This window comes from Eschscholzia californica, unplaced genomic scaffold, assembly GCF_041429995.1.
Source record: "Eschscholzia californica isolate CP2 unplaced genomic scaffold, dmEscCali1.0.p SCAF_6, whole genome shotgun sequence".
Classification (NCBI taxonomy): domain Eukaryota; kingdom Viridiplantae; phylum Streptophyta; class Magnoliopsida; order Ranunculales; family Papaveraceae; genus Eschscholzia; species Eschscholzia californica.
In genome coordinates, this window is record NW_028238483.1 from 16,579,199 (window position 1) to 16,651,043 (window position 71,845).

Below are 71,845 nucleotides of genomic sequence, written 5' to 3' on the forward strand. Positions count from 1 at the left end.
GAAAAATATTAGATAAAGAAACCCGATACCCGATTTGCCCGAAGCCCGAAGCCCGAAGCCCGAAGCCCGACTTGCCCGATGCTTTAGTGGGCTTGGGCGGGCTTTGATCATAGGAAATTTCAGAAAAGCCCGCCCGAATCCGCCCGAGAACCCGAGTGGGCAGAGGAGAAACTTACCCGACCCGCCCGAGCCCGACTCAGAATTACCCGCGGGTGCCCATACCCGCCCGATTCCCACCCCTAAGCCAAACACGGATTAAGCCCAGTCTAAATGACCTCGAACTATCCCAATCTGTGGGGGCGCTAATATTGAGGGTGGGCCAAGAGCAATTTTCGGAGTGCCTACAGACCCACCCTTCTAAAAACAGTGTGCCTTAAAAAGTAAAAACTCTCTCCCTAATCCACACTTACAGCTTGCCGAGCATAAAAAGAGCTAATAATTTTAGCGGTCCAGATTCAAGCATTTCCCAACACAGTAACGGTTTCTGATTTTTCTCTATCTAATTTCGTACAACCGAGTAATACTGAATAACAGATCTGACCCCCCGATCATAATCGAAGAATTTTCTCCTCCTACTACTAGTTCATGTGAAGCGAAAGAACTTCTCTGTGAACCTAGAGAGAGAAAGAGATTGGATCCCATCGTCTTCATATCATCATCCATCATCTATGGTAAGTTTGCTTTAGTTCAATCTCATTTGATATTTATCTTCTTTGATTTTATCTGAATTTTGATTTTCTTCATTTTTTTACAGGCTTCTGCAATATCAAGTCCTGTCCCAGTTGAATGGTTTCCAGCCCTAGCAATTCTTTTACTCTCTATTGGCCTTATAGTCACAGCTTCGTTCTTCATGTAAGCGATCTGATCCAATTATTTATCAGTATTTGTTCTAATTAACTGATTAGGGTTTCATATTTAATACCCAAAATGTGGTAATGGGTAGAAGATTCACGTTCAAATCTTTGTTCTTAACCAAGTCATGGATGAGATCTCATGTTGGTTGAAATGGGTCTGGGAGTTTAGTATGTATTTTCTCTATTAGTACAAGAAATTAGAAATTATTATGAACAATTAGGGGAAATGGAGTTTGAAGCTTGAATAAGATTATGTAATCTGCGATCTAACTCAAGGAAGATAAATGTTTTTTTGCTAATGAAGATTCCCAATTACATTTGTTTGATCATCTTAAACTGCATATTATCCTTAATTGAACTGATTGTGTTATCGTAAATTTAGGTAAATATCAAGTATCTCATTGTCAAAGAAAAAGCTTGTCTATGTCATTGTGATTGTACCGAGGTTCTCTCGTTGAATCTAATGTCGAAGCCAAGTTTTACTTAAAGCAATGTTTTAAAAAGCTTTCAAGGCGTTCACGTCGAGGCGAGGCGGTCACCTGGTTCCTCGAGGCATACGTTTGTGAACTAGAGACTAAAACGTTCATCTAAAGTCACCCTTTATTTTTGAGTTGTTGGGCAACACAAAAAGTATTAGTATTTTGTTTATTAAAGACTTGGGATTTTATATTACAGTAGTGAAGTATAAAAACTATGCTATGTTTTTACATAATTGATATCATTTTCCTTCAAAAACACAAATAGTTTACGCTTTTTAAGCAACAAGGCGTACGCCCGGGGCCGGGGAGCCGCTTCGCCTTGTGAGGCGTAAAAATGTATTTTAAAACATTGACTTCCAGTGTAAATGAAAATGGTCTAGAAACTGCTTAAACCAAATCAAAACAAAAGAAATGTGAATTATTTGGTCGGGTTGATTTTCGATAAACATTCCGTTATGTACTTTTTATAATGTAATTCTTAAATTTTCAAAAAAGTTAAGGTTTGGTAACCTAATAATTGAACTTACCATTAACTATTTAAGAACTTGTTTTAATTTATCAAAGGCTAGAATCTTTACATTCTTATTTTTGAAAAATAGAAAGACATTGTCACCTTCTCCGTCGTTACTGTCAAACTATCCTTGAAAAACAATGACTTGTCCAATGAGAAATTACACCAGGCTGATCCATCAGGTTGTTCTCATAGTTCAAACCCACAATACCAGCTTAAGATGATAAAGTGAGACACTAGGCATATGCAATTTTGAAACCAGGCTGGCAACATGGTTTATTATCATCTTTCGTTTTACATGAATCTTCTCAGTGATTCATTTTAGTATGGATTGGTAGACTTTGAAATTCGGGTGCCACCTATGTAACCTAAACCCGCCACTTGAGCTGGTACTCTGATTATTTTGAACTAAAAAGTGTTTAATATTATTCAGATGCATCTCCTGTTATACCTCTGGCATCCGGCTAGTAGATTACTTACTCTCATCAATTATGTTCATACGAATGCATATGGAAGGGCAAAAAGATGTGTTGTTCTTAGCCTTCATGACTTGCCCTTGAACATTTCGTCTCTGTAATTCCTCCGAACCATTTCCTTCAGAAATGATTTGAGTTGCGACACACATTAGTGAATCATTTATAAACGTGACATATACTTACATATTCTAACTACTATTACACTCTAATGGAATGTGTTTTTACCCACCTAATTCTTTGCACTTATTAACTTGAGCAAGCTATGGACTTGTATCCATTTCTCTAAAATTTCAAGTTTGTCCCGTTTCTTAGATTCTGATATAAGGGTCTTACTATTATCATGCAGCTATGAAGCTACTGCATCCAGGAAAACCCGCAGTATAGCGAAGGAGCTTATAACTGGGACAGTGGCATCAGTTTTCTTGGTAAGGTCTTTGGCGATATCAAGTAATTCCTGTTTTCGTGTTAACATTGAGTAATCTCCTAAATCTTGATATACTTCTGAAAGCTGGTACTCTTTTATGCAGGGTTTTGGATCTTTGTTCTTGTTACTTGCTTCTGGCGTTTATGTTTGATGATGATAATAACAAGAGAGAGAGAGATTCTCTAAGGAGGAGAAACTATGAGAATAGAATAGAATTGAAACATATTGCTTTTTGATGAAAGATATTGTTTTCGAATTTGATCTTCCGAGTTCCAGACAGTGATCTATCTATATATACAGTTTCGAGTTTTGTTTTTTAAGCGTCTTTGCATATGATTTCCCAAGGGATTACTAATATAAAACTTTTTCTCATGTTAGATTCTCAAGCAGACTTACTTTAGATTCTTGTTGCCATAACAACCGATATCTGATGTTATACCGGTTATGGGTATATGGTAGAGTGCGAGGTCTGAATGGGTTGATCGATTTTTTTCTGAGCCTCTTACTCTTGACATCAGTTGTGTTCATAATCCTTATCGTTCAAAGCTTTGGCTTTCCTAATAGTCTCTTTTGTGGAATAAAAAGATGGAGGGATATAGGCGAGGAGACAGACGTGTCACAGAAAAAAGATCCCCACTCTTCGCCCTCATGGAAACAAAGTTCGAAATCGATTACGATCTACGTTAGTTGTTACAAGACATTGATACATCATGAAGATGTGATAAGCACGAACACCGACAACATGAAAGAGGCCTAAAAAGCCCACGACTTCATGTGTTTTAGAGGGGGTGTCCAACCATTGCATCAAAGGGTAGTGGACTATATATATATAAGTATAATATTTATTAAACAACAAGAATCATACATTTACTGTGATATATCGTAAAAATGAAGTGTAAAAATGAAGTATGTTGATACGTAGAATTGCGGTATAGACACTTATTACTCATACACTTAAAAGCTATAGTTTATATCTTGATAACACAATTTCGAGATATTATAAAATTCAAAAGGTGACATCTAGATTTTGGAGTGTGCAGAAATATTCTTGTTCTAACTACTGAACTCTATGGTAATTGAGTTATTAAAGGTCTAAGTAATGTAATAAGTCTGTCGGGCTTTACGCTTCTTTCATTTTGTTGGACTTTAGGCATCTTCCATTATTGATTTAACGTATAGACGGTTATCGTGCTTATGACATCTTCATGATGTATTATCACATCTTCGTGATGTACTAATGCCTTGTAACGGCTAACATAGATCGTAGTTGATTTCTCGAAGAAAAACACATAAATCGAGCATATATAGTGTTATGAACCCGAGAATATCCCGATCCCGACCGGTATTCACATCTTCTAACGGTCGAGATTGTCTGTTGTGTTTGAGTACATCAATGTGGCAACTGAACTTTCATTTCCTTCAGGTAGAACGTTTTTATCTCCCCCTTCCCTTCTATTCATTTCTTAAACTCACTGCTAAATCTCTCTCTCTCTCTCTCTCTCTTAGTTAGTGTGTCTGTCTGCAATCATCGACGATGGGTAGCTCCGGCTGGATTCCGACCCTGTTCTTGGCTCTTCTTCTCGTCGGTTATGCCCAATCTTTTTACCTCCCTGGTGTCGCTCCCCGTGACTTTCAAAGGGTACATTTTCTTCCTTCATCTTCTCTTCTCTATGAGTAAATCGATCTTACTTAGTTAGGTTTGTTCAGATCTTCGATTAATTAGTCATGTTTGCTTATCTCCGTTAATTTAGTTTGAGATATAGTTTTCTGATTTGATATCGGTTTCTAGTAACTTTAGAAGATCTGGTTTAGATTAATTTTATGGCTTTCTGGATCTGGGTTTTGAAAATTTTAAGTTTCTAAGTTGTCTAGTTGAAATTTTGCTGTCGGCTGGTGTTTATAATGTGATTATTGGCTTCCTTGGGGTGAAAGAATCACCTTATTGGTCAGTTGATTTAAGTGATTATCAATTTCACTTTCGATTTTGTGGGATTTTTCTGTTTCATGCGAGCAGTTTATCATCAAGATTTATCTCATATAAGTAAGGCAATAAACAAAGTAAAGGTAGGAATTAGGATTAGACGGGCTTGCAGGATCCCTAGGATGGCTCTAAGGGTGTTTATACGGTTTTTAGGGACCAATATGTCTTAATGATGTCAGTTATAGTGCTAATTCAATTCATGATGCATTTACATTATATTCACGATCTATCAATGACATGTAAATGTAATGACTCTTGGAGTCCAATGTCAAAAAAAGAAGATCAAAGGGGTCCATCCATAACGGAAAGAGATCGTAGATAAAAAAAAATTGATATCAGAGTCGGGGGTAGAGAACTGAGAAGTTCTCCAGGCATCACTTGTAGCAAAGAATTTGGTTTAGATGTCTAGAAGACGAACTGAGACCTTACATTCTAAGCGCTTGCGTTAACAACACACTAGTTCTTGGCTAGTCATCGGTTGGTATGTGTGTGTATTACTTGGTATATATATTATGTGAACAGAGAAATAAAATTAGCACTTCCCTGACTACCAATACTTCACACGTTTCTTGAACATGTTTATATTGGAAACGTAGCATGTTGTCATTATCATAAATGGCAAGTGGAAGTTAGAAAACATCATCATGGTGGCTCTGCTAGGTTCTCATAGAAGATAATTGCCCACTTTTGGCACCCCCCTATTGCCACTAACAAATAGAAACCCTTATTGGCTAAATTTTATCGAGACTGACATAAACAAGACAAAGAATGCGGTTTACATCAGCCTGCCTCTTCTTGTTTCTCAACTTCGTTGATTATAGTGATTATATCTAAGCTCAATATGTTTGTTTTGGTATATATGACCAATTTTCTGAGAGCTAATATGCATCTCTTCTTCTATTCCAATTCATTTACTGAAAATTGACAAAGTTTGCGAGATAATTTGAGTCTTTTCAGTTAACTTCTGATCAGTTTACTGTTTGTGGGTCTCATGAGTTTTTTCTGGTACTCTTCAGGGTGATGAACTTTCAGTGAAAGTGAACAAGCTCTCGTCCACAAAGACCCAACTTCCTTATGACTATTATTTTCTTAAATACTGCAAGCCCAAGAAAATCATGAACAGTGCAGAGAATTTAGGAGAGGTTCTTCGAGGTGATCGCATCGAGAACTCTATATACACAGTGAGTCTTCATCCCCCTTTTCCTGGCTCATTTTCAATTTGATATTCAGTTTATCACTTTAAAGGTTATTTTAGAGAGGTAATGTATGCATAAGAGATTGTTGTAACTTTACTTTTTTCAATCTCATCCTCTGAATGTATTGCAGTTTCAAATGAGGGAAGATCAAACATGCAAAGTTGCATGCCGTGTAAAGCTTGATGCTGAATCTGCAAAGAACTTTAGACAAAAAATTGATGATCAGTACCGGGTAAACATGTAAGTTTGGAAGTTACATAGTGCATCTTAAATATCTGTTCAGCTTTCATTGGTTGTACAGATGGAGGATGATGAGAATAGTTGTTGATTGGTTCCTTATCTTGGATAACTCTTCGAAATATACGCCAAGTAATTATGCTTAATTCATGAATATATCACAGGATTTTGGATAATCTTCCTGTTGCAGTACTTGGTAGACCTGGAACCCAGACTACAGCTTATGAGCATGGTTTTCGTGTTGGCTTTAAAGGAAATTACGCTGAGGTAAGTTGCAAATGATATTTTTTCTAAGCTAAGTTGCTCCTATAAAATGTTCTATAGTTGACATATTAACTTGCTTCTCCAGAGTAAAGAGATGAGACATTTTATCAATAACCACCTCAGCTTTAAAGTTATGTATCACTTGGATCCTGATACAGAATTGGCCCGTATTGTTGGTTTCGAGGTTACCCCAAACAGGTACTGCGCTCATGTTTCTACTCTTTGCTACTGATCAATCTATACTTATCTTGGAGTTCATATGCATATTGGTATGGCAGTTCTTATTTTTATTTTTTTGCATGTCAAGAACACTGGTATTCTTGCCTCTACATATATTGATGGCAATGAGAAAGATTGTTCTTTGGTAGAATTAGAAAAGAGTGTCAGCTTTGCTTCATTCCCGTTTCTTACATATTGCTTTGCCTACCAAGTTTTCTTTTAATATATCACTCTAACCGAGATCAAAGAAAGTTAGTTTACTAATGCACCAACTACAAGCATATTGTTAAGTATCATTTAGAAAAGAACAATCTCTTTTGCTCTCTGTTTGTGTTTTTCATAAATGATAAATGTTCCGACAACTTTGGTGGTTGTATTTCAAGCATTCCTCTGATTCTCCTTTTAACTTGATATATATAGCAGCTAATAGAACTTGAATAATTTTGTTCTTGAGTAAATTATTTTCTTCTCGTGTTTTAACTCGGGTTCTTTGGGAACAGTATTAATCACGAATACAAGGATTGGGACGAGAAGAACCCTAAATTGGTAACATGCAATCCAACTACCAAAACTGTAATTGAGAGTAGTACAATTCCTCAGGAAGTTGCTGCGGACAAGGAGGTTGTGTTCACATATGATGTTACGTTTCAGGTAATTTTCCTTTTTCAGAACCTTGCTTTCTTCCCCTTGATCGAGTTTTCTTACTTCGGCGGTTATATGCTTTTGTAGGCTAGTGACATAAAATGGGCATCTCGTTGGGATACTTATCTTCTCATGAATGATGATCAAATCCACTGGTTTTCCATTATCAACTCACTTATGATTGTACTCTTCCTTTCTGGTATGGTTGCTATGATCATGATGAGGACATTGTACAGAGATATTGCGAACTATAATCAGTTGGAAACCCAAGATGAAGCACAGGAAGAAACTGGATGGAAACTAGTTCATGGAGATGTTTTCAGACCACCAATCAATTCTAGTTTACTTTGTGTTTATGTCGGAACTGGAGTCCAGATCTTTGGAATGACACTCGTGACAATGATATTCGCTTTACTGGGTTTTCTCTCTCCTTCCAACAGAGGTGGCTTGATGACAGCCATGGTTCTTTTATGGGTCTTCATGGGCTTATTTGGAGGTTATAGTTCGGCCCGTTTACACAAAATGTTCAGAGGCACAGAGTGGAAAAGGAACACCTTGAAAACAGCATTCATGTTCCCTGCTATTCTTTTCTCCATCTTCTTTGTTCTAAATGCACTTATCTGGGGAGAACAATCTTCAGGAGCAATTCCATTCGGCACAATGTTTGCACTTGTTTTCTTATGGTTCGGAATATCGGTTCCATTAGTTTTCGCCGGTAGTTACTTGGGATTCAAAAAACCCGCGATTGAGGACCCAGTGAAGACAAACAAGATCCCAAGGCAAATACCAGAGCAAGCTTGGTACATGAAACCCGTTTTCTCTGTTCTCATCGGAGGAATTCTTCCATTTGGTGCAGTTTTCATCGAGCTTTTCTTCATCTTGACTTCGATCTGGCTGAACCAGTTCTACTACATTTTTGGTTTTCTCTTCATAGTCTTCGTCATCCTTCTCATCACGTGTGCAGAGATTACTATCGTGCTCTGTTACTTCCAACTCTGCAGCGAAGATTACCACTGGTGGTGGAGAGCTTATCTTACAGCAGGCTCCTCTGCTGTTTATCTCTTCCTCTATTCAATCTTTTACTTCTTTACCAAGCTAGAAATAACAAAACTAGTATCGGGTATCCTTTATTTCGGCTATATGTTGATTATATCCTATGCGTTCTTCGTGTTGACTGGAACAATCGGCTTCTACTCATGCTTCTGGTTCGTGAGAAAGATCTACTCTTCCGTCAAGATCGACTGAAGTTGCAGAAAGGAAAACGGGATGAGTAAGAAATTTTGGTTAACGGTAAAGAAAATGGAAGGATTGAACGAAGTTTAAGAGTGCAGATGGGGATTGATGATACTTGTAACTGGTTTTTTCGGCAGGATAAGGTGTCTTTGTCCATGTATTTCTCTTCGGATATGTTCATCTGCAGATGGGTAGTTTATTTAGAAGATTGGCTTGTACCCTTGAGGATTCTGAGATTTATATTTTTAATCATTGGCTTTTGCTTTTTTCTACATAGTTGCCTATGGGTGGTTTAGTAGCAATGTTAAGAGCTCATTTATTTTTTTCCTATAATATTTGTCGGTGGTGAAAAAATGTCGATAATCCCATTTATGCTAAACTCTTGTTATCAGGTCTTGTGAAGCTACTAAGAAAATATGAAAATAGACATCTTGAACCAGGATATCTTTTCTTGTTTTCTTCGGTTACGCCATAAAAATAAACAAGTCATAGCACAACCCAACAAGCTTCATATAAGATCGAATTCTGTTCATCTTACAGAGACAAAATGTCAAAATAGTAATGAAAAGCCTCTCTAATGGAGAAGTTAAATAAACATAACAAGACAGTCCTGCAACCTAACAACTTGAGAAAAGAAAAAACATTTCCTAACTTAATAACCGAAACCTTCACGAGGAGACACAAAAACCTTCGGTTGTGACGTGCTCCACTAAAAGATTTTTCGCGATATAAAGGTATAGATATAATGGTATAACAACTTATATAATTATTTACATTTCACTTCTTTTTTCACACCTTATAAAATGGGTTTCGATCCCAGCTTCATACTTCATTCATGTGCCAATGCCGAATCGAAAAGAATTGCTTGATGAATTTTGATTTATACTATTAAATACTGAGGAACCTGAAGATCTTTAATTGTGTATACTAATAAGGATTTATAGGAAACTTCCATTAAATTTACTTTGAGTTTTGTCAGCCATTACTTGCAGATGGCCTCAACTGAGAGCTTCTTCATGGTACCTGGACATGGATCTCCTCCGAAAACCTCAGAAGCAACAGATACTGAACAAGCTTGTCGCCCGACACAATTCTACAGCAATATAGAGAGACTAGAATAAGAAAATGCAGCTTTTAACAAACGCATAGGTTGGCCAAAGTAAGTGATCAAAATTTATGTGAAATGATTGAGTGAAAATGATCACTATCATCATTATTCGACAAATCTAGGTGTCCTTTGTTTTTTCGGTTGCTTGAAACTAGGTAGCCTGAGTTCGACTTGTCTGAATCTTGACGCTCTGAGTCTAACTCGTACTGGTCAAGGGCGCATTAGTCATTTCAGGTTATTTTAGACAATGAGCTCCTAACTCAGACTTAATTCCTGTGTGACTCAAACAGACCCAAAAGCTGCCCGAGTCAACCATTCAAACAAGTTAGATTCATAAAAGTATTCTAAAATCTGGCGTGAGTCAGATAGCAGATCTGAATTTGAAAGAAAAAAAAGCGTATACAAACTAAGCATGGGTGAGAAATAGATCCTTCAAAAATTTGAGATCACCCAACCTATGATGCCGTTGGCTCTCATTACTTGCGAGTGCGCTCAGGCTCGAGGATAGTCAACATCGAGTTCGGGGTTGTCGCTAAAGTTCGCCTAGCCGAGCTAGGCAAGGTCCAAGTTTTAGCTCAACTACTTTGGACCCAACTCGATCCAATTTAGGTCTAAAAGGATTGCCATCATTTCTTTCTTTCTTTTGGTCAATGAGTTTTCTAGTGTTGGAAAAAACAGAATGTGGAATATTAGACATAATCATATGATGTAAACTACCTTTTGAAACGCGTCGTAAGATTTGTGAGCATGACAACTTCCCTCACTAAAGCTTCCACAAACCCCTTGTGGAGTTCCGAAGCTTGCAAACTTTATTGAAGAAATTTTCTTCCCCGGAGAACACCAAAGATGAGCCTTGGGCCTTAAAGGCCTATTACTTCTTCCGGAGGCTTGAGTCAGATAACTTGTTAACGAAGGCTGCCCTTCGAAAATGTCAGCACAAACACTTTGTACACTTCTTCTATCCAAAGAAATCCCATTTGGATTACCACCCCATTCTTCGAAAACAACCAATAGGTTTCCTGTTGGATTTAGCCATGAACGAGGAACGTGATACCTGAAGTAAATAGCGAATAATCAGTACGAATTTTTTTAAACATTCTTTAACCAATACAAGTAAAACTTATCTCACCATCTTTGAGATGCCTCTCCACAATTACTTTGGCATTTCTTATCGTTATATGTTCCAGCATAGCTACAGGCGCCACAAACTCCGCGGGCTTTGTTTTCGGGCCAGTAACGTCCGATGCTCTGCCCGTTTATCCATACATGACCCTTGGACATGGTACCCATATCTAAAGCCAATGGATCATTTCCACTTGGTGCATTGAACATAGTCTGTGTAGGATGCCATATAAAGCAATTGATTAGTCACAAGTCATTGTTGGTAAAGAAGGTTATGATTTTTTCGTTCATTTCAGATGGGTGCGTAGGGAGGAAATGTTTTGAGATTTAAGGTCCTAACCTTGTACCATGTTAGTGGTTGCCTTTGAGCCACAAAAGAACCTTGTACCCACTCGACGGAGGAACTTCCACTTAGGGAATTAAGACTCAATGCTTCGCCCGTCAAACCAATCTGCATTGAAACATCCCAAGAGCTTAATACTTTCTTGTTGTAGCAATGGTACGAATTCAAAATAGAGAATAGTACTAATAGGAATGCAAACCTTGTAAGACCATTTTTGCCATGTCAAATCTCTCTTTCCTTCATTAAGGCCCGTTAACGTGATTGGCCCAAGAACTCCCGTCTTCCATGACTCAAAATGCACGCCAACATTCTATCCCCAATCATAGACCATGAAAGATAAGTACAGTACAAAATTGCATAAACCCATAATGTTTGTTAAAATGTGAACTAGAAGTAGAATGTTTTCACGAGAGATGAAATAACGAACCGGAAGGCCAACAGCAACGCTTAATAGAGAAATCTTGTTGATTCCAACTCTCATATTCACACTACCACTAAATGTTAGTTTCGGGCTCTGCATACTCCCATATGCAGTTCCTAGCAAAAAATGGCAACCATTAGTCGGAGAAAATAATAGCTCTCGTCGTTATCAAATTTGTTTTGTTTGTGAAGTTATATTTTGTCAGAAAATATTGTTTACCTGATAGTTGACCGTTGATGAAAACATGCAAAGCATGACCAGCGGACATAACTGTGAGCCATGGATTCTTACCATTTTTCAAGAACGCTTCATTTGGGGCTATTTTGACACTGAAAACAGAGATGTTGTCAGTAAAAGATAACTTAAAACAAACACTATCGAAACTTTACATTTTGGTTTTGATTTTGATTGGTAAGCTTAGTACGTGGCGGAACCACTTGTAGGCTAACCCGAGCATTAGCACGGGCTAACCTACTAATGGTTTCATTTAGAGGTAGCCTAACAAGTTCAAATATTTTCGATATGCACTAATTAGTCCAGGTCAATCCATCGGCAAGAGCAGCCTCTACAAAGTAGCCCCATTCTAACTAAAAATCTACTTCCATCCTTGAGTTCACTCCGTAAGTATATTCGATAAATATTTTATCTACTTCGGTTTTAAAGAAAGCAGCCAATGATATGTCAAATTACTTACTCTGTTGAGTACCACATATAATCGGAAGAATCTCTTGTGGCATTTAGCTGCTCAATAAGTCCAACAGTTGTAACCGAATTGTCATTGTAAGAAGCAGTCTCTTCATTGTATGATTGCCAAGCGAATCCTTTACTCACTGGTGTCATTACCATATGCGAACTTTGAGCACCAACCTGTTTAACAAGATTCCAATATCACATCTGCAAATTTCATTCTAGAGAACTAAAAAGAAGGGATACTCTTGGTAAATATAATAAGTAAACCTTATTATAAGAAATTGGAACTAAATGAAAATGAATATTATAGAGAATTATATCGTGTATCCGTTGATGCCAAAGTAAGAGTAAAACTCTCACCCTCGCTGTGTTGAAGACAGTATGTTTGCAGTCTGGGAGAATACTAATAGACCATGGAGGCAGGTTATAGCTCTGGCCTCTAAAGTTCACTGTCGCGTACAATTTTGAGTTATAGTTAGCAAGAAATGCAGCACAACCTCCTGCTTTGTAATTGAAGACATGAGCCTGAAAAACAGATACCGACAAAAGAAGACGAAGTTATTAGTATAAATTTTATACTTTTTTGGTAGTATAAATAGATTACAGGGAGCTAAAATCACACCTCTTGATTATTTCCGAGTGTTGTCACAACAGGATCTGAATAAACTAAAGCTGGTTCACAAAGCTTAATAGCTTTATGGAGATCTCTCAAATGACCCCATTTGGGTTCTCTTAGTAGTCCTAGAAGAAAAATGAAAAATGGAAAAAGTCAGAGACCATAGACATTTAGCTTCTACATCGTTCATATTCGCGATTTAAGTTCTTTCTTCCAGTAGTTACGAATTATATGTATCAACAGGGTGAAGACTATTTACCATATTCATCAATTGGAGCATCATAGTCGTAGGTAGTCGCTATAAAAGGACCACCTGCTGTCCTTCCAAAATTTGTCCCACCGTGGTACTGAAATATAAAATAGAAAAGAACTTAAAACGCTAAATTAATCGAAGATCGAATAGTTTTATCCCTAGAAGTACTAACATAACACAATCCTACCATGTAGTAGTTCATGAACGATCCACCCTTTTGTATAAATTTGGCGACTGAAAACGCCAAATCTTCAGCTGGTCGATGAGGTACAGCACCGCCGAAGCCTGTGAACCTGCCAAATGATTTGAACAATGATAGTATAAACATCAGAATAATCTAAATTTGATTTTCGTTCCCCAAATCTTAAACGAAGAGTGAAGCAGTAAGATTATGCGAATTGACAGATTTTAGTAGTGAGAAATGGGTTGTTGTTTACCAGCCAGTCCAGTTTTCAGTCCACATCTTCGGCTTATATGCCTTGTTAGGAGAAAACCAATCACAGTAGAAACCATTACAGGCGTTAATCTGTTCAAAGAATAAGAAAATATTGTTATTTTTACAGGTTTAATTTTTCTTCTCGGTTGTGTTAAGATTAGAAACGTTTCGAAAAGCTTACAATTGGATCAGGAGCATCATCTTGCTTGCACATGACCCATGGAACGCCAGTGCCAAGCCCAACAGCCATTTCAGCTGCCCATTTAGCATAGGAACGACCGGGAGCACCAATTTCATATTCTACTGGTCCATACTCATTCTCAATCTACAACATATATCGAAACAACCATCAAATTCTCAATTCCAATCAAAATTTTGTAAGATGAAATTTGACATGGTTAAGAATGTTCTCGAAGTTCAGAATATAGCCCATGGGCAATCTTCAACTCTCGAGCTAGTTTTGAGCTGAGTTAGGACCGTGGGCTTTCAACATGATACCAGAACCAACTCATGCCCGCAAGTAGGTCCACAGCTTACACTAACATGATATGGACCAGAAAATGGACGACCTGTACGTGACATAGGGCGTAGAGGAAAAATCTAAATCGCTGAGAATAGCCTTGGGTTCAGAATATAAATTCTAGGTGACCCTCTACTCTTGAGAAGCTATTGGATTGCTTTTATTCTACCCCTTTTGGCTTAGGCCGAGAGCACTCCGTGTAACCTTTTTCTCGTTTCAATTCAATCAAATTATTCAAAAAAAAAAAAATTTACGCCGATATAGATTTTCCACATTATAATTGACTTTGAATTCAGTAAAGTAGTTGTGACCCAGATTAAAAATCATAGCCAAGATCATAAAATACTTGTAATACGATCCGATAAGTTTACCTGTGACATAATTATTGGACCTCCCTGGGATTCAAACAACCGTTCGGCCTTCATCAAGTTAACAATTTTCGCCGTAAAACCTTGCATTGCCGCCTTCATTATAACAATTCGTAAGTTAATTATATAATTAATAACAAAGAAGTAAAAAAAAAAAAGATAAACACATTGATGGAAGAAACCAAAAATATCTAACCTTGAAAGGTCCATTATCTGTTCTGAAACTAATACCAGGAACATATTTGAGCCAAACTGGAAATCCTCTGAATTAGAAACAGAAAATTCACAAAAAAAAAATTAATAAAAATTCAAAACTGATTTTATTGAAAATTTAAAATACGAAAAAAACGTATAATAATTTTTATACCCAAAGTTCCATTCAGCACAAACATAAGGACCAATTCTGAGATGAACATAGAGGCCTGCTTGCTGAACCAACTTGATAAATCTAACAAGATCATATCTCCCTTCGAAATAGTACTGAAAGTCGAATCAAACAAATACCCATTAGAATCTATGCAAAAATGATATTGAAGAAAATGGAAGACCATTTTTATTTGACCAAGGAATTAAACTTCGAAATATTTCGGTCATTGTCAAAGAAACAAATTTTATAATATTTGTGTCAAAATGACCGAAATGTTTCTATTTACATGTCTACCGAAATTTCCACCGAAACCGAAATTTGATTACCTTGCCTGGAGATGGTTCATGTCCATTCCAAAAGACATAAGTTTGGATTACATCCAAACCTCCATCTTTGGCCTTCTGAATAAGATCAGGCCACATCTGCAACAAATCCGAAATTAATCTGAGATACCCAATTCACATAAAGTTTTATACATAACCCAGAGAAGAGTTATCCATTTGAGGAAAATAGAGCTTGAAAAAAATGAAGAAAACCAGCAATGTTGAGAAAAGTAAGTGAGAAGAAGTTCAAATTTTTACAGAGAAGAAGAAAACCAGAGATACCCATTTGTATAAAAATGCAAAATCTTAAAGAATAATGTGAAAACATTGAGAAGATAAAGTGGTTAATTAATATACAATAGTACCTCAGGAGTGCTTCTAGGGTAATGAATAGACCCAGAAATGAGTATTCTTCTGTGTCCATTAATGGTTATAGTTTTATGATCATAAGAAACAGAAGCTGTAATTGATGAAAAATATGAAAAAAGATAAACCAAGAATAAGATGAGAAAAGTTCTTTTTGTTCTTAACAAGTTATAGATTATTTGTTTTGAACCCATCATTCTCTCTATTGCTTCTTTTCTAAAATCAATGTCCTTTTTTGATTTGTCTTTCTTCTTGTCCTTCTTTTATTCTTTCTTTACTTGAAGAAAGAGAAAACCAATTCCAATGGAACAAGAAGAAGAAGAAGAAGGAAATGAGTTTAGAGAGAGAGATGCAGAGTGAGTATATACTGATGAGACACTGGTTTAGGTTTGCAAAAATGTGAAACTTTGCAGCTGCTATTAAAAAGAAAGAAATTGTGGGACCAGATTCATGAGACTTAACCCATTCTGACCCATGGGTGGTTCTTCATCCAATCTAAAAATTAGTTATTTTTTTCCTTTTGGGTTGTTTTTTTGGTGAAAGTATTTTTCTTTGTCTTCTTTTGTTTTTTAGGTTTTTTAGCACAGAATTTAAGAAAAAAACAGTAATATCTAGAACACTTAAATGTGGTAGTTCTTAGAAGTTAGAAGAGTATTAAATTCATTTTGTTTATCAAAAAGATTTCTAACTGAATCTTCAATCTCCTGTCAGATCTGTTGCTTTTGGTAGGTTAAACTTGGATGTTTTTCATTTTTAAAGAACACCAGTATTCAATCACAATAAAGAAGTTACGAGTGTGAGAGAACTCCAACCCGGGGCGACTGAGGTCTAAAATTTGAATTTTTGGATCTGAATTAGCAACTCCAACCCGGGTCGGAGGAGGCTGAGCGACTCCGCCGTTGGAGCAAATCAATCCAACCATCAATTTTCTTTTTGATAATTTAATTAGTTTTAAATTTTTTTTTAAAAACTGTAATAAGATCTAATTTGTTTTTTTAACTCTAATAAAACTTCACAAATAATAATTAAAATGCATCCCACCAACGTGTGGCCCCCGAATAATTCCTCAACCTCAGAAAAAATATTATTTCGAAAATAGTTTAAACACGTGTTTCGCACACAAACAAGATCGCACACTTTTTTTGCGCACTCACAAAAAATTCATACACGCGTTTTCCACATACACAAATTTTAAGCTTCAAGAGAGACTGAAGTTGGAGCTGATTTTTGAGGTTGAGCTGAGGCTGAAAATTTTGGATTAAAAAAGTGGTTTTTAAGCCTAAGTCAAGCTCAGGTCGGAGTTGCTGACACTGTGTTTTAAATCTAACCTCTTAGTGTTGGTTTAGGTTTTAACTCTTAGTTCTCAGCTGTTTTGGTTCTTAGTCTATCTAATAAATATAAATACATATAGGTTCTAGTCTAGCTCAAAAAACAAGCTGAGAGTATAATATGAAATAAAAAAATGTCTATCTATTCTCTATTCATTGTCAATTACATTGTAGTCGGATAAAAATTTAACAACTTCAGTCGACTCATTTATGTCTACCCTTATTTTCTATAAGGTCGATCGGACTCAGACCATTGATATCCATACCAAGCCCTTTAATCCCATCCCAATCGGGAGATGGAACTTATGCACTTATTTGTTATGCTTTCTTGTGCTCCTTTCATTGTTATCCATCCTAACCCTTTCTTATGCACCTTCATAAAAAAAAAACCCTTTCTTATGCTTGTTATCCATCCAAGAGCCAATCAATCCGGAGCCCTTTCTTATGATTGTTATCCATCCAAGAGCCAATCAATTGAGAGTAAGATTTTAAGAAGTAAAATGGTAAATAAAACTTTACTACCTAACATAACCAAAATGAGGACGACCTGTCTATACACTTGCACTCCTCACATGAAGATGGCGGTGGATGGGTTGTGTGTGGTGGGTTCTGGCCAACCCACCCTCGAACATGTAGAACCTCAGCCACCCAAAAAAAAGGAAATTTTAAGACCTCAGACACTTGTCATTGTCTGCCTTCCTATTATGTTTCAATTTGACCTATTTTATATCATTAAGCTAACTTCACTTTTATATTAATATTTGCAAACAAGGACAAAAAGTAGAAAGGAGGAAGCATTCTCTCACAAGAAACCCAAGGAAGGAAATGATGGGTTTTTTAGCTTGCCCCAATGGAAAAGAGAAGAACAAAAGTAATTAGGAGTCCTATAAGCAAAGCAATCTAAAGATGAATTTTAAACCAAACAACAAAAAGAGAAGCTTGCATGCCCTTACTAGTTATTTATCTTCCACAACCAAACCACCATGAATATAATTAATGTTTGCATGATTAAGATCTACCAACCTAGCTTTCTCTATAAGTAAAGACTGTCTACCATTTCTTTTAAGGTGGTGTAACACCCATTAGAAAGTTGGGAAGTATAAGTACATATTTTACCCAAATTCATTTGTTAGGAATAACCCAAATAGCTAGTGACCTTTCTAATTATATGCGGTAGATCATATGGAAAATGTTAGGGTTACTCATTGAAATATTGGAAAATGTTAGGGTTACTCATTGAAATATTCAGAGGATGATCAGACCACTCATATTACTGAGGTAGCCTGTACAAAAACAAATTTTGATCAAAAATTTAAGGCCAACTCAACTGTACGAGCGGACTGGTCATCCTCTAAGTAATCCAATGAGTAACCCTAGCATTTCTGAGATCACATTTAGCTTGTAGGATTAGTCATAATCTCATACGACAAGTAGTCACGAGAATTAATTCCCTTAAGCTATGTGGTATTATTCTCCCACCCACTCTAGTCTGAGTTTGTGCCGAACTCATTTTTCGTGTGCCATATGATACGTGTGTCTGTTGAACCATATTACTTGTTGCAATTGGGCCTATAACATATGGAAAGACATTGTCTGGCTTTTATATTCGATAACAATTAGTAATGAGTAGAAAAGTCCTTTATACATCTCATTCAATTTATACTGATTCTGGCTTAGAGGAATATTCATTTATTTCTCTTTGTAAATATAGAAACTGATGCACTAGAAAGGACATCCCTTGTGTTCTTTTTGAAGAAAATTATAATGTAATTAAAGATCTCGTTTGTAATAAACAATGAATAAAGAGTTTACGGATTGAGTGAAATGAGCGAATAAACATGATTAAAATAATGTGATCGTTTGTGAGAGTTATCACAAAATGGCCAATTCACACACGAAAAAGGCATCACTCGAGCTTGATGGTTATCTTGTGAGCATTTAGATAGATTTTCCTGGACCATGTTGAACCTAATTGGATTGGATGAGACTGGCCCTACACTACTCCATCTCTTTATCCATTTTGGCTCAATCACTATGTCACTATCCATGGAAGCTTCAATCCTAACCTAGATTAGGATGTCATTAAAGGAAGCGTATGTGATCACAAAGAAAACTTCTAATTGGCAATATCCCAGACAACACGAGGTCAAAATGCGGAAGAATGTGAATGTAAAGCAATTTTTATGGGCATCTCTTGGGCTGTGGACCATAAAATTGAATACTTGCACATCGAGAACGAGAAAAGAGACATCATTGATTATCTCAGAAGATCGTCTACAACAATCTAATGGCAATCTCAAGACCACATTACGGCTATTCGCGAAAAGAGCAAGCACCGGGCAAGACTTTGTCTATTCGCACATCCCTCGACAGGGTAATTACCAAGCAGACAAAATTGTCAACTGGACTCGGCAAGATAATTGCAACCGCATATGGATTGTATTTCCCTATTTCTTTTAGAATTTTTGTGTTTTTAATTTTGTGCTATATATTTTGGCTTTCAACAAGAAAAAAAAAAAGATTAGGATGCCATTCTGTCAGCTAACTCACTGGGTTAACTCAGAAAAGATCCGGCCAAATCAGTTGACACATCAGCAATGCTTGTGTGACCCATTTTATTTGTATTTCCATGCTAGATAAGAATGCAACTCTGAGTTGCTTTCATGCAACATAAAATATATCACATATAAAAAAATCTTGTCTTTATGTTTTTAGATAATGTATGTAAAATTGGAAGGTCTACAGATTGTGGTGGACCATTAAGAGAAGAGTATAAAACTTATCTAGTTGTGTTGTGACTTAGAAACCTACACAAGTACACAACCATATCCATACTTTTTAAGGGTTTGGTGTAGCCCCAATTTAATCCATTATACATTAAGACAGTTCTCTCATTAATGTCTTGCAAAATTTCCAACTTAATACAAGTCAGATTTTATGGGCATCTGATTTCTGCTTCCTAAACTATTTTTGGTTTTTAATAAACTCTTGCTTCATTGGTTACTTTCTGAAAGGGTGGTAGATAAGTACTGAGATTAATTTAGGGAGAATTACTGAACCCCCAACTCTGATAATGTCTTTACTGAAACCCCCCACTTTAAATAGTAATTACTGAAACCCCCCAACTCTGTTTGATTTAACTTTGATAATTTCAATATTACTTTTTTACCCTCTTACGTTTACCCCCACTTCTGATAATGCGTTTACTAAAACCCCCCACTTTTATATGTCAATATAGCTTGCATGAGGTTTCAACATAAAAAAAAAAAAAAAAAACATAGCTTGCATGAGAACATATTCTAGGGTACTCTTTAATGAAAATTCTAGTTCAAGTTGGAATTTGTGAAAAGCAACATAAAGCTAATCTATGAAGTCTTCTAGTAAGCAGGCTTGGATATTCATATTAGTACTAGTCATGTTGTGTATGATATATGAACAATCAAGTTGGACAATAAGCATGAGAAGCAAATGTTATATTCCTCTACTGTGTGCATGGACTCATGTAGGCAAACTTCAAGTGGATTAGGATTAAAACCATCAAAGAAAGTCATTACATAATGGGTACATCGAAATTGCCGATTATACTAATTGCTTATACACGAAAACTGTACTAAAGATCAACATGAAGTAAGCCATAAAATACCAACATTGTTCTGTTCTTTCATGGTTATGGGTGAATTCCATTAATCACCTCAATATTCATGTAAATACTTGATTTTTTTTAAAGAACTTATCTCTGTGCCTACCAAAAGGTAACCTAGATTTAGGCTTCCATTATTAATCCTAATTTAGAAGAGAGAGGGTTGTCTAATAGTTATCAAATTTATGGATAATCAAAAATTCCATATGAATAAACCACTACTATAATGTGAACAAGATTGAAAACAATCCACTAACATTAGAGTGAGATAGAATTAGTAAAGTTCTTTAATGACAATTAGGAAATCGACAGTGAAAAAGAGTAAAACCTTATCAGAATTTTAGGGTTTCGCTCCCCTTTCCAGTGTAGATGTAATGATTATCTCTTGAAATTGCTTTATATATATTTCTTGAAGACAGATTATCTCTCAAAAGCCCAAAATTAGGGTTTTTTTCTACTACAGAAACCCTAGTTCTAGCAAGGGAGCCGAGTTGGTTTGATGGGAAAGATGGAGAGAGAGAGTGAATGAATTCATAACCTTTTAGTCGAAGACGCCAGCTGCTCGGCTTGTGCTTGATTTCGTCTTGGTTGATTTCAGCAAGGGAGCATTATCATGGAGTTGGTTTGATGGGAGGTGGGAGATGAAGTCGTCTGGTTTGATGGGAGGTGGGAGATGTAGTCGATTTGGGTTGGGACAAGGGAAAGTGAGGGAAAAGATATTAAAGGTGATATAAGCGCCTTTGTTTTTAGTCGAAGGCGCCCCATTTTCTCCTCCCATAGTCCCATTATTAGGTCCGGATTTAGCAAAGGGAGATTTAAGTCATTTCCCTCCCACTAACGGCTCAAATCTGTTAAATCAAACGGAGTTGGGGGGTTTCAGTAATTACTAATTAAAGTGGGGGGTTTCAGTAAAGGCATTATCAGAGTTGGGGGGTTTCAGTAATTCTCTCATTGGTTTATGAGAACAACTTTTAATTTTTTGTGAAACTAATCAAGTATCATGAACTAATGAAGATCAAATTAATTGAATGGAAATGCTACTTTCCCAAGGAGGTTGACAAGGGGTTTGACATAATGATGAGGCGGATTCCTTTTCATAAGTAAAAAAGTGGACGACTCAAATCTGAACCGTTCAAATCCCACGGAAATGATACTTTCCCAAGGAGGTTGACAAGGGGTTTGACATAATGATGAGGTGGATTCCTTTCATAAGTAAAAAAAAGTGGATGACCCAAATCTGAACCGCTCAAATCGAACGGTTCAGATTAAAACAAATTTTTCATCTACTTTTTTACTTATGAAAGGAATCCACCTCATCATTATGTCAAATTCCTTGTCAACCTCCTTGGAAAAGTAGTATTACCGTTGAATATATATATATAACTTTTGGCCTACATGGGTGAAGGTGGGACCACATGACTCTTTCTTAGTTATTTCCTATTTCATATAAGAGATCGTAGAATTTTGTCCACTAACATCTGTTTCATGATCGAGTAACATGTGCATTTACATAACAAGTAAACATTGAATGATACGAAAGCATCGATTTAAAAGAATAAAAATATAAACGTTGGAAATCTATATACTTACCACAACGATGTCGACAATGATTTTTTTAATTATCTTTGAATATATACATATAATGTTTGGCCTACATGGGTGAAGATGGAATTACATAACTATTTCTTAGTTATTTCCTATTTCATATAAGAGATCGTAGAATTTTGTCCACTAACATCTGTTTCATGATCGAGTAAAATGTGCATTTACATAACAAGTAAAAATTGAAAGATACGAAACATCGATTTAAAAGAATAAAAATATAAAAGCTGGAAATCTATATACTTCTATTGTACAAACAAAATTTCATGAAATTAAATAGTAAAAGACGAGGGTCATTTACTTTCTGTTTAATCCCAGTCACAAAAAGTTATTCCTTAAGTGAATTTTAAATTTTTTAAAAATTTTAGGTTTTTGTGGATTTGTGTTAATATTGGGCTTATAGTGTTATGAATGCACGTTTTTCGTGCCCCAAATTAAATTTCTTCAGTCTCATGTTTTCTTTCTAGTTCTAAAATCACATGTTTATCACAATATATTATGAGTTGTATAGTAATTCATTATGAACTATTATAATGCATTATGAATTGTCATATTTCGAAAACCTCCTATGAGTACTCTAAATGTATTATAGACTATCATGATGCATTATGATAGAATCTTATATAGTACTTCACCTTCAAATAAAAACTCGTTTTTCTTCCTAAAACAAGTTTTTTTCTTTCAATTTCTTTTTTTTTTCTTTCCTATTCATAGTATGTTATGAATAGAAAATAATACATTTTGAATCAACACAATAATATATAATAGTTCATAATATGTTATGAGTAGAAAATAAGTTGGTATTTATTTATCAAAACGATAAAAGTAGTGAGAAGACGTCCTGATAACATATTTGACTTGTTAGAGAAAAAGAAGAGAAGACCTTTGTAAGGAGAAAAAGAAAAGAAGACATTTGTAAGAGAAAAAGGGTCATTGGTACAGGGAAGTGGTTAAATAGTAATGGGACTTTCTAAAAAATCAACATTTCATATTTTAGGTCCCTTTTCTAATTTGGTAAAGGGACATTACTTGTTAAGGATTAAAATAAATAAATAAATATTTATAGGAGTTCAAAATTAAATTTAAAAATAGCAATGAAAAAATATATCAAAACTTTTTGTCTTCTTGGTCATGTTTCTTAAACCTTACAAACTCCACCATGTAACCCTACTTTTACCTTTTCAACGACATACAATCACCACTATAACCTTGTTTATTCGTATTTAAGCCGTTTAATGTATTTCAAGATATAGATGATCTTTTATTAATGAAATATGATATTTTATGGATGCAAGACAATGCTTCGTTGATGGACAATGATGTCTCATTAATACAAGATGATTTTCCCACTCTAACAAATTAATACAATCAATAAGTGACAATGTTGGTGAACACTTGTCGCAAGAGGTAATAAAAATACTTATTTGATATTTAATTGAAGAAAATTCTTCGTTGACATTATCCCGAGCACCTTTTCAATTGGTGAAGATGATAAATTTTTGCCATAATGGTCGAAATTAATAACAAATTTTGTTACCAGAAAAGTGCAAAATTACGGTATCGTAATATGTAACAAATTTCGACCATTGTTGTCGAAATTCTGTTAGTTGGTCGATTTTTTTTTCTTTTGCAAAGATTGTTTGTAATTATTCATTTGTTTGTTTTGTTTTATATAGCCCAATATCTGTGATGACGGTGAAAGTTTTGAAAATCTGAAAGAAGACTAGGAGAAATCTGTTTTGAGAAACTCGGGTTCTCACCTGATTTCGAGGAAGAGAGATAGGGAACTCGATTTTCACATAAGATGAAGAAATAAATTTAGGGTTTTAGATATTTTTGGTTCTAAAACTTTTAATAAAAGACTTGTTTTTATTTAACAAGGTTTTTTAAATAAATATGAAATATTTTGGTGGACTGGTTTGCAAGTTAATGTCTACTTACTAAGAACATCCCCAACGACCCTCCATAACGCCATTATCTGGCGTTATGGTGGCGTTGGGGAACCCAACAACCCCGGAGATCACCATTAATCTCCGGGGTTGTGAACAGTATCTATCCGGCTACTATTCCCCTTCACCAATTTGGTGAGATGGTGGGTCAGGGTGATTCCTAATATGTTTTCGGTCCCTTTCTTATTCTCCTATTTAATATTAGCCCGTTTTTTGTTTTGTTTTTTTTAGCCCTTCGTGTTTTTTCTTTTTTGGGTTTGGCCTCATAGAATTGAATTACTTAATTAAATTATAATAAAACAGAAATTAAATATTTCACTAAAATATTAGAAAAAAAACTACCTTAACTATTTTTATTTATACCCTTAATAACACAAAATCGAGTATTAGTATTATCATCTCCACCATTATCGAGTTTGTGTACTCCGGTTTTTCGGAGACATTACAATACTATTAGTCCTAATAAGTGAACAACTTATTGAAGAATCAATAATGTTCATCATTGCTTTTTTTCATAGATGGTCAATAAGAGCGTCTCGTAGTTCAAAATGAGCTTTTTTATCTTTAATTTGTCTGTGCCTAGCTAAGAATCGTTTGAAATGTTCGGCTTCATTTTCAACAATTTCTAATGTCGGAATCTCAGAGAAAATGTTGGGTATTGTACGATCGTCATATTCATCGTCTACAATCATGTTATGTATTATAATGCAAGCAAACATTATATCATGGAGCACATTTTTATCCCAATAAAGCGTCGGATTCTTAATAATATCGAAACGAGATTGAAGAACTCCAAATGCACGTTAAATTTATTTTATAAAAGAATTAGTGTTAAAAATGGTAAAAATGAAATTTGGTGTGATGAATAGTGATTTGGTGAGACTTTTAGTGTTTTGCTTTTGGGTTCCCCAATTTGAAAACACCAAAAAATTTGGTGAAGATTCCATTTTGGTGTTTTTTTGTGCTAACCATTGGGGATGCTATAAAAGTGTCAAAGTCCCTTTACAATTCATGTCCCAATACACCCAAGCAAGGTCCCTATATGAAAGACCAGAAAAAGTGAGAGGGTTCACGGATCAAGTAGAAAAGTTGGAAAGGCGGATGGTCATTTCTCCATGCATGGACTTTCGGCCAATATTATTATTTCCCGCGTGGATCTTAGGCCCATTCTTGGACCCGATATATATTTTAGCACAATATTATTACTGCACTTGTGGATCTTGTGCTCATTTTTGGGTCCGAGATGAATTTGAACCCAATCGTCCAAATTTAAATTTTTAACCAAATCTAATAAATAAGAAAATTAAACTTTAAAATTGAACATTTGAAGATTTAAATTAGGAATTAAAATTTTGAACTTAAAATATAATATTTACAAATTTACAAATTGTCAATTAAAATATTTAAAATAATATATCATTATTCTTCAATGTACATTTTCAAAGTAGATAAATCTCAATTTTTTTTCTTTCCTAGGGATTTTATAGTTCAAATACGAGTCTGGCTGACATCCCTTAGGTAGTCGTTGAATATAAGGGGGTGGTAATGGATCAGGACATTGGGGACAGTCAGAGACAAAATGTTTCCTAGACATTTCAAGACATTTTAAGACATTTCGGGACATTTGCCCGTAGACAAAATGTCTTTATGGATATTTCAAGACATTTGATTCATAGACAAAATGTCTTGGAAACATTTGAAGACTTTTGGTTCAGGGACAAAATGTCTTGGGGACATTTCAACATATTAAATCCAAGGACAAAATGTGTAGTTGATATTATTATTATTATTATTATTATTATTATTATTATTATTATTATTATTATTATTATTATTATTATTATTATTATTATTATTATTATTATTATTATTATTATCTCATCATTGAAAGACAATTGGTAGACATTTATTACTTTAATATTATCATTATTGTCTAATCATATGAAATAATATATTTGTGCTCATATTTCAAGAATATATTTTTCGACTTTTGTCGACATATGTGGATATCTGAGGACATTGATAGATAATTGGTAAACATTTATTATTTCAATATTATCACTATTGTCTAATCATATGAAACAATATATTTGTACTACTATTTCGAAAATATATTTTTCAACTTTCGTAGTCATCTGTGAATATCTGTGGACATTGATAGCCATTTAGTTGATGTTTATTATTTTAATATTATTACTATCTTATCACATGAAATAAAAAAATTTAATTAATATTTCAAATATATATTTTTCGATTTTCGTAGACATCCTTAGATATTTGTGGACATTGATGGACAATCGGTAAATATTTATTATTTAATATAGTATAATAATATTTTAATATAACATTACTATAATAATAATATAACATAGTACAATATAATAGAATATAATAATAATAATACGATAATATAATAATAAGATAATACGATAATAATATAATAATAATATAACATAACAATTATACAAAAATACTGTAATATAATAAGATAACATTATAATATATAATAATAATAATAATAATAATAATAATAATAATAATAATAATAATAATAATAATAATAATAATAATAATAATAATAATGTTATTACTATAATAAATATAATTGGTAAATATTTATTATTTAATATAGTATAATAATATATTAATTATTATACTATATTAAATATAATATTTACTATAGTAATATAATATAATATAATATAATATAATATAATATAATATAATATAATATAATATAATATAATATAATATAATATAATATAATATAATATAATATAATATAATATAATATAATATAATATAATATAATATAATATAGTAATATAATAATAAGATAATATTATAATAATATAATAATACGACAACATTATTTCCCTAATGGCCCCCTACTTTGTGACCAGCTTCCCGCCTGGCCCCCTACTTTACAAGAAATACCCATATGGCCCCCTTCCGTTATAACACCGTTACTCTCTCTCTTCTATTTCTTTTCTCTCTCCTCCAACATGTTTTCTCTCTCTGCCACCTCGTCAAAACCAACCACCTCATCACCTTCTCCGGCGAGGTCGCCGGCCGGCCAAATTTCCGGCCGGCGACCTTCAAACTTTTTTTTTTTTTTCTCTCTCTCTCTAAAAAAAAAAAAATTTTTTTTTTTTTTGAAAATCTCTCACCTCTCTCTCTCTAAACTCCGGCGAAGGAAAACTTCGCCGGAGTTGGGTCTGTTCATCACGAACAGACCAGATCAGGGTCTGTTCGTGATGAACAGACCCAGATCTGGGTCTGTCCGTGATGAACAGACCCAGGTCTGTTCATCACGAACAGACCAGATCGTGGTCTGTTCGTGATGAGCAGACCTCTGTTCATCACGAACAGACCACGATCTGGTCTGTTCGTGATGAACAGACCCAACTCCGGCGAAGTTTTCCTTCGCCGGAGTTTAGAGAGAGAGAGGTGAGAGATTTTCAAAAAAAAAAATTTTTTTTTTTTTTTTTTAGAGAGAGAGAAGAGAGAGAGAAAAAAAAAAGTTTGAAGGTCGCCGGCCGGAAATTTGGCCGGCCGGCGACCTCGCCGGAGAAGGTGATGAGGTGGTTGGTTTTGACGAGGTGGCAGAGAGAGAAAACATGTTGGAGGAGAGAGAAAAGAAATGGAAGAGAGAGAGTAACGGTGTTATAATGGAAGGGGGCCATATGGGTATTTCTTGTAAAGTAGGGGGCCAAGCGGGAAGCTGGTCACAAAGTAGGGGGCCATTAGGGAAATAACCCTAACTATTTTTATTATCTTCTTTACTGAATGTTCCCAAATATTATTGTTATTATTATTATTATTATTATTATATATTATTAATCTAATTTGATGGTAATAACTATTTTATTATCTTCTTTACTGAATTGTTCCCAAGTGTCTTCAAATGTCTTCCATATTTTGAGAAACATTTTCTCTCCAAAAGCTATCCAAATTTATACTAAAATGTCCCCAAAATCAATTTGTCTTGAAATGTCCATTTGAGGACATTTCAAATATCCCCAACCAATAACATGAACATTTCAAATTCCCCCCCCTCCCCCCCCGCCCTAAATTTTCCCTTAGGTAATGCTACTTTCCGAAGGAGGTTGACATAATGATGAGGTGGATTCCTTTCATAAGTAAAAAAGTGGATGAAAAATTTGTTTTAATCTGAACCGTTCGATTTGAACGGTTCAGATTTGGGTCATCCACTTTTTTACTTATGAAAGGAATCCACCTCATCATTATGTCAAACCCCTTGTCAACCTCCTTGGGAAGTAGCATTGATAATTAAAAAAAACATTGTCAACATCGTTGTGGTATTTCTAGCATTTCGGTGATATATTCTGGAATTTTTCATTAACTCTGAATATTTTTAACGTATTTTACGATATTTGAACTAGAACTTAAAGTAATGAAAATTAAGAAAAATCCATTACAACATAATCCATTACAAGAACTAATATTTTTTGTCATTCATCCTTCAATTCATCCAGTAACAACCAAGTTAATTCAACCCTCTTCTTTTGTGGTTGTATTGTTAAATCTTTGGCTAACATCCCGTGTGAAAATGCCTATAGTTATATTTAACCAAAAGTTCATCAACGGGCAAAATCACATATGTACAACCACAATCTCGTCTGTAAATTTGTAAAATATATTAGTGTTCAAACAAGTGCTTGCAATTAATGGAACGATAAAATATGAAAACGTAAAAAGAATCGAAATGTAAAACTTTAGGAAAAATCTATATAGTTCTACTACCTATAAAGTCATTTTGAGAGTAACGTTGTTATGTTTGTAAAATATGTTATTTTTTGTCAGAGTTTAGAAAACGTTAGTAAAATTTCCACAATTTCTGCAAAATCAAAGAAGTGCTACAAGAAATTTGAGGACGTTGCGGACTGAAAAATATACCCGCTCATTCATAGTTACAAAACGTAAATGATTTTCTAGTTAAGTCAGAAAATTATAAAATGTAAATATGCTGTTAGAATCAAGAAAATGCTATGAGAATATAAAAAAAGTTTGCGAAATATATGATTACCTTTCATGCAATTTTTTTGGAGATAACAAGATTATAGGAGAGAAACATTGTGACAAGATCTGAAGGATTTTGTTTTAAAAAAAACTGATGTCTTAGCTTTAAGAATAATAACAACAAACCATGTACGAAACAACAATCTATCGTTGAAAAAGAAAACAAGAATATGGTAAAGGAAGAAATTTAAACCATTGAGCATCATGTTCATCTAGGTTTTCTCTAGGTGAAGGCTAAAAAGCTTAGATGGGTTTTCTCTACGCTTTTTCTTGGTGAACTAAAGAAGAAAGAGTAAATATCGATTTTCTTCTAGTAAAAAAATTAGGGAAACATTCCTTTGAATTGAAAAGCCAACTTTTGTAGAGATAGAAACTTCTTATTGAGGAATTATTTTCTTCAAACTGAAAAGTTATTTGTATCTTCTAATATAGGTAATTTTATTTGACCTGTGATAGGTTAGGTAGTAGAAGAGAAAGAGTGGTTAGACATGTAAATTACTCTTAATGGAGTTATGTTCTATTTAATATTATCTTTGAGTTCTGAATTCATTAACCTTGTGATTTTGGACCTAAAATCCATCCCTTTTTATTTGTTCAATTACACAAGTATTTATAGACTTTACATGAAACTTAATTAGGAACACTAATATGATGACCGTTGGATTGGGACTAGGACTCCGTTGCATTGCCTTCGTAATATTTGGATACCAATTTCTCTTTGATCCACATTATGTTCCAAGGTGATGATTAGGTATAATATTCAAATCAATATATGTGATTTGTATATTAATCCAATAGAAAGGAACTTTTACTTTAGTATATAACTATATTCATTTAGAAAAACACACACATGTATAAATATATATGAATATATCTATTATATAAAACACAATGACCTTTTTAGAGATGAATCGTTGATTTTATTTCTGAGATATTTGCGTACGTCAGATTTTCATCAAAAACTTTACGATCTAATGGTTGTGTGTTAAATTTTAGAAAATAACTACTTACATAAAAATGTATCGTAAGTAACTCATGCGCGATTCTATCTCATCAATAGTTTCATCCCACCACGATTTCACGACTTTTCCACAATCTAATCCAGTTCATTTTGAATTTTAGAAAAATAACCACCCACCAACTATTCTCTCCACAACTTATATTCCTCCCACATTTATTCACGACTCTCCCTTAAACTTCTTATAATTTATTCGAACCATCTTTAAAATCTTTCCCAGTTATAGCTAGTTTTATGTTTCGTAATTCTTCAAATCTCTCATCTGTCTCTATTTATTTAAGCTCTGTTATGTCGTCTCAATAAGATATGGTTCATGTTTATGAGTTTTTTCTTATTAATATTTTTAATGTTGTTTATATTTTTAATTATTGAAACGACCTTAGCCAAAAGGGTTCTACCGCACTTTACGGACACGGCAGACACCTAGTGTGTGTGTGTATATATATATATATATATATTATATATATATATATATATATATATATATATATATATATATATATATATATATATTAAACCAAACCAATTAATTAACTTTGAAATGCTCAACCAAAAAAATTGACTTTGAAGAAAAAAAAATGCATAATTTAGTTAGTTCAACTACCAGTGTTTTCCTTTCAACAAAAAAAAAAAAAAACTACCAGTGTTCCATCTTAAAGTTCTTGTAATCCATGAGACAATGCTTTTAGACTTTTTGTTTGAGTTTGTTAGTTACATAACTACTTTTTCTTTATGTTTATTTCTGAATACACAAAGTCCTTTCCCACACCCACTACCTCAACCTCTTGTCCATAGTCTATAGTCTACGCTCTCTCTCGTCACTTTATTGTGTTAGGTTATTCCAACTTCAGGAGCCATAGTTTGTTTGGCCGACTATTTTCTCGGTTAAATCCCGACTGCAATATGTGGCGGGCATGGTAGCGGATTCGGGATTTAGTTTTGAGAGGGGCTAAAAACCCACATACATATATACCACTATTTCGAGAACTAGAATTTTGCTTGCAAGAAAGAAATAAGGTCATGCTATTTCCAAGACTATTACTATTAATATATATTTTCCAACAAAATAATGTCCTCTCCAACAATTTATTATTATAGGCTAAATAATGTCCTCTCCAACAATTTAATATATATTTTCCAACAAAAGGACGTTGAACTCTCAGGCAGATTTACTGGCGAAGTGGGCTAGAAGAGAGAAAAGAGCAAAGATATGGAAGCAAGTGCCTTATTTTTTTATTAAAAAGTACTGTAAAAATATCTTATTATAATTTATATATAGCATCTATTTCAACAAAAAAAAAAACAAAAAAAAAATAACTAAATTATATTTATTATAGTGAAAGAAACATCTGATTACACATAAATAGCTTATAATATTAACTAACTAAATGTTAAAGAAAATGATGACAAATTATTTATTTTGTCAATGTAGATTCAGAATGGACTGTTATGGTTGATTTTGTAAATGACATTCAATTTCGACAAATTAATGTTTTGCAAAAAAAATTAAAATCAACAAAAAACTTTGTAAACAATAAATATATCAGTATGATAACTAAGCTTTCGTTACAAAAGTGAAACTAATTGGCGAAGGACTGCTGACCAAACTGACTTTTACAATCTCTGTTGGATGAACCAGTGCCAACGACATATCCAAAAGATGTTGGTAATGTGGTGCACTACGAACGGCATGTATTGGGTCCATTTGTCTGAAGATCACCTTGGATTATGTTGCTAGCTTTATGGTTTAATGATGTTTAATAGAAAAAATAATACTCCAAGTGTTATAAAATGGAATTTTATATACATTAGCACCCAAGAATTAGTACTTAAGGGGATCTAAAGAAGAGGAAATTGGGCCGAAGGCCCAATTTTTAGATTTTCTTTGGTTAAAAAGACATCTCAGGTAGGCTCCAAATAACTTTTCAAAATGTTCTTGTAGGACAATCTTGTAGGGACTCACGTTTTTAAGATCAGAAATACCCTTTGTCTAATGAAAAGTACCAAAAAAATAAATTTCTAATAAACTAGGAAGTTGTTTTCTACCAATGAAAAAAACCTAACGATGTGGTGGATTGGACGATTTTCCCGAGTTGTTTCTATAAGGTCGAAAACGATTTCTTGATTTTTTTATCATCAATATATTTTAGGTTTTTGTAATAGGATCTCTTTAATTGTTGTTTGAAGATGATTCTGAAGGTTTTGAGTTAGCTTTTTGTGAAGAATTCTAGAGAGAGAAAGTTGCAATTTTCAAATTTTCAATCTTTAGGATTGAAGTAATTTTTTTGCTATGTTAGTTATGATGTTTATGGAAGTTGTGGAAGTATAGTTGATGCAAGGAATGTGTTTGATAAAATGCTTGAAAGAGATCTTGTTGCTTGGAATGCAATGTTAGTTAGTTATACAAGATTTGGGTTGGTTGAAATAGCTATAAAGTTGTTTGATGAAATGCCCGTGAGTATGTTTGTTCTGGACAATCATGATAAGTGCTTATGTTCAAATTGAAAATTTCATGAAAGCTTTGAAAGTTTTTCGAAGAAATATAAAAAGATGATGCTGGAGCTTATAAAATGACTATTATGATTTTTAGGGGTTTTAGCTAGTTTTTTGATACAACATTCTATTAGACAAAATATAACAAATTGTAACAAAGTCAATATTAAATCAACTCAAAAACTAATTTGCAAACTATTTGCAAGGTTATAGCAAGGTTGTCCAAGTTGTTTGCAAGGCACTGCAAGATCATTGCAAGGCTGTACAAAGTGTTTGCAATGCAATGCAAGGTGTTTGCAAGGCTATCCAAGGTGTTTGCAAAAATCATGCAAGGTGTTTGCAAAGCTCTGCAAGGTGTTTGCGAGGCTCTCCAAGGTGTTTGCAAAAGTCATCCAAGGTGTTCGCAAGGCTCTGCAAAGTGTTTGCAAGGCTCTGCAAGGTGTTTGCAAGGTTATCCAAGGTGTTTGCAAAAATCATGCAAGGTGTTTGCAAGGCTCTGCAAGGTATTTGCAAGACAGTGCAAAGTGTTTACAAGGCAGTGCAAGGTGTTTGCAAGGTATTTTCTTAGACTAGGGTTAAGTTGGTGTTTTCACTAAAATAGAAAATTAGATAATTGCCACCAGGGAGGTGAAGCTTAAAAAACTTTGATGTATCTTTTTTAACCAAAGTCATAATTTCTTAGGGAATTTTGGCCAAATTCCTCTCTAAAGAACAACTAATATGGGTGAGATGAAAAGGGACATGCAAAGGATGCCAACAAGTCAGGGGAGGCTATAGCCTCCCCTTGCCATATGGTGGATCCGCCACTGGGCGGGCATGATCTAAATAGAGACAGTAGTCAGGCATAGTCCCATCTTCCTTCCAACCTATGTCATAACTCGAAGTATACATGGGGTCAATATCCAACTTTTAAGCATATTAGGCCAATCAATTCTAAAGCGTTCATAAATTTCTCATATTTCTATGGTTTCTCTCTCTCGTCTAATGAGAACTTGGGGGAGTTTATAAGATCTTAATTAGAACATAAAAACAAACTCAATTAACCTTCACTAACAAAATCGTCTGTTTAAGAGTGAAATAGTCTACTGGACAAGATGCAAAAACCAAATATACATCTTGAAGAGTTGGTTAATCCTCTATTTGTTTAGGGAAGAGTTGTTATTCAAGAGTGTTTCCACACATCTTGAATAATTGATTGATCCTCTATTTGTTTAGGGAAGAGTTGTTATCCAAGAGTGTTTCTACACATCTCGAACAATTAGTTTATCCACCATAGGTTTGGTAAAAAATTGATTAATCCTCTATTTGTTTAGGGAAGAATTGTTATCCAAAAGTGTTTCTACACATCTTGAACAATTGGTTTATCCACCATAGGTTTGGTGAAGAATTGGTTAATCCTCTATTTGTTTAGGGAAAAGTTGTTATCCAAGAGTGTTCTCCACACATCTTGAAGAATTGGTTAATCCTCTATTTGTTTAGGGAAGAATTGTCATCCAAGAGTGTTTCTGTACATCTTGAACAATTGGTTTATCCACCATAAGTTTGGTGAAGAATTGTGTAACCCATTATTTATTCATAGTGGGAGATTTCTGGACTAGGTCCCGCGGTTTTTAACCTTCTATCTTGGAGGGTTTTTTGCCACATTAAATTATTTTGGTGTCTCTGCTTTTACATTCACATCTTTTATCTTCATATTTCTGAACAAGTTAATTAGACTATTTTTTCCTAACAAACACTTATTAGAAAAAAAATAACCTAATTAACTTGTTCAGGAATATGAAGACAATTGATGTGAAAGTAAAACAAAGACATCACGATTGTTTAACGTGGCAAAAAGAACCCCTCTAAGATAAAAGGTAAAAAACCACGGGACCTAGTCCAGAAATCTTCCACTATGATTAAATAATGGGTTACACAATTCTTCACCAAACCTATGGTCGATAAACCAACTCTTCAAGATGCATGTGTAGAAACACTCTTGGATAACAATTCTTTCCTAAACAAATATAGGATTAACCAACTCTTCAAGATGTGTGGAAATACTCTTGGATAACAACTCTTCCTTAAACAAATAGAGGATTAATAACCGACTCTTCAAGATGTGTATAAACACTCTTGGATAACAACTCTTCCCTAAACAAATAGATGATTAACCAATTCTTCATCAAACCTATGGTGGATAAACCAAATCTTCAAGATGTGTGAAAACATTCTTGGATAAACTCTTCCCTAAACAAAGGTCAGCGCTTTGGGGAAAGCTAAATAGTTTCCGGGGTGTGAAGACTTGGTCAAAATTTGGTCAATTTAGTTTGACAAATTTATTTTGTAAGATGTTATATGGAAATAAAAAACCCTCCTCCTCACCTCCCTACACCTCACCTCACTCTCTCTCCCGACCATTCTCTCTGTCTTTTTCGACTAGGTCGCCGACCGAAATCCGGCCGGCCAAAAAATTTCACTCTCTCTTTCTCTCTAGAAACTCTGGCGAAGGAAACCCCTTCGCCGGAGTTTCTAGAGAGAGAGAGAGAGTGAGTGAAATTTTTTTAATCTTTCTAGGTCGCCGGTCGAAAAATTTTCCGGTCGGCGACCTAGTCGGAGAAGACAGAGAGAATGGTGAAGAGAGAGAGAGTGGTGAGGTGGAGATAGAGTGAGGTGAGGTGGAGGGAGGTGATGATGTAGACGCAGCGGAATTAAAATAAGAATAATAAAATAAACGAAGAACTGTAAAGAAAACGATAAATAAACTAAAACTTAATTAACTTCAATGGTTTTTCTCTTCAATCTGAATAATAAAATAGACTAGACCTCCTTTTATAGGATAAAAAACTTTCCTAGATAGACTCAAACTAAGATTCCTAAAATAATAAAATACTCAAAACATAGAAACTTCAAAATAAAGAAATATCAAATTAAAGTAACTTCCTAATCCTATACTAACTAGGACTACTATTATGGCCGAATAGGATGTGGGCACGCGTGGACGTGGGCCCACATGTTATGCGCCTGCATAAGCACCCTGTTCCCCAGAAGGTTCGTCCCGAACCTTTTCAATGAATAAAACCTTTTGATGCACCCGCATATGATGAACTTCGCCATACCTATCCTTAATTCTCACTTTTCACGAAATTTGCTGAAAATCCGTAGAAGACAAATCTGGACCATACCACCAACTATAAGCTGAATCATATATTGCCAAGATACTCGCAAAAACAATGCCAACGTATAAACGTCCAATAAATTTAGACTTCTCCCGTCGTCCTTTAAATCGATGAAAGAAGCCACATATACTACCTTAGCCGATACATGACAAAATTGCAGTTTTGTAGCGGAAATATTTCGTGTAGCACTAGAATTAGAAGATGGAGGTGATGGTGAATATGACAAATTTTGCATTGAATATGGTGTAGGAAAAATTTTATGACTCGAAACAAGGATGTCTTCTCCCGGAATTGCATATGCATCAAATAATTCGTCCGAACATGGTTTCTTCACATCACGAATAGAAGTTAGGTTTGATGAAGAAAATTTACTTCTTTCTTCTTCCTCGGTCATTGAGAGAATTTTGTTCCTTTTTCCTTGAACTTCTCCTTCAATATCATCGATCTTAATGACTGAAGTAACTTCGGAGAACTGTCTTCTCAATTCAATTTTTGTTTCTACACATGACAAACATTCATCGAGAGGAAGAAAACCATACCTGAGGATGTTTTTCAACGTCGTCCAATCGTCTATGATTTGTTTTCCTTCGTCAATGAGTCTCCATTGCATTGCATTGAATTGTTCATAAATCCTTTCGGACGTATGTTGTTCAACTGAAAAAACTTTATCATTGTCATGAACTTCTTGATTTCTGAACCAATCTTCCATGCGTTGAATCCAGAAATTTATAAGGAATTGACCTTCGAAGAGTGGAATTTTAGAAACTTGATGAATTTTTCTTTCATCCTTCCGATCCATATAAAATTGAATTGTATCTCTAATTGGATCCCAACATAAACGTGGAAAATTTTTCCAACATTCAAGAGTAGATGTATCCATAGATATTTTTTTTTGAGAAATAAAAAAAATTCCAGAATTTTGATTACTCTGAATACCACTTGATGTAGACGCAGCGGAATCAAAATAAGAACAATAAAATAAACGAAGAGCTGTAAAGAAAACGATAAATAAACTAAAACTTACTTAACTTCAATGGTTTTTCTCTTCCATCTGAATAATAAAATAGACTAGACCTCCTTTTATAGGATAACAAACTTTCCTAGATAGACTCAAACTAAGATTCATAAAATAATAAAATACTCAAAACATAGAAACTTCAAAATAAAGAAATATCAAATTAAAGTAACTTCCTAATCCTATACTAACTAGGACTACTATTATGGCCGAATAGGATGTGGGCACGCGTGGATGTGGGCCCACATGTTATGCGCCTGCATCAGGTGAGGTGGAGGTTTTTTTTTATTTTGAACCATATTTTCCATAAAATATGTTTCCCCGGAAAATTTTCAAAATTTTGCATATTTCCTTTAAAATTTCACACCCCGAAAACTATTTAGCTTTCCACAAAGCGCTGGCCTAAACAAATAGAGGATTAACCAATTCTTCACCAAAGCTATGGTGGATAAACCAAACAAGAAAGGGACTATAAAGATTTCTTACTCCTTAGGATTTGAACAAATCCTAGATCATCAAAGGCTGAAGAAGATAACCACAAACTAAATTGCTTCACAAGATTAATAATCTTTTTTTCTTCAGACTAATATTCTTCTCTTTCAATCTCTCTTGAAAGAACCACTTCAGAAATCTCTCCTTCTCTGACCTATTTCTGTTTTCATCTCTCTAATCTCTATCTCTCTTTAATCTGAGAGGATATCATCTGAAAGGATTCTCTAGTAAGTCTCCCAATTGGGAGGATACTTTCTGACTTGAAAGTATGATACTCTCTAACCTGAAAGTATGAATAATAGTTTCCCATTCATTCGCTATTTATAATGGTAAATAAGGAGGTATTCCAATAGAAATAGGACTCATTTTTAGGCTTGAAATGGAAACTTCTATTTCACTCCAAAAAAAGGAATAAGGGAAATCATATTCCAACTAGGAATCCTTTTCATATAACAGAGGAACCCCAACATTATTATGGGTTATTTCTCTAATAGCCCCCAACTTTGTGATCGGTTTCCTGCCTAGCCCCCTACTTTATCAAAAATACCCAGATGGTTCCCTTTTTCAGATTCCATTATAACACCGTTAACTAGTCATCACCTCTATCTCATCCAACTCATCGTCTCTTTCTACCACCTCATCTTCTCGCCACCTCATCATCTACACTGGCGAACGTCGCCGACCAACCAATTTTTCAGCCGGCGACCTTCAAACATTAAATTATTATTTTTTAATGTTTTGAAGGTCGTCGGCTGGAAAATTGGTCGGCAGGCGACCTTCGTCGGTGAAGATGATGAGGTGAGGTGACAGAGAGAGACGATGAGTTGGATGAGAGAGAGGTGATGACTAGTTAGAGGTGTAACAGAATCTGATAAAAAACATCTAGATATTTTTGATAAAGTAGGGGGCTAGGCAGGAAACCGGTCACAAAGTTGGGGGCAATTAGGGAAATAACCCAATTATTATTAACAATGTCAATATTTAACTTAACTAAAGTTTAGGAATTTGAAATTACCCTTAAGAGTGATAACGAAGACATCATCTTCGTCGAAGATGAATACGTCATGCTGAAATGGTTGTCGATTCAAACATCACTATAATGAAAACATCATCTTCATCAAACATCACTATAATGAAAACATCATCTTCATAAATCCAAAACTCCTTGTACACAAACTTGGAAAGGTATGTTATCAATGAGAGAGTTTATTAAGGAAGGGTTCTGTTTTGCGGTAGGAGATGGTGCGAATATCCGTATTTGGGAAGATCCCTGGGTTCCCACCTTGAGGGGTTTCAAGCCAGGAAAAAGAGTGGAGGAACAAGATATACCAAATCTGTTTCGAGTTAAGGACTTGATTAATTCATCCGGAGAGTGGAAGAAGGAAGTAATAGATGATGTGTTCGATGAAATCTCAGCGAGATCTATACTTCAAATCCAGCTGAGTACACGAAGTAGGATTGACAAAGCCATATGGGTGCTTACAACAAAAGGAACTTTCTCGACGAAATCACTTTACAAAACAATTGAGAAAGCTATCCCCTCATCAGCCGAAACTTGTGAGTTATCTTCAACTTTCTCCTGGCATTCTTTTTGGAAAAAATTATGTGTGTTGCCTAGAGTCAAATTCTTCATTTGGCGGTTACTACATCAAGCTCTTCCCACAAAAGACCGGGCTCTTAGGTTCGATGTTGTGGTTTCGAAGCTCTGTCCTTTTTGTAATCAAGAGGAGGAGACTATAGATCATTTATTCAGATCTTGTAGAGTGGCAAGAAAGGTCTGGAATTGTTCATTATTGTCTCTGCGATTAGAAGAGGCCTCTTGCATCCAAGAGGTGTTACTAACCTGGTTTAAAGAAGAAATAGATGAGTACAAAGTGAAACTGAGAATTTACACTATGTGGTGTTTATGGAAAGCTCGAAATAGACGAGTATTCGATGGGGTGTTACCTTGTGTTTTTACTATAGTTCAACAAGCTATGAAAATGGGAGATGACGACAAATTATTGGTCTTTGAAGAGGATCCTGTGAAAGAACCGAGGCTACTATCTAATTCGGCACGTTGGTCCCCTCCTCGAGAAGGTAGGATTAAAATTAACTTTGACGCAGCAGTGAAAGACGGCAGGGCTGCAATCGCGGCGGTAGCTAGAGATTGCAAAGGATTGTTTTTAGCTGCTATGACAGAAGCTATAGTGGTGTCTGATGTGCTAGTGGCTGAGACAATGGCAGCTAAATTGGCAATCATTTTAGCCAAGAATTGGAACTACAGGAATGTTAATTTGGAGGGGGATTCGATACAGGTCATCTCGGCATGTAAACGAATGGAAGAACAACCCCCATGGCGCATTGAGCATATCATTTTAGATATACGGTTAGAGGTTCAGAACTTCGATGATATTGAATTCGGGCATTGTGGCCGGATGAAAAACACTATTGCACATTTACTTGCAAAATTTGCGTTTTCAAATAATGTAACTCATAGTTGGGAGTCTTCGGACATCCCATCTTGCATTGTAAGTGAATTGGCGACGGATTTAGCCAATATTTCATTTGAATAAAATTAGGCTTCTGCCTTTCATCAAAAAAAAAAAATCTTCATCCTCTTAACATTTTTAAAAATAACAAGTTATGTGTGAACATGCAACTTAGAAGTCATTCTTATCTTTATGATGAGAAGTAGAATATTTTGGATTGAATTATCAGCAAACCACTCTCTTTTGTTCACTTAATGAAACTACTTTATCTCCTACAAATAGGTCAATCATAAACAATTTTAAGTGAAATGATAGATGGGAGATCATCCAAATATTACATGTTAGTCTGTCTACTATCAACCAATGAAATAAAACCCTAACTCATTTCCTAATTTCGTAATTCAAGGTTTCAGTTATTTGTTAATTATATGTATCATGTCAAATGTTGATCAATGTACTCGTTAAATGTATTAAACATTTTTCAGAAATAATAAGATTCTAACCTCTTTCCCGAGGGACTTCAAATATTATAACAACAATTAAAATGGGTTGTGTTAAACAGTATTATTTAATATTTTTCCAATAGCTAATCTAGGGACATTTTTTTAAAAGATTTATCACAACATATTCATAAAGTTATGAATTATTGACAGTAATCTATGTGTGACTTCATTTATGATGTGAACATATCCTAAGATAAATTGAAAGCCAACTAAGTTTAGTTCTTATCATCTTATCTTTATAATACACCTACCATTTTCGTGGGATGTACGTTACAGACCTAAATCAGGTGGGGGCCCTCTTCATCAAAAAAAAAATAAAAAATCAGGTGGGGGCCTCCACCACAACCCTGGTCCAATAGAAGTGAAGAGAGTTAATGAGATTGGGTTATGTTGGAGGGCCAATCTCTCAAGTCCTTCATGGTAGGCTAGTAGCGTAAGTAGTCAGAGTACCTTGAGCACTTGGAAACGAATTTACTAGAGGTCGTTTCAGAAGTTTTAAGCTGTTTTTAAGCTGTTTAGGAATAATCGTAGGAGCTCATAGTCAGTTCATAAGAAAAAAACAAAAGAGACAAGAAAAACCAGACATACTCTAAACAAAGATCTTATGTGGATTATCGCGTTCTTACTTTGGATGATTCTGATCTACTAAATAGCAAATCACAACATCCCACATATAAATTCTTTCTAAAAATCAGTCTAGCTTTCGTTGTTTTCTAGCATTACTAGTTTATAAGTGTGAAAATAAGTGTAAGTTTCACCTTGTGATGTAACTTTTGGAGTTTAGAGAGGTCTAAGACCACACTCCCATCTACATAGGTAGAAATGTAGAATAGGTGTTGAAGTTTCATAACAAAAAAAATGTGCTGAAAAAGTAGGGAGGTTTGTGCCTTAGGAATGAGAGCGCCTATAGTTCATGCACTTTTTTTTTGGAAGTACTATTAATGCACTTGAGGCGTATAGAATTCCCCTAGCCTAGAAATTGCCGCCAGCTCGCCACCATAGGAAATTGGGCGCCCTTAACTTCCTTATTGTGAAGGCTCAACACTAATCCGACATCAACCCCATGTCCTTAGAGCATCTCCAATGGGACACTCTAACAAATACTCTAAAAATTTAGTTGTCAAGTGTTAATAGAGATTCTCTTTTCTAGGTGTCAATATAGAGACACTCTAAATTTTTTTGGTCTCCAATGGAGATTTCTAAAATCTCTCCACTTAATGCACATGTCACTCTTAAACTGAATAAGGGAAAAGTAGTTAAAAAGAACAGGTTTTCATTGGTATAAATTCTAAAGTGACACTTAGAGAGCCTCGAGAAGACACTCTAGTTTTAGAGTGTCTCTAACTAGAGTGGCTCTCTTAAGTGTCTCTATAATAAATGCTCCCACATCATCATGGAGTGTCAAATAGAGTGTCTCATTGGAGAAGATTTTTTGACAAAATATCTAGAAATTCTAAGTGGCACTCTAAGTGTTAGAATTTGAGTGTCCTATTAGACCATCTCCAATGGGACACTCTAACACAAACTCTAAAGTCTAGTTGTCAAGTTTCAAATAAAGATTATTTTTACTAAGTGTAAATATAGAGACACTCTAAATTTTTTGGTCCAATGGAGATCTCTAAAATCTCTCTACTTAATACACATGTCACTCTTAAATTGAATATGGAAAAAGTAGTTGAAAAGAAAATGTTTTTATTGGTTTAAATTTTAAGTGACACTTAGAGAATCTCAAAGAGACACTATAGTTTTAAGTACTCTCTATAATAAATGTGTCCACCTCATAATAGAGTATCTAACAAAGTGTTCCATTGGAGATGGTTTTTTAACAAAAACCCCAAAAACTCATATGTCACACTTTCAGTGTTAGAGATTGAGTGTCCCATTGGAGATGCTCTTAGAGATGCTCTTATTCTCCTTTTTTCCATTTAAAAGTGGATATTTACACTTCTTTTGACCATATAACATAGAAAAACTTCTTCTCTTTCTTTGAGTTAAAACTACCCGATGTAATATTAAAATATTTAACCACTCATTTGAAACGAAAAAAAGCTAAATGTATTTTCTAGAAAATAATAGTAAGAACATAATTTGTTTAAACGAACTATCTTTTTTACTGATTTATTGTTTTTAGGATAAATGAAAATTTTCTCTCAGCCACACAAACGATAGAAGTTTTTTTGTTATCTCTTATTTGGGCAAAAAATAATAGTTTTCTCTCTCTCCAGACTCCAGTTATTATGTTTATACGTTTTTCTTTTATCTCTATAAGTGTCATTTAATGATTTAAGGTACTTTTCAGTTAGTTATATTTGTCTTGTAGTTTTATATCGAGCATAGGTCTTTTTCTTTATTGCAACATCCCATTTAAAGACAAACATACTCACCCTTCCTACTGGACTATCTCACATATTCCTCTTAAACTTTTTCAAATTCGTTTGACCAAGTCATTGGCTAGTCCACCTCATCAACCAAACGGTTCCTTACCAATTCTCCGAAGAACACTTTTTACGACATGTTTTTGACAAACCACATCACCCCTATTTGGATCTCTCTACATTTTATATTGAGGTAATTTCTAAAAAGGTCAAAATAATATTGAAAATTAGTAGAAAAGTACAAAACATTTGAAAATTATTATTCAGGTCAAAAAGTGTTCAAATACTAAAATACTCTTTTTTGTCATTTTGTGTAACTAAATTCTTTTTATTTTTTTTTAAACTTTAAATTGATATAACTTTTGTTTGAGATGTCGGATTTCTATAAAAAATATATATTTAGAAATGATTTTTCATTATCTTTCTAACAAGATCCACTTTCAATATTTTTTTTCAAAAAAAAACCCAGAAAAAAACGGCGTTTTTTCCTTTACGTTTTTCTGCAAACGTGTTTGCAACAATCCCTTATGCAAACGTGTTTGCAACAATCCCTTCTGCAAACGTGTTTGCAAAAATCCCTTCTGCAAACGTGTTTGCAACAATCCCTTCTGCAAACGTGTTTGCAAAAATCCGTTCTGCAAACATGTGTTTGCATAATGTAAAATTTGCAAGCTTTGCAGAATATAAACATGAGTTGCATATCTTGCAGACTCGATTTGCAAATCGAGCATATAAACTAAGAGTGTGTCTACAAAATCTTGATTTTGAAATTGCTTTCTTAATTCATCATATAAAATGTAAATGTTTTTTAAATTCAACACAAGAAAACATCTGAATACATCATTTGAACTTAAATCTTGATACACCCCTTACTTAATTCCAACCCCAAATACACCCACAACCGGTAGATTGTACCAAACAGAACCAACAATAGGTTATTCATCAAGGCATCCCGACCACCCTTTCATCTATCTATTAAAAACAATGGATTTTCTCTTGTCAACAACTTCCTTATCCTATTGAATTAGCAAATCCTTCTTCAAATCATAATCTAAAGACGCACCAACGGGAATGCTTTGTTTTCAACCTTTATAATTAAGTGATAAAAGATCCCCAAGTATACAAGTAAGAAACCCTAACAACAACCTTTACATCTTTCTTCTGCTCAGCAGCAACTAATGTTGCACCACCACCACCATAGGCGGCAACAATTGTTGTCAATTCCTGAAGTTCCTTCAAAGACCTGACAAAAATACTATCGCATGACAAAGCCAAAACTTTAAGAACATGTTGGTATCCAAAGTCCAAAGAAGTACATGTAAAAAGTATAAGAAACATATGTTCATGCAACCAATCAACCATTTAGTTTGGAGGCAGACACATAGATTTAAACGAGGATATGCGTTATATTATACAGGAAGCCTGCTTAATGGAAAATGAATGGAAGAATGAGTGACCATGTAACTCAAAAGTATCATTATAGGACAACGGTGTAAGACTCTCTAAGCAACAAGGGTTGTGAACATGAAAAGTTACAAATGCGATATGCAAGCAAAGATACCGTAAAGGACTCCAAAGTCAAACATGTCAACTTAAAAGTATAGAGGACAACTAAAAATCCTATAAATATGAGGTATTGATGACGAATCAGGGATAGTTCGACAACCTGCACAACTGCTTTCTCTCCATCAACTTCTAGGACTTGACCACGTCTGGTAGTTCCATCTCCCAAGCGAATATTGACAATCTCCTGATATTTGGGACCCTGAAACGATTAAAAAGTAACGTCAATGACACTGCACACCACGTCACTGCAACATAGGTAACAATAAAACAGAATAACCAAAAGGAAAATGCAAATAGTATACCTTAACTTTTTCTAAGATAACCAGTGGTCCTGCAACTCCAGAAACAGTTTGTATTCTGAAATTCACAAAGAAAATGATGATTTCATCATCAGTGATCCATGTTATATTAACTCAAATATATGAAGTGAGATAAACACGCACTTAGCATACAGAATATAGTCAAGGTAGTAGGTTAATCCTTCTCCTTAAGTGATGAATAACCAGTTGAATAAAAAATAATTTTACATAAGCTCTTCACTTGGGTAATCTAAATTCAGAAGTAAACATGGCCCAGGAGATTCTACTTCATAAGTTTGAGTTCCGAGCGACTAAAGATCTTATGAAACTGAGACAGAAAGCTCCCTCTCCAATTACCAACACAAAAGGCAGATAGAAGTATATAGGATATATGAAATATCAAGAGTCCAAACCGATGATATCAAAAGCAAAATTTTAACCCACAATAACAATGAAAAACAGTATAAAATGTGGATATACAAATAGATCTAGTAGGCGATTTTTCACCTTCTTCAAGATAACACGACTTAATAGTTTGAAAAAAAGTGTTATCGAGAACTTACCCATTCCAATCTCCAGAGATCCCTCCTCCAAGTCATTTGTAACCCACCCATCTTCAAGCTGATAACCTAAAGAAATTTCATAGAGAAGATTTCGACAAAAGACTCTGCCTTGTACAACCTCAAATTAGGTCTCAATTCGATAAAGCTTATAAAGATAAATAAAACATGAAACTTAAGCTTTCTTAACCAAAGTGAACCCTTAACCTAGGCATAGTCTACTCAATGAACGCAAGGGATGAGTCTCAGAAGTTAATTGTTAAAATCATTTTTTTCTGAACAAAGGAAATAAAACAGGATCTAAAGCTTTCCCCTAAAAACTCCAAAATTTATTATTTCAAGAGAAGAGAACAAACCTGAAGAAATCCCTAAATATCAAAAATCTAATACAGGTACCCGATTAAACAAAGGAAGTAATGGAATTTATCGTCCAACTTAACCAACCAAAATTAGCAAATTCGAACATTAAGAAATCAAGTTGCAGGAAGTGCGTTGAAAGATTGATAAGTTCCTGAGATTAAATGAAACGATAAGATCTTAGAAAATTTACTTACTTTTGGTCTGTTAGAGCAATAGAAGTGAGCGGTGAAGCGAGAGAGAGAGAGAGAGAGATCTGTTGGACAAGAAAAACAAACCAAACAACACACCAATCTGAAGAACCCTAGAAAAACTCCTAAAACTTCCCGCGTTCATGAGAGATAGGTAGTGTGATTTAGTGGGAAGGTTATTTTAGGAACAATATTTTTATAAAATGACCTGATTGATAATTTGTGATATTATTTTAAACCTAAATAACAGTTACCCATAATAAAGTTGACAACTTTGGTTATTTAAAAATGTTGTTGGCTTTTTGAGCTATTGTGTATTTTATATTGACCTAAATAGTCATTTTTTCTTTTATATTTGGTTCTCTTGCCCTTTGGATTTGATGACGTCGAAAAGTGTGTCCTTGTTACGGACCAGCAAATACTCTAACTATCTTTTTTTTGCTTTCATCCCTCCTCCAACTTTAGCGATGACCGAATGAGAGTAAAGGGAAGGGGGGTTCCCCTTAAACACTCTGACGATCAAGTCTGTTGAATATTCAGTATAAGGGAAATAATATAAGATTATGGTTGGAATCTGCCCATTTTGAATATATAGGCATGGTTGTGGAAGATCACCGATTGAGAATTTCCTGTGGTAAGGCACCGCCTTCATCATAGCCACGTTGTATGGTCGTTGATAGAATAAATCACGTCACACGACCGACTCTTGGGTCAATAACGACTTCTGTTGGCGAGAAGTTGTTTCGGTTTCCTCCTATCAACCTGTATAATACGACATAACTCAAGGTGTCGAAAGGGAAATGATATAGTGCCCAGCAATTTTGTCCATTAAAATGCCCAAATTTCCTCATTTGGAAATAAAAGCGGTCCCCATCGTAGTCAAACTTTGAAAAAACCTTGTCTTTTAGTGATTCCACATCAGCTGGGCATTTTAATGGGCTAAAAACTGGGCACTCTAGCATCTCCCGGTGTCGAAATCACTACTATAGACTTTCCTACTCTGTTGAGGGATAAAGCTAACTCAGATCCACTTCTTTTCTTGCCTCTAGGCTAGAGTAGAGTTTCAGGTGCTTAAGCAACTCATACCTACCTCAAAAAGATTACTTTTGTCAGAGTTAAACTCAAGTGACAAAGCTCTTTCGGGTCCACCCCTTTGACACCTCTAACGAGGGCTTGCTCGAGTGGTTGTGAGGTCAAGCATGTCCCGTCTAGGTCACTCTTTTGGCTGGTCAAAGTTAAACAATATTTGATCCAAAACAAATCTCCCTTGTCCTTATCAGAATGAAGAGGCGCGAACGAGTAGTAAAACTCTACCAAGGCCATTCAACCTGCCAGGGTTAGTCATAAGCAAAATATCGTAATATTAACGAGACAATATTTAACCAGGGTTAGTAAACTTCTACCAAGGCCTTCAACACGATTTTTGATTTCCCAACCATGGGGGATATTTGTTTTCCTTCTATTGAACCTCAAACTCTATAAACATAGTACCTGATTATTCTTGTAATTCTTTACTCTTCTAATTCTCTCCAAGAACTCTCTTTCTTCTTATGTTCTTCTGCGAATCACTAACCTTCAGAGCTATTTTAGTCAGATAGTTGTAGTCGCTTTATTGCATATTGGTTATTTCTGAGAACCAACATCATCTAACTCTGTTTGTCGTGAACAATTCATTTCTCATTGACACCGTTGACAACCTGCCTTTCTCCGTCATTCTCAACGTGTTTCTCCAACATCTAGAAGACATCACAGAAATTACTTATGGCATATTTAAAAAGCTAGATGTACTTTCAACTTTTAGCATATCGAGGAACCTCTAATGAAAACCTTAAGAAAGATCACAAGATTCCTTACGAATAGTAAAACTCATATTATTTCGAAGAAAGTTACTGAGTCTAAGTCGTCTATTTGGGAGCCACCTAATAGACCCTGTGTCAAAATGAATATCGGTGGCTCCTTTATTAATCTTACATTAGACATACGAATTGGTATAATATTTCATGACCATGACTTTAAATTTATGAGAAGCAAAAGTAAATCACTTGGGAGGTACATCAAGCACAGAAAGTGAAGTAAAGCTATTCTTCAAGGTATTCAATGGGCACAATCTCGAAACATCAGTCATCTTATCATTGAAGGAGATAACCAAAGCTAAAATTTACATCAACTTCATTTACGTTAGAATTTGGTAGATTAGATATTTAGATAACGTTGTCAAAAGTATACTGATTAGTGATTTATAATCACTAGTTATCGTACTGTATCTTACAACAACGATATTAAAGTCTTGTATCGTTCAGAAATTGATCAGAGATAAACTTATTTGAATATAGAACCCAAAATTGTTCTATTTGAACCATATTGTTCTTACTCTGATTTTAATTCCAGATACCAATTATAAATAAAAATAAGGAACACAGATTAGAGTACAAAAAATAATTTAATTAGAACCGAGCGAATTACCTTTTCAGATCAGAGGTACTTGGATCTGAAAAGCTTTTGAACGTCAGTAAGTATTGAAGAACTCTTGAATGCTTTAAACTCTGTTAATTTGAAGTGAGTCAGATTTCATGGCCTACTTATAGGTGAGAAGTGACTCTTAGCTAACAACCACATTTGGAAGGAACAATCACAAAAGGAACAATCACAGATTTTGGAAAGGAGGTACCAATCTAGGAGTTTAATCCGGTCTGTGGGATTGCCTTTCATAAGACAAAAATAGAGGCCCCTACACTCCTAGCGAAGTACAAAGTGCGCCATTAAAGTGCTCTAAACGCCCATACACCACGCGCGGTGCAAACCATGTAAAACATTGGATCATTGTTGCAATCACACTTTAGTATGATTGAACAAGTTATTATAAACCGTTCATCTTCCTTTTAATCATCTGATGTGAGACTTTCCTTAAATAGTTAACATCTTTCCGTAGTTACACCCAAACTTTGAAAATTAATATCTTATTCATCTAAAATTAATTTTGATAAGATCAAAACCTGATATTCAAGCCCTCCATGAGATAAGGCAACAGTGTGTTTCTCAAGTTATTTTGACAATCTAAACCTTATCAAAAATATAAAAAACGTTCCACGTTCTGATTTTAATACAAGTACCTTTAAGATAATATCTTCCCATTTTGGCATCTAAGCCAATCCACATACTTTCTCTAATAAATACATCAACTATTGTTAGAAATATTGTCTTTGATAAACAAATTTAAGAGGGATGAAGATCAGAGGCTTGAAACGTGTACTAGGTACACTTTCCTTAAAGCATTATTTGCCCCCTCTCACTCGAGATTACTCGAAGGTTACAAGGCAAATTGCTTCCCAAGATATGACAAGCCTTTGTGAAACTACACCAAGTAACTTGTGGAGATTTCACTTAAGGAGCATTAGAACATAATGAAGATGGCAAAGGTTTTCCGACATTATTTCTACATAGTTTTTACAACAACTTCAAATCTGTTTAGAGAAGATCTAATATATAGAAAACAAAAAGACACTTTTCAAGTAAAATCTTTTCACAAAAAAGGTATATATCTCCATATATGTTTATCAAAAGATATAACTATTAGTAATCAAATTCAAATAATACAAAACTAATTTCTGATTTTATAAAATAGATTACTTAATAACTTGTCCAAAATTCCAACAGTAGTGATACCACACATGTATGTTCTATAATAGTTGATCTTATTTTTTTGTTAAGAAATAATAATAGTTGATCTTAGTTTATGGTTTAATTAATATATACTAATGTTTCATAATTACTTACGAAAGACTTTGTTATTATAAAAATAAAGTCAAGACATTGTTATGGTAAATATATTATGGAGATGAATAAAGAAAAACCTAGGAAACCCAACTCCCCCCCCCCCCCCCCCCCCCCCCAACTCTTTTGTATTTACTAAACAAGGACACAACTTTCCTCCAATTTTCCTTGGGCAATTCGAAAAAAAGTATAAGAACTATAGTCAATTTTTTTTCGAGATCTTAAGAAACTAATATTTAAACGCAAACCACATTAGTAGCTCAGATGCATTAACTTGCTTCGAGACTAATTTAATATCATGAATACAAACACATATAGTCATCTCGATAAACGAAATTCAAAGCATTCATATTGAGAAAAAGATCGAAGCTAGGAATGGAAGGGTTAACAAGAGGAGATTCACTTGATCCATTGCTATTTGGTGGAATATCGTCAAGGTTTACAACCAGCTCACAATTTGCTGATTCCTTTGGTTCTCATTCCCTACTCAGACTCAGTGACTTCACTGGAGTCCCTTCATACCCTGATCATTTTCCTATTGATTCCGGTAAGTGGTTCCCCTTTCATTTAATTTCATCTCTTCATGTTTGGTGTTAGCTCCTCGAATACAAAGTCACCAGGGAGATTTTGTCTTTTTTTTTTTTTTTCATATTTCTTCGTATTACTGCATTTAAACTTTTGATTATTTGGGTGACATTATGTTAAGACAAATAAATGCTGAAAATGTAAAAAAACATAAAAGATGTTGGAAGGGATTCAACTACAGACTCAACCATTGTATAATTCTCCTTACTCCCTATAACTCTCAAAGTTGATCATTTTATTGGAGTATTATTTTTTTGGAGTTGTACTGAAACTAAATCAAGTTTAGGGTTGTCTCTTACCATCTGTATCGCTATTTTGAACACATCCTTATAGGTGCAGCAATTTATAATGTTGGTCAGGCTGAAAAATTTAACATTTTAGTGTGAATTACTATTTTTAAAGTAAGCCCAGCATTTAAAAAAAATGCTTTGTTTCACTATTAACTCTGAATCTCTGATAGTTTGACTCTAGAATCTGTTTGATATTTTTGTTTCTACCACATACTTTCATCAATAATTTTTAAAGTATAAATTAAATTTATCTAAAATCAAATTTTAATTGTAAACCTAAATAGAAATTTATCTAAAATTAAATTTTGTTCATAAACATAAATAGTACTTATTTATGCCAAATCCTACAAAAAATAAAATTGGTAATTCAATATTTTGTTAAGGATATATTTGTCAATAAATATTAATATATGTGATTTCGGTGGAATGGGAATCACAAACCCACCTCCCCCTGGGTTTGCTATTACTCCTTTTTGAAGGAATCACATTCCCGGGCCTACACCATTCCCGAAAGCCAAACAATGATCTGGAATGTGATTTCCGGGAACCGCAGTCCATTCCCACGCGTCAAACATGACCTAAAGACCAGCACGTAACTAACTTGAATAATAAACCATTAACATGAACTAAGTAACATTATGAAGATCATCCTGAATATCTTTCCTTAGATGGATTATGATCTATTTACTAGCAACTACTCCCATATAATTATCATCCAAACTACGGTTTGTTGAATCAAATAGAATGAGAATACTAAAAAACACCTAATTTAATTGAAATTGATAAAGAAAAAAAATTTAATGATTCTGGCGGACGATAATCATTGAAGCGGCTACCGCCGCCGGTTAAGCGGAAGCAAAATATGATCGAAACTATACTCGTTTGAGTTTTCTAGGCTCAGATACCATGAAAGATTTAGGTTTTGGATGAGGAAAACCATAGTAGGCCCTAAAATTACAGGTGCTCCACATCACCTAGCCCCAAAAAGAACACTTCTTTGGTTCAAAAAACAAAAATTCTATTTATCCCTCAATTGTGGTCCCTCCGTCGGCCCTCCGTTGATGTGACGACATATCACTGGAGTATATTTTTTCACCATTCTCTCTCCAATTGCTCCACACTCAAGTGATATGTCCCCACATCAACGGAGGGCTGGGGGAGGGACTAAATTGGAGGGATGAATAGAATTTCTCCTCAAAAAACATGAGACAGCTATGGATATATGAGATTAGTTCTACGTGGACTAGGAAAAGTCTCATGATTGAATCTTTACGTTCTGGAACTGTCAACTCATAACTAAAGCCTAAATGGGTTTTGATTCAGAACCCAATAATATTTCTATTGTCTTGTGTTTTGTGGTAGTAATTAGAATATTTAGTGAATGAAGGTGATGGCAGAGACCTCAACTACTACTTACTGTTATACAAAGCTGCACTCAAAGGTGACTGGAAAGCTGCTAAAAGATTCTTCAAAGAAAATCCTGATGCCATAACCGAGGTGATTTCTTACCATAACCAGACAGCATTACATGTTGCAGCAGCAGCAGGACACTCTAAGTTCGTAATCAAATTGGTGGAACGAACGCCTCCAGAAAAACTTGCGCTGAAAGATGGTTATAATGGCGATACAGCTCTTCACCTTGCTTCTGTTGCTGGAATAACTGATGCAGCCAAGGCAATGGTTGAAAAGAACAAAGACTTGACACAAATACAGAATGTGAGTGAGTTGACTCCACTTCTCTTTTGTTCTGCTTACGTTGTCAAGGAACAGGAGGATATGATCAAGTATCTTAGCGTTGTCACCAGAGATGAAGATCCAAGTCCCTTTTCTGGTTTGTATGGTGCTCAACTTATATGCAATATAACTGCTGCTGGATTACACGGTGAGCAACTTATTGTTAGCTAGTTTCAGATATTAGAAGAAACTAATACAGCCTTAGAGACAGTGTTTGGTCGAATCATTTCGAATTTTGTTATTAATCTTGTCAAAATTGGAACTGAAATCACTGAATCTAGTTTTCTTATTTATTTCAATATTTTTTTCGGTTCCTATATGATATATCAGTGCTGATCTGTATCTATAAATCTCAACTATTTTGGTTCTTGCCAATAGTGACGTATAGCGCATAAACATATGATTGATTTGAAGACCTCTGAGTCTATCTTGTTTGCAGATGTTGCATTGTATCTGATCCAGAGATATCCACAATTAGCCACTGCAACAGATCAAATTAACTGCACAGTTCTGCAGGTTTTGGCACAAAAGACTTCTGCATTCCCAAGTGGAGATGAACTAAAGCTTTGGGAACGCGTTATCTACTCATGTTTGTTCCTTACTCATTGAACTCTCATTCGTTTCTCTCCTTCGATATGTATATAGTAATTCTGGCCATTTTGTGTGCATGGTTGGTCGAGGGTTATCTAAACCCCAAAGGCTCTGAAAGGACTGGACTGGTAACCTGCGGCGAGTAAACTTTAGCCTATCAGAATTCTTTATTTATGGATTTTTATTTTGAAAAGGTCGTACGTGTTATAGGTATACCATTACATGTAAGTGAGGAGCGTATTCGATGTCCTGACGGAAACCCACAAGGATTTGGTGGAGATTTCTCTTCAAGAGGACCCTTGATCAAATTTCTCTCATGGACCACTTTCTTGCGAGGTTTGCTTCTTATCATTTTGGGGAAGCATCCAAGTTAGAATTTATATCTTCTTGTGTTATTATTCTTTATGCGGTATTTTCGACAAAACAATCATTTTTCTTATGCAGCTCCTTATATCAGACAAATTTACAACAAAAAGTTAGCACATATCCAAGCTTTGGAACTGCTGAAGTGCATTTGTTACAAAATTTCACTCATGAAAAGCGATCATATCTTAGAATTATTCACGAGCACTAAAATCTTAACCACTGCAGTGAAGTATGGGATAGTTGAAATTGTAATAGAGTGTCGTCGAATTTTACCGGACCAGATTTTGTTTGTTCCTCGCGACGGGAGAAGTATTTTTCACATTGCAGTTGAACATCGAAGAGAAAAGGTATTTAATGCTATGTATGGGATGGGTGGACAGGCGAAGATGTTGGCTTCTTATAGAGTCGAATCAAACAACAATATCTTACATTTGGTGGCAAAACAAGCACCTTCTCCTCAACTAAATATTGTCTCTGGTGCTGCCCTACAAATGCAACGGGAGCTTCAATGGTATAAGGTACAACCGCCTCTTTTGATTTCCTTTTGTTTTGGCCTATTAACGTCTCTTCCGTTTTTTCTTTTCTTTTCTTTTTTTGTAATTTTTTCCATGCCAGGTACGGATGGATATGATGGGTTAGACACTTCACTTTCGATAGATATAATGTGTGATTTTGTACATAAATTCTTGGTACAGTTGCTCACAGCACTGTTAGGACCACAAATTACCACTCTAGATTAATGCCATTTTTGTATATGTAACATGGGTTAACCTAAAATTAAAGTGTAAGTTAAATAAGAAATGACCTAATACCAAAGAGGGAAAAGCATACTTGCAATAAAATGATACCCCGTTTTTTACGCTGTCGAGAACCTGCTATTTTGTCATGGTGTCGGATACTGATAATTAACTTTTTTGAGTTTTTGTGCAGGAAGTGGAGAAGATTGTACAACCAACTTACAGAGAATTGGTAAATAACGAAAGAGAAACACCGAGAGATGTTTTCACAAGAGAACACAAAGAGTTACTAGAGAAAGGAGAGAAATGGATGAAAGATACAGCTCAGTCATGTATGGTGGTAGCCACTCTTATAGCCACAGTAATGTTTGCCGGGATATTTACAGTACCGGGTGGAAACATCAGTGATAGCAACAACATCAATAATGGCGTTCCAATTTTTCTACGTAAGAAAACGTTCATGTTATTCGCCATATCAGATGCTTTGGGTCTATTCTTATCTACGACTTCAGTTTTGATGTTCTTATCTATATTAACTTCGCGCTACTCGGAAGAAGATTTCCTAAGTTCGTTACCGAAAAGGTTGATAATTGGGCTTGCAACTCTCTTCTTCTCTATTGCTTCGATGATGATAGCTTTTACAGCTGCACTTACTATAGTACTTGGTCATAGATTAGCATGGGCTTCTTTTCCAATAGTTATAATTGCTACTTTACCAGTCACTTCATTCGCATTGTTACAGTTTCCATTGTTGGTTGAAATATTTCTTTCAACTTATGGGGCTGGCATTTTTCGGGTTGACAAGAAATATAAACTTGATTAGTTCAAAGAATGTAAGATGAACTTTTTGCACTAGATGTTGGCAGATGAGTTTTATGATATTCTACATGGTTATGAGGACTTCTACCGTATTATGGAATCTACTTGTGTTGTCAATTATATAACAAACAAAACGCGCTGATACCTTTCAATGTTATTTTCTAATTACTTTTAAATATAAGTCCCAGAAGGATTTAAACTGCCTGAAGCAAAACCTAGTGCAATGTACTCACTCAAGCTTAATAGAGCTTTATACAGATTAAAGCAATCTAAACAAATGTGGTGTAACCGTCTCAGTGAATACTGTTGGGGTCCCTCCTTATAATAAAAGGACTCCTAATTGAAATAGGATTTCCCTTATTCCTTGTTTGGGGAAAAAATAAAAACTTCTATTTTTTCAAGTCTAAAAAGGAATTCCTATTTCTATTGGTAAACCTCCTTATTTATCATTATAAAAGGGAATGAAAGGGAAGAGATTATTCACAACTTCCAGAACAAAGAGAAGTCAGAGAAAGAGAGATTCCTAGAGTGGTTCTTTCAAGAGAAGAATATTGGTTTGAAGAAAAGAAGATTATTAATCTTTTGAAGCAATTTAGTTTGTTGTTATCTTCTTCAACCTTTGGTAATCAATGATTTGTTCAAATTCTAAGAAGTTAGAGATTTCTATTACTTTGTTTCTTTGTTCAGTTTATCCACCATAGTTTTGGTGAAGAGTTGTTATCCAAGAGTGTTTCTACACATTTTGAAGAGTTGGTTAATCCTGTATTTGTTTAGGGAAGAGTTGTTATCCAAGAGTGTTTCTACACATCTTGAACAATTGGTTTATCCACCATAGGTTTGGTGAAGAATTGTGTAATCCATTATTTAATTATAGTTGGAAGATTTCTGGACTAGGTCCCGTGGTTTTTTACCTTCTATCTTTGAGGGGTTTTTTGCCACGTTAAATAATGGACTCTCTGCTTTTACTTTCACATCGTTATTCTTCATATTTTCGAACAAGTAAATTAGGTTATTTTTCCTAACAAGTGTTACCAGAGCTCGGGCTAGATTTATCCTTCAGAGATATGAAAGGGAGTAGTAATCGCATCATTAGCTTAGATGGAGAAAACTATTTGATGTGGAAAGCAAAGATGAAAGATTTGTTATACTGCAAAGACCTAGCTGCACCTAGGGGTGGGAAAACGGTCTGGGAACCCGAGATCCGACCCAATCCGCCCGGACCGTTAGTACCTGACATCCGAGTGGAACCCGAGCCGGGTATACCCGGCCCGTTATTTCGGGCGGGCGTGGGCGGGACTCGGGCAAGACCCTCTACTCGAGTCCCGACCCAATATATCCGCCCGTTTAACGTCCGCCCGCCCGCCCGACTATTTAAACCTAAAAATATTCATTATAAAAGAGACCCCAAACCATCTTCTTCAGAATTCCTACCGCCTCCACTGAGCCAACCCTCCACCGTCATCCACCATTCTCCACAATCTTTTACCAGACTACAACTCCACCTTCACCGGACCACCACTCCACCACCGTACTTATCTTCATGCAATCTTCTTGATAAAGACGAACAAAGATTTAGAAAATTATGGTTTGATGAGATGTTGAATGTGGTTTCTGAGATGGATTTGGATTCTTCTTGCAGAGGTAAAGATTCTAATCTTGGTTTCTGAGATGGATATGGGGGTTTCAACATAATTAGGGTTTCTAAGAGTAAACACTAAGTGAAGATTGATGGATTCACTCCTTATCTTCATGCAATCTTCTCTTCAACCAACAGTTTGAAGTTCAAAGGCAACATCTCTGATAAAATTGGTAGGTTCATTTAACCTTGTAAATCCTCTTAATCCTTTTGTTATTTTTTGTAAATCAAAGTAGAATGATTTAAAAATGATGTGATGTCTTTATATTGTGAAGATGATGTAATTTTGTGTTTTTTTTGTTATGTAATTTTGTGAATATGATGTAAGTGAGTGAAGAAACAGAGAATTGTGAGTTTTGATCCTTCTACTATTTGAAGATAATTGTTTGATGTTGTTTTTCTTGTAACAGTAGCAAATGCTTCTCTTGTACTTCTTACTTTTTTATCCTTCTACTACTAAATAAAGAGTGATTCAAGGAAACAATATGAAAATTGATTTAGGGTTTGATTTTGATGTTATGATAATTAATGGATGCTTATAATAAAGAAATCTAGGGTTTTAAGATTTTCTTAAAAGAAATTAGTGTTTGATTTTAATTTATGGGGTTTTAAGATTTGCTTAAAAGAAATCTAGGGTTTTTCACTCTGTGACTCAAAGTTCAAACCCTAGGATTTCACGGGCAACCCGGAGCCCGATCGGGCTTGCGGGCTGCGGGCAAGAGATTGAGGCTAAATGCCCGGCCCGATCCGCCCGACAATCAATGGCGGGCTACACCTTTCCATGCCCGTAAAAAAGGATGCCAGAACCCGCTCGAACCCGTAAAAAAGGATGACCGAACCCGCTCGAACCCGCCCGATTCTCACCCCTAGCTGCACCCATTGAAAATCAGGGTGGAAAGCCGATGAAGATGGATGAAGAAGACTGGAAGATATTAGATCGAAAGGTTGTCGGATTTATTCGGCAATGGGTAGACTCTACTGTTTCATCATGTATCCATGGAAACTTCTGCTTTTAGTCTATGGAGGAAATTAGAAGAATTATATGATCAGAAGACATCTGCCAAAAAGGCTTACTTGTTTAGAAAGCTAGGAAAATTACAATATAAAGAAGTAACCTCAATTGCTCAACACTTGAATGAGATGAAAAGTCTAGTAAATCAGCTTTCTGCAATGAAGTTAGTTTTGGATGATGAGTTGCAGGCCTTACTTCTTCTAAATTCTTTACCAGATAGTTGGGAGACATTGGTGGCGTCTCTTAGCAATTCTGCTCCTGATGGCATAATGCCTATGAATCACGTAAAGGTAATTTGTTGAATGGAGAAACAAGAAGGAAATCGTCGTCAGACAAGTCTCATTCAGAAGCACTTGTCACGGAAAGACGGGAGAGAGATAACCGTGATAAATCAAGTGGAAGATCAAAACCAAAGAAAGAAGTTAAATGTTTTGCTTGTGGAGAAATGGTCATTACAAGAGTGGATGCAGGAATAAACCAAAGAAAGAAAATAAAAAGGATGATGAAAAACAAGATAATGTTGCGGCAGTTGCATCTGGTGATGACATTATCTTACTCTCAGGTTGTGAAAACACTTGCTTAAGTATGATTGAGTCAGAATTAGAAACAACATGGCTGGTTGATTCAGGTGCTTCGTGTCATGCTACTCCAAGTAAGGATTTTTTAGATCTTACAGAACTAGTGACCTTGGCAAAGTCAGGATGGGAAACTTAGGTTTCTCAAAAATCGTAAGAATTGGAGAAGTGAAAATTGATACGAGCATAGGGAGTACATTGATTCTTAAGAATGTGAAACATATACCAAATCTTCGATATAACCTATGTAGGGATTCTTGTGTATCTAATACATCTAATTGCTAGTTTTCTAAGCGAAATCTCAAACATATATATGTTTAACACTAGGTTACCAGGATCTATACATGAACATATCAATGAACTAGAACAGAAAAAAGATTACCTTAATCGCTTTCCCACGAACTAAATCCCGACCAGTATTCGAAAGATAAGAATCCCAATTGTTGCTCCTCTACTTGAGACACCGAGTGTATAACTTGAACTCATTCCTTTCAGTCAGCTAGGACATTCTTGAAAGTTGAGATGAAAAACTCCTTCTTCTTGACTAGATTATTGAGAAACCTTCTTTTCTTTCTCTCTCTGAGATGTATTTACTGAACTCTTTTTAGTTGGCTTAGGTTTTCTGTCCCTTTCACCTTCTTCTTTAGGTTGTCTAATTAGGTCCTTATATAGAAATCCCTAGAATAGGTATTTGACCCAAACTAGGATTATTAAAGCCTAATTATAAGTATTTTACCAAAATACCCTTTTAGGGTTCCCTCAGTGTGGCTGGCCAACATAGCCCTTTATGGGCTTCCTTGGCCGACCCACTTAGGGCCTAACCGGCCATGAGATGGCCGACCCCTTGCTTAGGTCGGCCATCAGATGGTCGACTTACCTAAAACCTCCCCAGGTCTTCCTTTAAGACCCGGATGTGTTTATCTCTATTCAGACTCCTCCAAACTAATTGATCTTACTTATAATGGATCCAATCCATTTATATGCGAGTCTATTACTAGTCAATTCTCTCCGTTCAAACCATCACTCTTATGTGTAACCCTTGTAGGATCCGGTCGATGTTAGTCGCGGATTACCGAAGTTATCAGACGATCATAGTTGGCTTCTAGCTAAGCGTTACGACACCTAATTGGACCAGATTAATGATCTTCCGAGTAAGGTCATTAAGATCCTATTCGCCAAATCGTACGCATTGACATTTTGGTCGAAGGACATTCCTTGCAGTCTAAAGGAGTTGTCTTAGATGTTTAGTGTAGGATATATGGTGTCACCTAATGTTCTAAGCGATATCTTAGATGTTTAGTGTAGGATATATCCTTGCGGTCTGAAGGTGATGTCCTTCTGAGGGAGATGTCCTTCTGAAGGAGTGTCCTTCCTAAGGAGTGCCCTTCCGAAGGAGTGTCCTTCGACCAAGGTGGCAATGCTCTCAATTTGTCAGTTTGGATAACGATGACTTTATCCGGAAGATCATCTAGTCCGGTTCAACTAGGGATCGTACTGCTTAGCTAGAAGCCGCTTACGATCGTCGGGTCACTTCGGTGATTTGCAATTAACATACGCCGGATCCTACAACGGGTTACATCAAACAGTGGTGGCTTGATTGGAGAGAGTTGACTAGTGGGAGCTTGTCTGTAGATAGATATGATCCAGTCTGATAGTGGCAAAAGATAGAAAAAATCGGACTCGAAAGAGAAGCCCGAAAAAGTGGAAAACCCACTTTTGGGCCGACTAGATCAAGCCCAGTAATGGGTTGATCTGAACCGGCCACAAAAGGAGAATGGGCCGGCCAGGCTAAGCCCATTAATGGGCTTATGTGGCCGGCCAAACTAAATTAGGGGAAATCCTAATTTCCAGTCAGAAAGAGTTCTGATGATTTTATCTTTTCTGGGTCTCTAATTGAAACCTAGTATGAGTGAGACTCCTATTAGAGTTTCTTTATATAAGGGTCATTAGAGAACAGAAAAGGTGTGGATTTTTCTCAAGAGAAAACAACTTCTTTCTCACAATATACAGCTAAGTGGAGAGAGAGGGTTTTAGAGAAAAATCTCTCAATCTATCTAATGAATCAAAAGAAGAATGGTTCTTCTTCTCAACCTTCAATGGAGTTCTAGCAGACAACATAGAAAGGAGATCAAGTCACTTACTCGGGTGTCTCAAGTAGAGGAACGAAAATTGGAGTTCTCATCTTCGGGATAAAGTCATTAGAATCTAGTTCGAGGGAAAGCGAATCGAGGTATTCTTCTTTCAGTTTCTAGTTCATTATTAGTTCATGCATATGATCATGGTACCTAGCGTTAAACATATGATGTTTGAGATTTCGCTTACAACGTTAGTTAGATGATTAAGTAGTATTAGAGATGTACAAAACCCAAAACGTGCCATTAGTTCGAATTTTACGAAAATAGACTTTACGCCCATTTGACATAGAGATGTCAGTAGTTTTTCCCGAATAGCTATTTAGAACATAGCAAACCTAGATTCGACCTTAGAAAGCGAATATCATACATACATTGGTATTTTTTGAGTGTCATATTATTATGTATGTATGAATGTAAATGCGAAGACTGGTATGTCCATAGAAGTATTATATTCTTGTTTTTAAACACCAGTGTATGCCCGATGTAATAATTAATTTTCAAGTTTCACGATCTGCGAATCGTTAAGTCTTGTAATTAGAGTTTAAGGGTCTAAGAGTCCATTGAAGAGCCAAAGGATGAGATCAAGGTTCAAGAGGGAGAAATCAATGACAGTTCGAGGATGGAGATCCATGCGAACAAAGGCGAAACAAGCGAATGCCTAAGAAGATTATATCTTTTAGGTTAGGGGGCCATACTGGGATCTAGTCTGTTTGATTTATTTTCTCGAGTGCATTTACTTATTTTTTTACGTTTTACATCGTGGATGATTATGTTAGAGTTCATAGTAATGCATGCATGATAAAAACGTAAAAGTCCCCAAAAGAATTTTGAGTAAAGCCTACCCAGATAAAGACATCTGTTGAGCCCTTGTTCATCGATGGTGGATCTGCCTCCACATGGTGCTATCTTTAACCTCGGGACAATACGGGTAGACCTATGAAGAGGTCTAAATGGTTATTCTCAACGAGTCAGCAAAAGGGTTTTGGACTTCGAGGCAAAGATGAATTGGACACATAAACGTGTTATTCATCAACCAAGAGACATAGGAGTATGACCAGTAAAGAGTTACTCACCCAGGACGACGGGGTTAAGGGCAGTGCCCTAGTACGCTTAACCTCGAAGAAATGGGGTATTGGAATCGTTATTCAACCGGGGACAGTTTTCATTGAATAATGTGGCAAAAATGTGTTTTTGCTATGATAATAAGTTTTAGAATTTTGCTTTTTCTTTTACTGTATAATATATATGACTCTTAGAAAACAGTTTTCCAACCTTTGTTCATTCCTTGAGAAGGAATTAAACGAAAGTTATTTTCTTAATTAGTGTAGAATCCGAGAAACGCTCTCGAATTCGATACAAAGAAAACGTCTGATAATATCCCATTCCTAATGTTCACTACTACTTCGAACGACTGGGGATAAAAGCATGATGTGATTATCCGAAAAGTCTTTTGTGAACGTCCATAAAGTCTTTCTCATTCATAGAGATTAATAATATGGATGCATTCAAAACCATTCGACGATTATAGGAAGAGTTCCATAAGATGTCGTGAATGGAGAGGTCGGTACCTCTAAGAATGTCGTCTTGTAAAGAACAATGAGGAACGATGAATCTAAGAAGCAAGTTCTTGAGATTCAGAAATCAAAAGAATATTAGAAGAGTTCTTATGATTCAATAGGTGAAAGGGTCAGTGTAAATGTTTCTAAAAGCAATGGCTAGGCCATTAAAGGAAACCACCCTAAGTACCTGGAAGACAAAGGAAACGGAATTGCGAATTTCGGTTCTTGTATCTTCGTTAACAAAGATAATTTGACAAGTATAATAGACTCCCTTCATCAGGTGTTTAAGACCGGATGAGAGGCTCAGTGGGAGCTCAAGGAAATTATGTACTTGACTAAAAGGAGAAAAGATCCAAGAGGGAGCAGAAGCAAGTAATTGCTAAGGATGCTGAAAGGGATCAAAGTTTTCTTGTAGACACTGATCTAGCTTGGAACTTAATAAGTGTTATTATGTTCTTCTAGAAACATCAAAAGTTTTAAACTAGTGTTAAATTAACAAAGTCGGTTCTAGGAGAACTGAAAAGTTAACAATGATACCATAGGCTACAACCAAAGGATTCTAGCTGGTCAATTCTGGTTTTGTCATTACATTAAATTGACATAAGACACATGAAGAAGATCCATTGGTATGGAATTCTAAGTCCACTAATTTAGATTCATACGACACATATGAATTTTGTTCAAGAGGACTATTTGACAAAGTCACCTTTTCGAAAGGAACATATGACTAGTGAACTAATAGTCTTCATACATAAGGATCTATGTAAAACTATTAATGCACTAACTTGATTTAACCAGAATCCACTTGACGAACATATAAGTCATTCGATTGGATCGAGATGGTGAATATTCAAGTCAGAAATTTGATGACCATCAAAAAAGTTGAGAAATAGTTTCTCATCTTGCTCCAAACACATCATATGGGTGACGAGTCTAGTGGGAGTCATCGAACATCTTAGACATGAGTCGATCAATGATGGGAATGGGCAAAAGTTTCGAACACTTTCTGGGATATATTCTCAAACACGGTCGTTCTTCCTACCTAACCACATTGCGTTGATAGCTGAAAAGACACCATAAAAGTATGGGTTTGGAATGGTTCCAAAGAGGTATTTTCTTAAGGTCTAGAGATATGAAACCTGCGTAAATGGTTTCCGAGAACCAAGTCTTCATATCAGACAAAATATTTCTTTATGGGATAAAGATATACCGGGGATTCTTTCACAAACAATCAGAGAATAAGGTGATTATTGCTCGTGGTTATGTCTTACTTGAAATAAGAGTAATCTCAAGAAGACAAGTGGGAGAAATTTAAGATATCGAAGAAATTCGATATGAGCAACAAACTGACAGCGATATACGAATGTCAGAAATTGAGGTTCCTATCTATTCATAGTTGATAGACATGGAATGAGAGGTAGAGATAGGAGATATCGGAGAACCTTCTGCATAAGTCGAATTAGATTCACAGAAGAACCCTCAAGGAGTTGAGAGCGTCTCAAAGTTGTTCAAACCCCTTATAGGCCTTGAAGGCTCATAGAACTGTCTCAGAGGATTGAAAACCTGCTGAAGAAGAAAATGAGCTACCTACACAAAAACTATGACGGAATCACTCCGAAATATGGTTTGGAACCATAAGATCAGAATGGAATCAATTTCTCAAATCAAATTCTGGAACTTGGTCTATTTTGCTTAATGGAATAGTTCCTATTAAGTACAAATAGGCTTTTCATAGTGAAAAATAGACAAGGATGGAAACATTGGTGTTTCCCAGAGCGAGACTAAGAAAGAAGGCCACAATGTTCATGGTATAGACCACGGAAAGAGCGTCTCTCATGTCACGAGGCTTAAAGACCATACTGATCCATCACTAGCAAAAGAATGTGTATGTGACACATCCTGGAGGAAGGTAACACTTCTAAAAGCTGGTGACAATCGCAAATCCATCTGCGGATTTAAGCGGGCAAGTAGGAGTAAGAATCTTCAATTCTGCAAAGTAATCACGAGTTGTTTTCTTTGGGAATGAAGAGAAATCTTGAATTCAGGAAGTTCAAGAAGGTTAGTGGGAGTTACCCAGTTTTCTTTGGTCCGGTATGTAGAAGACATACTAGAAATTGAGAACAACATTCTGATGTTGAAACTGATGTTGAAAACAGTTTCGAACTGACTTAATAAAAGGACTGCACACAAAGGTGAAATGCTTTTGGGCATCAAAGATCTATGGAGATATATCGAGAAGATGATAAGACTCGTTCAAGAATAGGTCTTGAAAAGTCTAATGTGAAAGACTCAAGTAGAGTTTTTCTACCCAAGTCTCATGGCACACAACTAAGCAAGATTCAGCATCCGAGGGATTCTGATGAGCAAGCACGCATGAGAAAGATGGTTATGCTTTAGGTATAAGATCGGTCATGTGGGACATGATTAGCGTTCACCTCGACGTCTCAAAATACTTGGAGTATTTGTGATCATCACCAATCAAATCCAAATAAGCTGGTCTGGACCTCACAGAGTTCTTAAGAAAAACTTGTGATAAATTCTCGGCAAGAAAATAACACGGTTGAAAAGTCATATGTTGCAAACTTCTAGACATAGAAGAACAGTAAGCTGGAAAGGTTCCAGGCAAAGACTGTTGCAAGCTTTACAAATAAAAAAAAGTAATTAAAGTTTGAGAAGCTTTAATTTAGTATTGAAATACTAAAGATTATCACCAAGACGATAGTCAGCAAAATCCACATTAATTAGATCTAAAGTCACCTTTGACTAAGTATGAAGGTAATAATAGGGTCATAAGCATTAAGCTTTTCTGCAAAGCTTAGACCGGTAAACTTGAGGGTGTAAGGAGTTACACGAGAAGACTCAATTTAACAAACTCCTATTATCTAATTATTTCGTCGTTAAATCATGGTTTAGTATTTAATCGACAGTCCCAAAATAGTGAAGCATTCCAAGTAGGATTATCAGATACGTGATCTGGTAAGTGAAACCCTACTAAGTGAACTTGGAATAGATTCATTATTAAGTCCCCAGTCCAGATCATTGCATGGATAAACAATGACTTACGAAGACTAGCATGTGAGATTGACTGATAACGCAGTTTTATGGGCTATAGGAATATGGTATTCAAGTCAATTACATGGGTGTATGATTGGGAATATACACTAGATAACCCAACATGAGAGTTCTTCAAGTTATGAAAAAACGTCGTGACCTCTCCTAGGCAAGATTGGAGAGATTCCTTAAACATGAGTGCTCCACTCATCTTATGTAAGGAGTGTCAAACTTTGGTACTGCCAAACGCCGTGCCGTAAAAAGAGTTTATAAAAATAGATTATCGAGAATGACACGATAGACACGAAGTTATGTGGGAGTACAAGACTGGATTATGTCCTCCTAACTAGGGTAGGATTAGTATCTCCAGGCCACTTATGGAGAAGCAACTGAAAATATGTGGTCGCACTCAAATGGATTAATAGTTAATCATTTGGTTTGACAGTTGTTATCCAAATCAAGAAAGTCTGAAAGGTATGACGTATCAGATGAGATGCGAAGTGACATCTGAATCGAGCATTGCACTTGTTCTAAGTACAAGTGGGAGACTGAAGGATATATCCTTGCGGTGGCAATGCGCTCAATTTGTCAGTTAGCATAACGATGACTTTATCCGGAAAATCATCTAGTCGCGTTCAATTAAGGATCGTAATGCTTAGCTAGAAGCCGCTTACTATCGTCGGGTCACTTCAATGATTCGCAAGTAACATAGATCGGATCCTACAACGGTTACACCAAAGAGTGGTGGCTTGATCGGAGATAGTTGATTAGTAGAAGCTTGCTATAGATGGATATGATCCACTCTGATAGTGCCAAAAGATAGAAAGAATCAGGCTCGAAAGAGAAGCCTGAAAAAGTGGAAAACCCACTTTTGGGCCGACCAGATCAAGCCCAGTAATGGGTTGATCTGAACCGGCCTCAAAAGGGGAGTGGGTCGGCCAAGCTAAGCCCATTAGTGGGCTTAAGTGGCCGACCACACTAAATTAGGGGAAACCCTAATTTCCAATCAGAAAGAGTTCTGATGAGTTTATCTTTTCTGGGACTTTTATTGAACTCTAATTTGAGTGAGACTCCTATTATGGTTTCTCTATATTAGGGTCATTAGATAACAGAATCCTGTGGATTTTCTCAAGTGAAAACAACTTCTCTCTCACAATCAGCTAAACGGAGAGAGGGTTTTAGAGAAAAAGTTCCCAATCTATCTAATTAGTCAAAAGAAGAATGGTTCTTCTTCTCAACCTTCAATGGAGTTCTAGCAGACAACAAAGAAGGGAGATCAAGTCACTTACTCGGGTGTCTCAAGTAGAGGAACGACAATTGGACCTCTCATCTTCGGGATAAAGTCATTAGAATCTAGTTCGAGGGAAAGCGAATCGAGGTATTCTTCTTTCATTTTCAAGTTCATTATTAATTCATGCATATGATCCTGGTAGCTAGCGTTAAACATATGATGTTTGAGATTCCGGCTTACAACGTTAGTTAGATGCTTAAGTAGTCTTAGAGACGTACAAAACCCTACATTTAGTACGTCTAACACTAGTTTCCAGGATCACATACAAGGACTAAAGATGAACTATAATTGAGAAGAAGATTAACTTAATCGCTTTCCCTCGAATTGAATTTCTAACGTCTTTTCGGATGATAAGAGCTTCAAGATATAGCTCCTCTACTTGAGTTACCGAGTAGCTTGACTTGAACTCCCTTCTTTAATGTCGGCTAGGACCTTATTGAAAGTTGAGAAGAAAAACTCCTTTCTTCACGACTTGATAGATAAAACTCTAAAATCTACTTTCTGCTTGATGTTTGTAGAGATAGATTTTCTCTTGAGAAAATTTCAAATATTTTCTGTTCGATAATTAGTCCTTATATAGAAAATCCTACAGTTAGGATCGTATTCCAATTCGGATTCAATAAGGACCACCAAAAAGATAAAGTTAGAAACTCTTTCTTAACAAGACTTTAGATGGGATATTCTGTTCCATCGGAACTCCTTAATCTGGCCGACCAGGGCAGCCCCTTTAGTGGGATGGGTCTGGTCGCAAACTCCATATGGCCGGCCATAACATGGCCGACCCATTCCCTCTTAGTTCGAACCTTCTTTGGGGTCCCAGTTCTTTCTATCGTTGTCTGAACTCTTTTCGATTCTTTTGGCTTATAAAGCTGGATCAAATCCATCTATTTGCCTAGTCCCGTCTAGTAAATTCCCTCCGATCAAGTCACTGTTGGGAACTACATGTATCTAATACATATCCTAATCATGTTACTAGTGTTGTAAGTGGAATCTCAATCATCATATGATTAACACTAAGTTGTCCATGATCTATACATGAACTAATCTATGAACTAGAAGGAAGAAGAATACCTTTATTCGCTTTCCCACGAACTAAATTCCGACCAGTATTCGGAAGATAAAGAGCTTCAAGTGTAGCTCCTCTACTTGAGACACTGAATGTATAACTTGAACTCCCTCCTTTCAGTCAGATAGGACCTTCTTGAAGGTAGAGATGAAGAACTTCTTCTTCTAGACTTTGATAGACAGAATTGAAACTTTTCTCTAAAATCCTATCTCTCCAATAGCTGTGTGAAGAGAGTGATTTCCTTCTGAGAAATTTCCACACCCTTTCTGAACTCTAAACTGGTCCTTATATAGGCATTACCATAGTAGAGTTATACTCAAATAAGGAATCCTAAAAAGTCCCTCAGAAAAGATAAGCACAAAAAGAGTTTAATTCTTCAGGGATTCCCTAATTAGGATAAACCCTAATTAGGGTTTCGTTTCCCCTTTAGTGTGGCCTGCCAGAACAGCCCCTTATGGGCTTGTTTTGGCCGACCTACTTCTCTTATATGGCCGGCCAAGGGAATCCCTATAAGGGATTCCCTTCTCGGCCCAAAAAGTGTGCTTTTTGTCTTTTCGGACTTCTCTTTCGAGCCCGGTTCTTTTCTACCTTTTGAGTATCATCAGACTGGATCATATCCATCTATATACTAGTTCCCATTAGTCTATTCTCACTATTCAAGTTACCATTCTTATGTGTAACCCGTTGTAGGATCCGGTCTATGTTAGCCGCGGATAACCGAAGTGATCCGACAATCGTAAGCGGCTTCTAGCTAAGCGTTACGACTCCTAATTGAACCGGATTAATTGATCTTCCAAATAAGGTCATCATTATCCTATAAGCCAAAGAGCCAAATCGTACGCATTTCCATCTTGGTCGAAGAACACTCCTTCAGAAGGTTATACCTTCAGACCTTTATTTGGATATATTTCTATCAGGAAGGTCATACCTTCAGACTTGGAATATATCTCTTCAGTCACTACTTTTTTGTGTAACCCGTTGTAGGATCCGGTCGATTTTAGCCGCGAATCACCAAAGTGATCCGAAAATCGTAGTTGACTTCATCCTTCCCTAGTGATTCCTCTTAAAACTGAACGCATTGTCATCTTAGTCGAAGGACATCTCTTTCAGACCGAAAAGACATATCCTTCATCCTTCCCTAGTGATTCCTTTTAAAACTGTAAGGCCCAGAAGTGCCAAAATGGACAGTACCATTATCAGCCCAGAAGACTGGCCCGCATCATCCCATCACACAATATTGGTTATACACTAACACACAACATTTCTTACATTTATTAAAATAGAACAAAGTTCGTAGACAACTAGTATTAAAGTGAACAAAAAAAGACCCAAAAGCTTAGTGAATAGAATATAAGGTACGCCGAGTTTAGTGAATAGTATACAAGGTACACCGAATTGAGATATTCATATTACGTTATTAGAAGATTCACTAAGCTTAGTGAATAGAATATAATTGAGATATTCGTAACATGTTATTAGGAAGATTCGCTCTACTACGATGTGATCTTGGTCTCTTGGGAGGGAGTGTTGTAAAACAATCCCACATTGGTGGTGAGACGGAGTGAGGTGCTCTAATTAAGAGGTTAGGCATCCTTCTCTAGTGAAATCTTTTAAAACCGTGAAGCCTAGAAGTGTCAAAGTACCATTATCAGCCCAGAAGACTGGTCCGCATCATCCCATTACACAATATTGGTTATACATTAACACGCAATTTCTTACATTTATTAAAATAGAACAAAGTTGGGAGATAACTAGTACCAAAGACAGTTCAACAAAAAAAAAAAACTAGTACCAAAGACAAGAAAAAAAAAAGACATAAAAGCTTAAAAAAGAAAAAAGAAAGGTTACATTGAAAAACACCAGGATGATTAATAGATGCTAGCACCACATGCCATTTCACTTAATTCTTCACCTACAATTGGGTGCGAGGAGTAATTCTTGCTTCAAGTGGGTTCTTCATTAACAAAATAAAGCAATGATCCTCACTAAGATCAGGCAATTTTCCATCAACAGCACAAGTCCACTTAAATGCTTCCACTAGACTTGCCAAACTAAATCCATATTGAAGTTTCCCCAATTCCATTCCTGCACAAATTCTCATTCCAGCACTAAATGGCAAAAGTGATTGCTCCATTTCCTTAATATCTCCATACTTACTCTCTTGTCCTTGTAAGAATCTCTCTGGTATAAACTTATATGGTTCAGGAAAAACTTTAGGGTTATGATGAATAGCATAAAGATTCACCATTATACTTGTACCCTTATTAACTTTCTTCCCCATCAATGAGGTATCTCTTGAAGTCTTATGGGGAATCGCCATTGGAGCAATGGGTTTCATCCTCATTGTCTCCTTCATCACGGCCTGTAAATACGGCAACTTGCTCACATCCTCCACTTTCACCGATCTTTCTCCACCTGTTAAGTCTATGATTTCTTTATACAGTTTCTCTTGAACACGAGGTTCACGTACTAAAAATGTTAATGCCCATACTGCGGTTGATGCAGTACTATCAACACCAAGATCATAAACTTCTAGAACCGCAGAAATTATAACTTCATCACTAAACTTTTGAGAGTTCAAGAAATATAAGTAAGTATTTGTAGGAGGGTTTTTAACAAGATAGGGTTTTACCAAGTTAACAACTCTTTCATTCACTTCATGAACTTCTCTAATTGATTTCTTGTGACTTGGTAAATTTTCACAAAATTTGAACGCGTCCGCAAGACTAGCATATCCACTTATACGTACCAAATCGTCAAGAGCAAGATGCACACCTTTAACAAAGTTTTCGTCGTTAAAACTTTGACCGAAAATGAGACGGCTAAGTAACCGAATTGTCTCTTCTTTAAGATAATCAAGAGGCTTCAAAATACCATTGTTTTTTGATGCTTTTTCTTGCATGGATGTGATTAAATTTTTCATGTCTCTCTCTTGTAATTGATATTGAGACATAACATTTAATGGAGCTAATGGACCACCTTGAAGTCCTTTTCTTAGGTTTTGCCAAAAAGGACCAGAATCAGAACATGAGATATTTTTCCAATTTGCTGAAATGATCTTTGAAATTTCAGGAAAATCTCTTGCTGCATAATCAGATGATTTGTTAACAAGAACTTCCCAAGCTGTATCAGTGTCACTTATGATGATCATTGGTTTCCACGCCCCTACCCAAATTGTCATGACAGTTCCATGGATCTTTGCTAGATTAGCCAAAACAACATGAAATGTTTCTCCACGTAGTTGATGAAGGTTCCCAATTATGGGTAATTTTTTTGGACCTTTTGGCCATTCCATTGTGGAGATACAAGATGATTTCTTCAATAGGGTTGCTATTGCAAATACTACTACAACGGTAGCTGTGACTACCCAAAGGCTTTCCTCCATTTTTGGGGTTCCTATATCTCACTTGTTTATTTCTTTCTAGCTTGTTGATTTCTATGGTTTTTTTTCTCTTTAGATGTTGAGTGATGGTCTATTCTTTCTCCCTTCCACCTGCTTTTTATAAGGGTTATTTCTCAAATAACCTCCAACTTTGTAACCAGCTTCCTAACTAACCCCCTACTTTATCAAAAATACCCAGATAGCTCCCTTTTTCAGTTACCGTTATAATTCCGTTAACTAGTCATCACCTCTCTGTCTTCCATCTCATCACCTCTCTCTGCCACCTCATCTTCTAGCCACATCATCGTCTTCACCGGCGAAAGTTGCCGCCTGGCCAATTTTCCGGTCGGCGACGATGAAACATTAAAAAAATTAAAAAACTCCTCTCTCCTCTCTCTCTCTAAAAAAAAATAAAAAAGTTTTCTTCTCTCCGTTCTCTCTTCTCTAGGTCTATTCGAACCAGAGAAATACCCAAATCTTCTATTGTTTTTAGCTTCTTCTTTCCGCATTACTCCTCTCTCCCCCATGAATTATCTTCCTCGGACACACTCCAGCCAGCTTGCTTCGAGTAATAAGGTCAATTTTATAGTAGCAGAAGTGGGTTCATAGATAGCTGCCATGACTCATCAAATTCTCTTTCTATCTCCATACTTGTTCTGTGCTTGGTTAAATTTTAACAACTCAATTACTTCTTTGTGGAGTTTGGTTAAATTTTAACAATTCAATTGCTTCTTTTTGAGATTTGGGTATGGGAGATGCTAGAGTGCCCAGTTTTTTGGGCATTTTAGTGCCCAGCTGATGTGGAATCACTAAAAGACAAGGTTTTTTCAAAATTTGACTACGGTGGGGACCGCTTTTGTTTCTAAATAAGGAAATATGTTACCCTCTAAGTACCAATTTCTAAGTCACTCTATCATTTCCCTTTGGATATTAAGTGAATTGTGTATACAAATAGTGGGGTTTACATTATTAGCTCTTCTTCTCTTCGGATTTCTTTACTTGTAATGATTGGATGAATAAGAGATATGCATGAGGTTAGCTAATATTGTGATTTGGAACCAGGTGTTAGCTTTTTCAGTTTTTGTTTGTTATTTGGTTTTAATTTCTAGTTTTGGTATCAAATTATTTAGTAAATATTCACTAGATAAAGGTTTCAATCGAGGGTTAGTATTTTTCTTGGTTAGCTGAATTGGGTATTGAAGAATATTGACAAATTGACCTTGTATTCTCATAATCAGAATTCAACTCCGATCTAGGTCTGTCGAATAATGTCTCTGTTTCTAGCAGTTAATCTCCAATCTTCAGTTGGGGAGAAGCTAAAAGGAATACAAGATTTGGGTATTTCTCTGGTTCGAACAGACCTAGATCTAGGTCTGTTTGAACCAGACCTCCTCTCTCTCTAGATCTGTTTAGAGAGAGAGAGAGGAGAGAAGAAATTTTATTTTTTTGGAGAGAGAGAGGAATTTTTTTTTATGTTTGATGGTCGATGATGACAATGAGGTGGCAGAGAGAGGTGATGACTAGTTAACGGAGTTATAACTGTAACTGAAAGAGTGGTCGTCTGGGTATTTTTGATAAAATAGGAGGCTAGGCAGGAAGCTGGTCACAAACATGGTGGCTATTTGGGAAATAACCCTTTTTATAACAGCTAGGAGGACTAAATCGTGAATATTTTCTGAACAAGAAAAATGATTGGATTCCTAGAAAGAATCGGTTAAAGTTTATAACAGTTCTTT

General features: G+C 35.5%; 4 protein-coding genes, 1 long non-coding RNA gene and 1 pseudogene across 8 annotated transcripts; 3 read left to right on the forward strand and 3 right to left on the reverse strand.

Moving 5' to 3' along the window:
- The first annotated feature begins 269 nt into the window (after positions 1-269).
- Positions 270-3,116, forward strand: LOC147532037 (uncharacterized). The gene is made up of 4 exons (XM_086647513.1): positions 270-671; positions 755-852; positions 2,667-2,745; positions 2,848-3,116. The coding sequence occupies exons 1-4, from the start codon at positions 669-671 to the stop codon at positions 2,893-2,895; spliced, it is 228 nt and encodes a 75-aa protein (XP_086503639.1). The 5' UTR covers positions 270-668; the 3' UTR covers positions 2,896-3,116.
- A 205-nt stretch (positions 3,117-3,321) lies between these two features.
- Positions 3,322-8,788, forward strand: LOC147532038 (transmembrane 9 superfamily member 7). 2 transcript variants are annotated; one of them, XM_086647511.1, is made up of 9 exons: positions 3,322-3,532; positions 3,652-4,167; positions 4,251-4,383; positions 5,742-5,906; positions 6,052-6,161; positions 6,323-6,425; positions 6,508-6,620; positions 7,142-7,292; positions 7,371-8,788. In XM_086647511.1, exons 3-9 carry the CDS (start codon positions 4,279-4,281, stop codon positions 8,526-8,528), a joined length of 1,905 nt encoding a protein of 634 aa, XP_086503637.1. In that variant the 5' UTR covers positions 3,322-3,532; positions 3,652-4,167; positions 4,251-4,278; the 3' UTR covers positions 8,529-8,788. The 2 variants fall into 2 exon arrangements, with proteins under 2 accessions (XP_086503637.1, XP_086503638.1); XM_086647512.1 differs by lacking the exons at positions 3,322-3,532; positions 3,652-4,167 and having other exon boundaries at positions 4,187-5,015; positions 5,065-5,906.
- Positions 8,789-9,005: 217 nt separating this feature from the next.
- Positions 9,006-15,842, reverse strand: LOC147532039 (beta-galactosidase 1-like). The gene is made up of 19 exons (XM_086647509.1): positions 15,449-15,842; positions 15,087-15,182; positions 14,761-14,873; positions 14,590-14,656; positions 14,397-14,489; positions 13,687-13,830; positions 13,507-13,595; positions 13,257-13,362; positions 13,076-13,163; positions 12,823-12,941; positions 12,561-12,725; positions 12,205-12,377; positions 11,730-11,839; positions 11,517-11,626; positions 11,289-11,399; positions 11,087-11,197; positions 10,754-10,959; positions 10,342-10,678; positions 9,006-9,609 (listed from the first exon to the last, which is right to left on the reverse strand). Exons 1-19 carry the CDS (start codon positions 15,644-15,646, stop codon positions 9,499-9,501), a joined length of 2,547 nt encoding a protein of 848 aa, XP_086503635.1. The 5' UTR covers positions 15,647-15,842; the 3' UTR covers positions 9,006-9,498.
- Positions 15,843-43,496: 27,654 nt separating this feature from the next.
- LOC147532040 (uncharacterized) lies at positions 43,497-45,203 on the reverse strand. Its single transcript, XR_015228386.1, has 4 exons — positions 44,965-45,203; positions 44,405-44,459; positions 44,203-44,301; positions 43,497-43,779 (listed from the first exon to the last, which is right to left on the reverse strand). It is a non-coding gene; the product is annotated as an uncharacterized LOC147532040 (long non-coding RNA).
- Positions 45,204-49,546: 4,343 nt separating this feature from the next.
- Positions 49,547-54,563, forward strand: LOC147532041 (uncharacterized). 2 transcript variants are annotated; one of them, XM_086647571.1, is made up of 6 exons: positions 49,547-49,827; positions 51,534-52,037; positions 52,329-52,478; positions 52,691-52,816; positions 52,925-53,364; positions 53,777-54,563. In XM_086647571.1, exons 1-6 carry the CDS (start codon positions 49,656-49,658, stop codon positions 54,404-54,406), a joined length of 2,022 nt encoding a protein of 673 aa, XP_086503697.1. In that variant the 5' UTR covers positions 49,547-49,655; the 3' UTR covers positions 54,407-54,563. The 2 variants fall into 2 exon arrangements, with proteins under 2 accessions (XP_086503697.1, XP_086503698.1); XM_086647572.1 differs by having other exon boundaries at positions 51,543-52,037.
- A 13,857-nt stretch (positions 54,564-68,420) lies between these two features.
- LOC147532042 (cheilanthifoline synthase pseudogene) lies at positions 68,421-70,200 on the reverse strand (annotated as a pseudogene). Its single transcript, XR_015228220.1, has one exon. The product of XR_015228220.1 is annotated as a cheilanthifoline synthase pseudogene (transcript).
- Between the last annotated feature and the right edge of the window lie 1,645 nt (positions 70,201-71,845).

Bases quoted from the DNA above. Each gene is read 5' to 3' on its own strand.
- LOC147532038 (XM_086647511.1), top strand. From the start codon at position 4,279: ATGGGTAGCTCCGGCTGGATTCCGACCCTGTTCTTGGCTCTTCTTCTC. The intron at 5,907-6,051 runs GTGAGTCTTCAT...AATGTATTGCAG, and splicing joins TCGAGAACTCTATATACACA to TTTCAAATGAGGGAAGATCA. The intron at 7,293-7,370 runs GTAATTTTCCTT...ATGCTTTTGTAG, and splicing joins CATATGATGTTACGTTTCAG to GCTAGTGACATAAAATGGGC.
- LOC147532039 (XM_086647509.1), bottom strand. From the start codon at position 15,646: ATGATGGGTTCAAAACAAATAATCTATAACTTGTTAAGAACAAAAAGA. The intron at 14,874-15,086 runs GTAATCAAATTT...TTCGACTTTCAG, and splicing joins ATGAACCATCTCCAGGCAAG to TACTATTTCGAAGGGAGATA. The intron at 11,198-11,288 runs GTTTGCATTCCT...GTTTCAATGCAG, and splicing joins GGCAAAAATGGTCTTACAAG to ATTGGTTTGACGGGCGAAGC.
- LOC147532037 (XM_086647513.1), top strand. The intron at 853-2,666 runs GTAAGCGATCTG...ATTATCATGCAG, and splicing joins GTCACAGCTTCGTTCTTCAT to CTATGAAGCTACTGCATCCA. The intron at 2,746-2,847 runs GTAAGGTCTTTG...TCTTTTATGCAG, and splicing joins CAGTGGCATCAGTTTTCTTG to GGTTTTGGATCTTTGTTCTT.
- LOC147532041 (XM_086647571.1), top strand. From the start codon at position 49,656: ATGGAAGGGTTAACAAGAGGAGATTCACTTGATCCATTGCTATTTGGT. The intron at 49,828-51,533 runs GTAAGTGGTTCC...TAGAATATTTAG, and splicing joins TCATTTTCCTATTGATTCCG to TGAATGAAGGTGATGGCAGA. The intron at 52,038-52,328 runs GTGAGCAACTTA...TCTTGTTTGCAG, and splicing joins AACTGCTGCTGGATTACACG to ATGTTGCATTGTATCTGATC.